General features: G+C 33.4%; 1 protein-coding gene and 1 pseudogene across 3 annotated transcripts in view; both read right to left on the bottom strand.

Annotated features, from left to right (window-relative positions):
* Positions 1 to 18,679: 18,679 nt before the first annotated feature.
* Positions 18,680 to 48,135, bottom strand: LOC148607963 (ficolin-2-like). 2 transcript variants are annotated; one of them, XM_088544881.1, is made up of 6 exons: positions 48,002 to 48,135; positions 47,420 to 47,506; positions 46,741 to 46,868; positions 21,088 to 21,184; positions 19,194 to 19,358; positions 18,680 to 18,953 (listed from the first exon to the last, which is right to left on the bottom strand). In XM_088544881.1, exons 1-6 carry the CDS (start codon positions 48,099 to 48,101, stop codon positions 18,703 to 18,705), a joined length of 828 nt encoding a protein of 275 aa, XP_088401007.1. In that variant the 5' UTR covers positions 48,102 to 48,135; the 3' UTR covers positions 18,680 to 18,702. The 2 variants fall into 2 exon arrangements, with proteins under 2 accessions (XP_088401007.1, XP_088401006.1); XM_088544880.1 differs by lacking the exons at positions 18,680 to 18,953; positions 19,194 to 19,358; positions 21,088 to 21,184 and adding exons at positions 43,202 to 43,475; positions 43,716 to 43,880; positions 45,859 to 45,955.
* Positions 48,136 to 71,373: 23,238 nt separating this feature from the next.
* LOC148607962 (fibrinogen-like protein A) overlaps positions 71,374 to 72,089 on the bottom strand; it is an 8,289-nt pseudogene continuing 7,573 nt past the window's right edge. The window contains exon 7 of the transcript XR_015914870.1: positions 71,374 to 72,089. This exon is cut by the window's right edge and continues 174 nt beyond it. The product of XR_015914870.1 is annotated as a fibrinogen-like protein A (transcript).

The raw sequence follows: 72,089 nt of genomic DNA, 5'->3' as shown, positions 1-72,089 counted from the left end.
AGAACTGAACTGATCCAAAAGAAGGAGCATTGTTTAGCTAAACTTTAAATATCAGTTCCCGCTATGTAGATGACGTATTAGAATTTTAATTGATGTAACGGCGGCAGGTCCAGTCAAAAAATGATAGTGGTCCCAAATAAACGTCATAGCAAAAGCAATAGTTTTGAAAATATATGTGAGGCCAACATAATTATCTTTCTTGAATTCTTTAAAATACAACTGCGATGTTTTCTTGGGTTCCATACTTAGGAACTTAGGCACAGGAAGTACAAATTTATTTATGAATCGGTATGGAAAGGTTCTGCAGAAGCAAACATTTGTATAGCCTATTATTAAATAGGCTCAGCAGAGGTATATTTTCCGTGCATAAATTGAATTACGCTTTATTTGCAACTCTGCCAACATCATATTTTTTCGAAGATTGTGACGATACTATCACGGATCCTGCAACACACTGGGGTTTGGTTATTTGTTTTATTTTATTAGGTTTTACTCTACAGTTTTCGTTGGTGAGTTGTACCAGGCAAAACACATCGATCCCTATACTGTTATTTTGATACTTAGGGGTTTTGCACTTCAATCAATCTTTACGAGAAAAAGTGAATTTCGTTTTTATTAATTAAGCTGTATATTGAAAAAAAAGCCATCTAAAAAAAAGAAAATCGGCAAGGGGTTTTGCTCTCCACCGGGAGACCAACCCTTGTCCACAACTCCCGGATTTTAGCCTTTTGCGCAAAATTTATATAAATCCATGTTCCCATGTTACCGTAAGTGTTAGAGGATATTGTTATTGATGTTCCTTTCCGTTTTTCTCACACAAACGGTTAAAATAACCTAATCTTATGACCAGATATATGTGAAGATATATGTGAATTCACACACGGGTGCAAATTTGTCCGTTTTATTCGCGTATGTGTATATTTGCACTCATTAAACATGTGCAATTAAATGCATTTTGGTTAGCCCTAAATTAATTTACATGTGAACGGATAGCAAAATTTTTATATCACCCCTTTTTGACAAATAAATCGAGAAGTATACACGGACTTACACAAAAGATGATACCATTTGACCTTTTTTTATATTCTAAACTTGTATTATATACTCTAGCATACAGTATCAGGTATTCAAAGTACGACGTACTATTGGTAAGGAAATCTGAAATTGATGTTTTTAACTCAGTTGTAGGACAAATTTTCTACATCATTTTTCATACAACGTTTTTGTATGTTACAATATTATCACTTTCTTTCTTTTCATCCCGAACCTTTTTTCAAATATATTTAGATTGTCTTTGTAGTGCCTGATAGTCTTTGAACTATGAAAGGTTATTGAGATACCGAAGTGTATTGTCGAGCCTCATATAAGACCGCTGCGGAAATTGCACGGCTGGTGTTAATGTTTTTACGGTTTTCACGGTTGATACATGCACAAAGACTTTAAAACTATCTTTGTAAAGTATATCCACCAGATATGAACTATACCCATTCATCGTTTTACCATGTGCTGATTGATCCATAATGAAATGTGACTATCAAACTACTGATTTTCCGTTGATATGTAATTACTTGCATGTATTGTGTATCGTTCATGTAACCCAGTTCGTCAATGCTTTGTATATGTTATTGTCTGCCTCTTGTGCAGCATGTGCTCCTTGAATGAAAATAGCAATCTTGAAATCTTAAAATCTTGCAAAGACTGCTCAACTGAAGACCGTCAATTCCTATGACAGGTTTTATTAGATGATATTTTTGTTGGTATCAATAGGAATATTTGTAATTGGTAAATCAAATGCACAATTTAGTTACCTTATGTAATTTTGGTCATGTTCCTTCTCTATACCGGCAGAGAATGCGTACAGTTACAATGTTGGGGTTTTTTGTCGTTCATCGAATACCCATGAATGACCTTGCGTCGACGTTTTTCATCCCGGTGGGGTTGTTGTTCCATTGACGTATTTGCCATTTCCATTCTCGTTATACCTGTATGTATGTGTTGCGGTTGATACATGCACATTCTAACGGATGATTTGAACTAATTTGAAATTAGCGCACATAAATAAAGGCTTCTTCTTGTAAAGACTCAGGTAAAGACCCAGAAAATGTGAGGTTCCGATCTAGAAATTTTGAGGAGGGTCTTCACTTAGTCTATTATTTGCTCATATTTCGTAATTGCCGACACCTCCCGGGAAAATATCCGAACAAATTTTACATGTATGAAATGAAAATTATAGAAAATAAGATGTATTTTTGCACGGCTTTTCCATACGCATATTGTCCACGTATGTAAACATTTGTCATGCTAGATATGAAACAAACATTGTATTTTTTATAATACTTTATCTTAATTAATGCGACTGTCAAAATCTTTTATTTTTAAACACATCGGGATAGATCTGGTGAATATGTCAAACCCCACCCGGATTAAAATAACCATGCTTCTTCAATGTACGGCGGGGGCACTCTCACATCACAGGACAGGCTATAGCTGACCCTAAAACTATAAAGCCAATTTGTAATATTTAGCACCTGCGTATGGAGTTATCATATCACAAATCATACGCTATGCCAGAACTTGCCGTAACCACACATACTTTTTTGTATCGCTCTAGACTTCTTACAATTAGTCTACTGAACAAGGTTATGTTGCTACAAGGTTGAAGTCATCACTACAGAAGTTTTATGGTCGTCACATTCAACTCGTTGATCGTTACAGTGTATCCATCTGTACCATGAAAACTGATTTGTTCAACGTGTCATAGTTTTCCGTTCCTCTTTCGACTACCCCGGACTTGACTATTTATGAGCAACTGGTCGGGTGTTTTTAGAAAAGCAGAGGACGCTGGCCCATGTTCCCAGTTTTAAGTGGAGTCCGAGTTGCTCATTTATATTTTGTTTCTTTGTATGCATTATTTTTGTTACTGCATGTTCTTTGTTGTTTATGTCTGTTTTCTATGTCCGGTCTTTATCCCTAGATTACATTCATTTGATTTTCACTAGATTCTTGGTTCCATTGATCTCTTCGAACATGTATGACTTATCATGGTTGAAACTCTGATTTTTGAAATGTGATCATTTAGACATTCAAATTGATATATCACATGACCGACTTCAACGAAGTTGACGAAATGATGCAATATCAAATCTATAAATAGGTAATGATGAAATATATAAAACCATTGGAAAATATGAAAATTTTAAGTTGTTGTAGTATCGTTGGTTTTTTATATTTTTATATGTGGTATTTTGTCAAACAGTTTAACTTACGCAGATCTTTAATTCTTTGTACTGATCATTTGTGTGTCTATTGTAAATATTAAAATATATACCCTCGCTTTGAAAAATTAAAATTGCAATAGGTTATCTACAAATTCCGGTTCTCGAAATATGAATTTGAAAACTTAAGTATGATATTTCAAGGGATATAACTCCTGTATTGATTGATAACAAAAATACATGTTTATATTTATTCATTAGGTCTTCTGTGTATGTAAATGAAGCAGTTTTTACATTGTTTTTATCTATTATGGTTTTAGAGAGATTGTTTTTAAGGGGACATAACTTCTAAAGATGATAATTAAATCCTACTCAGGGTCATTTTCTAACAGAACATGGCGTCCACATGTTCACCAAGTATGATAATGATATCATGTAAAATGAGTCCGGGGGACCATGTTGACCATGTTGATAGGACGCTAATAAAAGGGGAATAACTTCTACAATGGATAATGAAATTCTTCATGGAGTTATTCGGTAACAGTCCTACATGAGGTCTATTGATGGTCCAAATTTTGTAATGATGTCTTGAAAGATGACGAAACAGGGCCGTGTCAATATAAAACTAGCCCTCTGTGACCTTGGACATTGGGTGCAAATGAAAACATGGACCAAAAATCATTGATGAAGGTCCCATTTCTCTACAACTTCCGGTTCCGAAATATAAATTTTTAAAACTTTAGTATGGTATTTCAAGGGATATTACCCCCGTATGGTTTTATAACCAAATACAAATGTATGTTTATTAATTAGGTCGTCTGCTTATGTACATTAAATCGCTTCCAGATTGATTCTATCTATTATAATTTTCAAGGAAATTGTTTTAAAGGGATATAACTTTTAAAGATGATAATGAAATCCTTAGCAGGGTAATTTTCTAATAGAACATGATGACATCTACATGATACCCAAATATGGTCAAGATATCCTAAATAATGAGTTCGGGGGATCATGTTGAAAAAAAAAAAAAAAAAACGCCAATAAAATAGATAATGAAATTCTGCACAGGGTCCTTAATGAGTTCTGTCGATGGTTCAAATTTGGTAATGATATCTTGAAAGATGAATAGGTGAGACTATGTAGTAAAACTTTTGCAAATGACGAAAGAATAATATAAAAACATTAGAAAAACAATGCGGTCTTTCCCATGTGACTAACAAAACTAACAAAACCATGCTTCAGTGTCTCTTATGTTCTATATCGTCGGCATTACTAACACAGTATAGTATTTTTATCAACTAAGGAGGTATGTATGACGAATTGTGTCAGATATGGTGTAATTAAAATTTGAATGTGTTTTATTTTGGATTATTTTCATCGCAATCGACGACGATAATGACGTCACAGTACGAAACCAAATTAAAAATGTGGTATGGAACAGTGTTCGGGTTACAGAAAGATTTGGGTTTTTTTTACATGTTTTAACATATACATAAAACAGAACCTTCCATGTTCTTTACTAGGTATACAAATTAAATATAAAATTAACTTTATATTAAATTGCATGGATTGTACATAGATTTTATTTGTTGAAAAAGCGAAGGAAAATCAATTCTTGATAAGTTCACTCATAAGTCTCCCAAAATTTATCTTAGTAATAAAAAGATGAAATTAACGCAAAGTAACTGTATTTTTATCCTTTCAAAATGCATATACAATCCGGTTAACCACATGACAATCAAAGGCATTAGAAAAACAAATTGTCGCATTTAAACATTTCTATAATTTAAAAACGGTCTTGTCATCATGAATGATCTATAACTGTGTATATTTAATTGTTTGTCAAAATATCAGATCAACAGAGTATGCACGCCTTCTTATTCAACAGCGTAGTATGGTGTTCATAAGAAAATAAAATACCACCAATAAAGCGTAGTATGGCGTTTATAAGAAAATAAAATACCACCAATAAAAAAAATATAATGATAAAACAAAGCAAAAACAAAAACAAAAACACCTGGACAATACCATATAAATCTATATATGTTAAAACGCCGGAACATTTGATCTTGAAATTGATAAAATATAGAAATAAATCATGAAAAAATGAAATTGTGTTTACCTGAAGATTGCAAAGAAAAGGACATGCATCTCTGTGTGATTTCAAGACCCTCATATGATGGTTTTATGATATTAATAACGTTTAGGAAAATATTATTTGCCCTGATACAGTTATATCAAAGGAGCTACAACACTGCAGAAAGTTAGTTTCATGTTTGGTAGGTTATCAATCCAGTAAGCTGTGAGAAAGAAGCTTCATATCGGTAAAATCAAATTTTGATGACAATCGTAATACTTCTGTACTGATGAAATTAACAATGGCTCAATCACCTCTCTGTAAGAAGTGTTTTTGACAATATTTGTGCTCTACAAGAAAAGTCAGGTCACAGGTCACAGGCTCTATTGTAACGGGTTAACTATGAAATGTTTACTCCATGTCCTGGAGATGTTGGCAAATGCCCACTGAAAAGGGGAAGTATAAATCATTACCTTTGTCATAAAATTTATATTTTAAACGCCCCATATTATTTGTATATTAGCTAAGGTATTGGCATGAGGCAGATGAAGTGGTATCAGTTGTTACTTTGATTTTAAGTTAGTTTTGAGTAGATTACTCGTAGGCTATCTTTGAATCTAGGACATGGTCACTCATTTCTCTTTTTTTGTAGAGTAGCCCTTGTATTAACATTGCTCCTAATAAATGTAGAAACAGATCGGGTAAGATTGATTCAAAACTCTTTCGCATAGGTATTACGGTGGTTTGTTTGAAAACATGTCCCCGAAATTGTAACATTTTAACAATATCAGATTCGGAGTTCTTTTTATAAGAATCAGTGAGGATTTTCACAAACACGTCATTTCACTACCAAACACAAATGTACTAGATTAGTATATTTTTCAGTCCCCTAGTTTAATTGTATAAAAACATCAGTGAAATGACTAAAGCTGGTCGTTTGTATATACTTGAATGCATTTCAAACTCATCGACAGACAATTAATTGATGTGTTTTTATATTTGTTTTACGTTATTAGATATTTAGTCGTGTTTTTTTCATAGAGGACGAATCCCTCATTATGGTAGGCAAGTAATCCGAATTTAACATTTGACCTTAGAAGCACAGAGAGACTGATTTCAGTCTTACAGGAAGTTAACTTGTAATACCAAGTGTAATATAAAACAAGGATATTTTTAGTTTCATATCTACAACAACATTACATGTTTATAGCTCGCGTCATAAAAGTTTTGTCAAATTATGAAGAACAAATCATAGTTGATGTAAAACTGTAAAATAAATTCGGCGTCCGATAATTAAAAAAGAAACATCAATATAATCATATTTTTGGTCGTTCCCTCCGCGGGACCCGAACTCGTACCGCTGTGACATCTTTGGCAACACCGCCTCCACTAGGTCCAGCGCCCTAGAGCACTCGGCCAGCTAGGCTGTAATATGGCCGAGTGGTCTAGGGCGCTTGACTTAGTGCGGGCGGTGCTGCCATAGATGTCACAGCGGTACGAGTTCGAGTACCGCGGGGGGAATGACCAAAAATTTGCTTCGCAAATTTGACAGTTTTGACAACGTTGGGAATTTTAAGACTCTTCTATAAGGTTACGTTATCGTCCCTGTATCAATTTGATCCGATGGAGCAGTGCAGCGAATAGAGTCGTCACATTCTGAGACGTTGTATTCCCGACTTGCGGACCAACATTATGTCAACATTTATCTCCCTTTGGAGCAGGTGTCTGTTCGGAACACATAAGATTTTCCATCCGATATCGACGATACTTTAGAAAATCTCGAAAGTTAAAAGGGAATTTCTCGTTCTACTGATCCTGCCATAAATTTTCCTTACCCGGGATACAAATGAAAATTGTCCTTATGTAACATACCAACATAATAAAACACCCTGAAAATTTTAGAAACACTGTTGTGTTTTTCTGCCGGGGATTCCATTTACATTCGAGTTACCTTTTTTTCTGCACCCGAATCCGAACATCGATTAGAGAGACTTCGAAATTATACCTGCTCTTACGGGAGGTAACTCTGCAAAAACAGGATGAAATATGGCTGCATCCCGAGCTCCGCAAGTAGGGAATATATATATCGCGGTGAAAGTGAGGCTCAACAAGATGGACGTTTGTTTTTTCTCGGTGAAAATTTATAGTGTAAACATGGATTTAATATAACATCTAGACTGTTATTGTGATAAATGAAAATATCAAAAGAATTGAAAGGTATATTTGCACCGATTATTTATGCCGAGACACAAAAATCAGCCAAATCAAAGGCCTAGGTACAGTACATCAGATTCAGATAGTGATTATTATCGGCCTACACCAAAACGAATGAACACTAAATCTTACTCATATTCCTGTCATAAGCCTATTAATTTAACAATGTCGACAACATCCGATACAACATCTACCCAGTCGGATCAAACTGTTTCCACTGCTGACCTTTATAAACTAATGTTGACAGTAAAACAAAATCAAGATTCCCTGAGAACGTCACTCGAACAGAGAATTTCAAATTTAGAGACAAAATTTACAAACGAAATAAAGATGAGCATGAAAACACTAAAAGATGAAATGACTTTAGAATTTGCTCAAGTTGACAACAAAATAAAGGAACTGGAAACTAAAATGTCAAATTATGAAAGTAAACAACAAGAAATAAACAATGATCTACCGTCTGTTAGTATGAAAAATGTTCAGCCAAAATTTGTATTTAAAAACATTAAATATGAAGGATTAAATACTGATAGCCTGGAGACGTATGTTAACAGAATACTAAGATCAATTGGATTAGAGTTTAGTGTAGTTAGCGCTCAGCAGATCGGTAATCCGAATAACGGAATAGCAAACAATACACAACGTCCGAAACCAGTTCTTGTTACTTTCGCAGATGAAAATCAACGTGTTGATGTCCTTAAGAACAAACGAAAACTAAAAGACATAAATGATTACAAAAATATCTACATAGAAACAGATCGTACACGACAAGAACGCATCAACGACGCTAATATGAGAAAGATAATCAAATCAATTCCAGAACTTCAATTTCGAGGCGGGCGTGTAACCGTGAAGCAAAATTAACAGTTAAGCCAGTCAAATAGTAACGATGCCGAATTAAGACTGGCTTGTTGGAATTGTAATGGTTGGTATGTGACACGACAAAACGATGATAGTAGGGAATTACGAGAAAGTATTTTAACTGCATTAAACTACGATATAGTTGGACTTTGCGAAAGTCACTTGAGAAATGATCAGACTATTAATTTGGAAGATTATCATTGTATTGGAAATAATAGAAAACAAATTTCGAACAACGCATGGCGTGGTAGTAGAGGTATTGGTTTTTTAATTAAAAACTCGCTATATGAAAATTTTGAATTAACATTCTAGACGATAGTAGAGATGACGTTTTATGGATTTATTTAAAAAACAAAGATGACCCAGAGCCAACTTTATATGTATGCGTATGTTATCTACAACCCGATCGATCGAGTAGAGGTAAAATTGCTCAAGAATTCTATGACTGTCTTTTATCTCAGATGTATCTTTATAGTACAGGTTGTCCGATTTTCATTTGCGGTAATTTCAATGGACGAGTTGAAAATCTCCAAGATTTTAATGATTCATTAGACTATTTGCCAAAACGTATTCCTATTGACGAAACAAGAAACGTATTTGGTGACTATTTGCTGGACTATTTGAAGGACTTTAACTGCTGTATGCTAAACGGACGTGGGGATTACTCGAAAGACAATTTTACGTTTGTTTCACCCATCGGGCAATCAGTAGTTGACTATATGATTGTCCCATATACAGTACTTCCGAATGTTTGTAACTTTGAAGTAAAACTGATTTCGTCTCTGATAATTGAAAATGGTGTTCAACTTTCGACGAATGCACGATTACCGGATCACTCTGTACTTACCTGTTCATTTAGAATCTCAGAATATGATCAACTCAACAAGAACATATTAGATACAACCGAAAACGTCACTGATACTACGAATATAAAATATCAATCAACACGTAAATATAATGTTTCAAACATACTGCAAGACTTATTTACCAGTGAACGATGCATGGGATATCTCGAAAATGTTATCGACTCTTTACTCGATATCCGCAATATTGACGATAGAATTAACATTATATACGAATCATTCATTGAAGCTATTCATCATGGAATGGACAACAAGGTTGACTACAAAGACTCTACACCAAGTTCGAACAAACGTAAACGACGAAATGCTAAACCATACGGTAACAATGATTTACGAGACTTATTGATAGAAACAAACAAAGCTGAGAAAAAATACCTACAATTTAAAGGAGACAGACGGATTAAAAATGAACTGAAAAAACACGTTTAAAGTAAAGAAAAGACAATTTGATAAACGTCTACGACAAGAAGAACGTAAATATGTGGCTCAAAGACTTGATAATATTAAAACGTTTAACCAGAAGAACCGGAAAGAATTTTGGCGGGAAGTAAACAAACTTGGACCCGGGAAAGATACAAAAACAATTGATAGCGTGATAATGGGTGACGGTAGTGTTTCTCATAACCCAAACGATATTCTGTCTAGATGGAAACAGGAATACGCGAAACTTTTTTCTGGTGATATTCAGAATGTGGACAATGATCTAATTGAACAATTAGAACAATTAAACACACAGTTAGAACAAGAATTTGAAAGTTTGAACCATACAAATGAAACGATTGATACTGAACAACAAAGTATAAACGATCCTATATTGACTGAAGAGGTTAAACGTGCGGTACATGGTCTAAAGAATGGTAAAGCAGTCGGAGTCGACAATGTTCCAAAAGAAATTTTGAAAAGTGACAAACTAACCAATATTCTTCATGAACTATATAATGTTTGTTTTTCACATGGAATAGTACCTGATATGTGGTGCCAAAGTATCATCTGTCCGATTTTAAAGAATGGAAAGGACTACCGTGATCCATCAGGATACAGAGGAATTAGTCTTATGTCAACTGTCGCTAAAGTATTTAGTCAAATAATGAATGAAAGACTTGTTAGATATCTTGAGAACAATAATCTATTGAGTGAAGAGCAAAACGGGATACTCACCGATTGGTTCTCAGTTGATACAGGAATACGCCAAAGCGATAATCTTGCTCCTACGCTCTTTGCGTTATTCATTGACTGTTTAGTACCACAAATTAACAATTTAGCATGCGGCGTTCAAGTTGGAAAGGATACGATAAGCTGCTTACTTTATGCGGATGATATTGTGTTTATCTCTGATAGTCCATACGGTCTGCAACGCCAAATTGACGTCTTACATGAGTGGACAAAATTAAACTGTTTACATGTGAATATTGATAAAACAAAGATTATGCATGTTCGTAAAACAACAACTGACAGATGTGATTTCTCGTTTATGCTTGGTAATACAGCAATTGACTTCGTTGATAGATATCGCTATCTTGGTTTAACAGTCTCTGAAAATATAGACTACAACATATCTGTAAAAGAACTCTCAGTTGCGGCTAGCAGGGCACTTGGATCGTTAACCTCCAAATATCTTCATATGGGTAACATGGACTATGCTAAATTCGCAAAGATGTATTAGAAAGACTTCAGTATTGGGCTATTCGTACTTTCTTATGTGTTGGGGAAACCTCACCGATTCCAGCAATAACGGGTGATATTGGATGGACTCCAGTACATATATACAATCAGTGTAACGCAATTAGATTGTGGTGTAGAGTTATGAACTTACCGCAATCCAGAATTTGTCGAAAAGTGTTTAGTTGGGATGTTGAGATTTCGGCACGATACAAAAATACATGGTTTAATAGTGTTAAAACAATTTTGAACAATAGTGGTCTAGCAAATTAACTTAATCATACAGACAATCAAGACTTGATATCGACAAAGTACATTATTGACTCAGTAAAGACTACACTTATAGACAATTTCGAAATCGAGTGGAATACAAAAGTTCAAAACATGCCAAAACTTAGAACATATAAGCTATTTAAGACCGATTTTAGTACTGAAGCGTATGTGAAAAACTGTTTATCGAGGAAACAGCGATCAGTTATTGCCAGAATACGATGCGGGACACTACCATTAGAAGTGGAACAAGGCCGCTATCGCAATATTCCGTTAGACCATAGATTCTGCAAAGTGTGTAACTCTAACCTCATTGAAGACGAAAACCACTTCCTACTGTTGTGCTCTGGTTACGCAATTAGGCGAAATGAACTTATAAAACAACTATCCTCCATAAAAATTGACTCTCCTTTAGATGCGCTAAAAGAACTGCTGACGAATAATTCCAAAATTGTTGCAAACTATATCATAGACTGTTTAGATATACGACGTGGTGTTATATAAAAACTTGCTTATTCAAACTTATTTCACCTATAACAAATGACGTTAAATTTATAGTACCCTCATTTTCTACTTAACTTAATGTGTACATATGACAGTGCTTCGTAAGCCTATCTGGCTGGCTGAAAATATATCTGTAATCTATGTATTTGAACATGAAAAATTCAGGTTGCACTTTAATAAATTATTTATTCATTCATTCATATATATTAAGTACATTAAACTTGTACGTATATTAAATATTAAATATTCTTAATATTTAACGCGTAACAATTTCCGATTCTAGTTCATAATGATTTTAATTATTAGATAATAATTAACATTTGTACAATTGAGGTATTAAAGTGCGTCAAACGTTAAGCAATATTTGACTTTATTATCTGCTGCATTATTGAAACATTGATATTTTGAATAATTTGTCAATTTTATTTTAAAGAATATGCACAGTTACTTTAAGCCAGAAGTTGGGATGTAAGTATAAAGCAAGTGTTGATAACTAGTCGCCCCGTGCAGGTCCGAGAGTAAAACAAATAAGGCCTCATTACTGCTCATCTCTTTGTAAAAGGGTGCTCTGCCAACAGAGCAACAAGTTTGTGTGGCTCAGGAGGTGGAATGGGATATCCCTGATGTAAGTATAAAGCAAGTGTTGATAACTAGTCGCCCCGTGCAGGTCCGAGAGTAAAACAAATAAGGCCTCATTACTGCTCATCTCTTTGTAAAAGGGTGCTCTGCCAACAGGGCAACAAGTTTGTGTGGCTCAGGAGGTGGAATGGGATATCCCTGAGTCCTATACATGCTTTTATCGTTAGGATATAATAAAACCTGATCACAAATCATAGTGGTGAACCGTATAGAGAAAAATACCACGTGCCTCGCCCGTTATGAAACCCCGTTGTGATTTTCGACAGGCACAGGAGCCTCGACTTCGCTACAGGAGATTAAATTGCCCGGCCCTATCCACCTCTCCGAATTTCTAATGGTAATCAAAACTCGTTGAACTTTTTATCCTAGTAACCATTCCTTTTTTTCATTTCATCATAATTGCATGTTCATTTTACCACCATTTCGTGTTCATCGCCCGAATATAGCTGATTAATTGCTTTCAATCAATCAACCGATAACTTGTCTTAACAGGTTTTATGATAGTATTTGTTACGCACCGTATTATTTGTACATTATATATACGGTTCAAATAAAGTGTAAATCTAATACACTTATATCAGGAATGTGATTTTTTTGGATACAAAAAAAAAAAAAAAAAACAACAAAAAAACAAAAAAAAACAAGGACATTACCTAATTTTAGTTTTCAAAACGACGCTTATCTTGTAGGAATGAATTGCACATCATATAAAGCGAAGCTTCATTAATCAATGAGTTTTAAAGGTTGATGGTGGTAGCATTAACATCTTATACACGTTAACCTTTCGCAAAGAAAAACTAAATAATATATATATTTACTTTAATAAGCAAGTCTCATTAAAACCTTAACAAAGTTGTTTTTAATACTTTGTGTTTGTAAGAAATGATAACTTTACATTAATAGAAAAAAAAAGAGTAGATATGATGAAACGAAACAAATGTACGTGCTTAAAACCAAAATACAAAATAATATATATTTTCAGAGATTACCAAATGGTCTTTCAACACACGTGTAGATAAGCTCTGAAAGGCCCCGAATATAAAAGACAGCAGCCGAGTTATTGACTAGCCCAAACAGATTAAAAGTTTAAAGATAAGGCGCATGGTCCGGACTGTATGCATACGGTCTAAGTACCTGTGTGACATAGAACATAACAATATTTGAACGCATTTCATGAGGTCACAAAAGATTAAATGCAGCGCAAAATGGATACAAAAATCAGTTTTTGCAGAAATTAGTTACATTTGCAGAGAATTGACGACATCCTTCCAAATCTCTTGTCGTTTGTTTCATTTTCTGACCACTTTATGTATGTTGTAGAATTAACGAGGAATTTTAATGCAGAGGGCATCTCACATTTTGGTAAATCATCCAACAAAATGATGACCAACGCGCCTTGCTCTTTGTTCAGGAACTTTTATTGTGCTACTCTTGTTTCAAAAAGGCACCACTCACTTTTAATCATTCCACGAGAAGTGACAATAAGAACCTTTCTACTATCTGCCATATGTTCAGCAATATTGTCAGCGATAAGCTTCCCTCCTTCAAAGTCTCTGTGATGAATACAGAGTTTAATTCCGTGATCCTTTTCTACATTTTCTGATAGTTTCGAATAAACCCATCTTCTATCACCGTCACGGTAAACAACAAAAGCATCATATCTGTATTCATCTCTTGCTTCCATGATCCTGGTATATCCCTTCTTTTTAAAATGGAGGAGATGAATCCAATAGTGAAAATGCCACCGTGCTTTTTAAACTAGACTAACAACTGTTGTAAATACGATTCCAATTACTGAAAGCGATGCTACTATTGACATAAACAATGTATAGTTCGTCGTGCACTCAATTTGTGTGGGATGGTATTCAGATAGATGTCTGTTTAACCAATCAGGCGGTTCTTTGCAGACATAATTGACTGGATACTTAGTAAAAATGGATCTGTTGTGAACAATCCACTTGGTGAACCACATATTACGACAGGTACAGGAAAACGGATTATTTCTCAGATTAACTTGTGAAAGCCCTAATCTCGTATTTAAAGGGAACTCAGTTTCATTAATAGCTGAAATTGAGTTAAAACTCAAATCTATACGTTTTAGGGCAATAATCTCATTACTAAACACTTTATTGCCATCCCAGTCTACAATTGCATTTTTGGAGAGATCTATCATAGAAAGATAAGGCAGTCTATAAATCAATTCTGTTGGCATGTGTCCGATTGAAGAAGAGTGGAGGTTGAGGTATTCCAGGCTTTGAAGTGGTAAAATCATGCTCGTTAAAATATCCAAGTCAAAGTAATTTCCTCCAACATTCAATTTCGTAAGATTTGGCATTTCTTTGAATATATAATCCTTATCAAAACGGAAATAGATTGGCCTATATGTGAATGGAAACTTATTATTGCTCAAGTCGAGTGTTTTGAGAGATCTCATCCTGAATGCTAGTGAACCTACTAGCATAATATGGTTGCCTAGGTTACTAAGGGTAAGATGTAGTAACGATGGTAAACCGGCAAATGTGTTGTTTTGAATATTGACTACTGCATTTCGGTCTAAACTTAAAGTCGTTAGTTTCTCTAAGCAACTAAACCGGTAATTTATGGCGTTTATGTCATTTGAATCGAGACGTAGATATTCTAAATTAGGAAAAAAGCAATCAGGAGATCTTCCAAATTGATAATACTTAAGATACACAAAAATATAACGAGTTCTTAAGTCTTTTAAATTGTATATGTAGTATGCTTGTATCGTTCTTATCCGACCAAAACTACCGTCCGAAAGTTCTAGATGTGGTAAAGTTGCGTTCAAAGCTGTGAAATTTAGCACTTTGAATCTTTTGCGATTTATATAGAGTTTACTTAAAGAGAATTTCGAAAGTGCTTCATAAATTTGGTTTACATGTGTATCATTTAGTTGAAGAGAATTCAGACGAATACTTGTGAGATTGGATTTAATACCTGACAATGATGCAGTCGAATCACTGATTGGAATGAGTTTGTTGATGCTCAAATCTATTGATCGCAGAAACTCAAAACCTTTAAACGCGTCCTTACTAATTGACCGGATGTCATTCCTCGGAAGAAAAAGTTTTTCTAAGGAAATATTCACGATGTGTTTAAATGTAGATGTGGTTACATTTTCAAGCCTGTTCCCACGAAAAATGAGAAGCTTTGTGTACGCAGGCAAAGGTGGTATTGACGTCATATTGGCGTTCACACACTTAAAGGTTGCTTCCGATATGATGCACAAACATTTATTTGGACATTTTATTGGTATGTGTATTGTTAACACATTACTGATTGCGTAATGCAAGAAAAAAATCAGAACACAGACATGTTGTTTTTTAACATCATTCTACAATTAGAAAAATAAAACAATATACAGCATGATTTGAATGAGTGTACGTAGCTCGCACTCTATAAAATAAACTTAATATAGAGCGAGCTAATCATGGAATAGAAATAGAGAGCTCTTTGACAGTACTACCTGCTGAAGACTCAAAGTTGATCATTTGTTCATTTATGGCCGATTTTTTATCCGAGTAGAGTATGTAATTTGTTGTGTTAAAGTTTTGTTTCTGACATTCATTGTAGGTAATTTAGAGTATTCATCATTTCAGTATTATAGTCGATTGATTAACGTGTATCTGACGAAATATCAAATACTCTCGTCACAAGAAATAATGTTACAACGAAGTGTATATGAATTACTCGACTTTGGTTGTTTTCTGACATTAAATTGTCGATAAAGATCGGTTACTTGATCCGGGAAAACTCATATATAATTCAATTAATAAGCATCAGTCATCATTTTAGAATTGCAAACATTTAATTTAATCCAAAAAACTCCTATATTGGCAAATGCATAACTTTATTACTTGAGACCAAAACCCTCTTTTAATTTCATTAAAACATATGAATATTTTACATGCTCTGACTGTGTATTGAAATAGAGCAAAGAGTGTCTATAACTCATTTAAGTGATTGCTTATTTAATACTAAAACCTTTAGGTAATTGCTGTATTCGTTTACGTTCGTATATGTAATTTTTGAAAGTTTCCAGAAACCATTTTCAAAGAATAACTTGACCAGTATGGCATATAAGTCGTTATCAAACATTATTTTAAATTTAAATGTTAGCAGCGATAGCATAAAACAATTGAGTCAATTTTGTAATACACCACTACAGCACCATCAGGAAATAATAGTACTACTGAGTGCATGTATGTCAGTGGTGAACTATTGTTGTGATAAGGTACAAGTGAAGCAAAATGCTAAATAAGATTAGTGTTCACAATGGCAACATCTTCAGTGGATTGGGAACTTTCCATAATTGTTTTGAACAGGAATTATTAATCAGCGATAGGCATGAGTTGATATGGCTTACCTTCAATTTAAAATTCACCAACTTTACTAAGAACTATCTTATACTTCCTTATGTAATTGAAATTATATTTTGTTTTGTAGTGTTGGCCAGAAAACCAGTCAGCATGGCAACAGAAATTTTCATTTCGTCTCGAAACATCAGAATTAAGATTTGGCATATCATGTTAATTCTTAAAACAGAACATTAATCCAATCGGAGCATTTTGAAATTTTACCGGAATAAATATCGGTCGCCATGACTTCGGGCAAAGTATCGTTTCCTATTTTATATCTTGTTTAACATGCCAAAACGCAATTTTAGGTTCCTGTTTCCAAGATAATGGCAAACCTTCATATTTTACATATTAAACTTATTTTCCTTATTTCGCAGCAATATTGATGTAGTGATATAGTCGTTCACACACTATACGGTTGCTTCCGATTTGATACGCATACAGCGTTGTCGACACTTTGTAGAGTTGTGTATTTAAAAATAATTAACTGAATGCGCACTGCAAGTAAAAATCAAAGAACAGGGACGATGTTTGTTTTCAACATCATTCTACAATTTGAAAAAAAAAACGAAAAAGCATTGTTTGGAATCAGCGAAGTACGCGCAATAGAATGTTTCTAAAACAGAACGAGACAAAGCTAGCATAGGTAAAAGACATGCGTGTGCTTCTTGACAGTACTTCCTTCCCGAATACTCAACGTTAATCATTTGTGCATCTATATTCGATATTTTGTTCTGGCAAAATCATGTGAGTGTATACTTTATGGTGTAAAAGCATTGTTGCTGAGGCTCATCGAATGTATTTCTGTCATTCATCAATTCAGTATTTTGGTCTGACGAAGTACCCAATAATCTGTAGGTCACAAAAGGTAATGTTACAACGAAGTTTATTTGAAACACTTGAAATTTGGTTGCTTCGACATTATATTGTCGATATAGATCGATTGTATGATCAGGGAAAACTCATTTATATATTTCAATTTATAAGCATCCAGCGTCATTTTAGAATTAAAATCAATTCATTTGATCCAAAAAAGCTTCCAATCTTGGCAAATACATAAATAAGTTTTACTTGAAACAAAAAACCTTTATAAATTTCATTAAAATATATGGATATATTACATGATTTGAGTGTATATTGATACAACGTGAAGTGTTTCTATTCATTATGTGATAACTCATTTAATACTCAGAATCTTTAGGTATTTTCAAAATTTGCTGACCTCAGTATATGTTATTTTGAAAAGTTCCCAGAAAGCATGTCCAAAGAAAACTTGGACAAGTATCTCATATAAATCGTTATCAAACATTATGTCAAATTTGAATTTCGGAAGCGATCGCACAAAACAATTTTTGAAGTGTGTTTTATTATGTAATGTTTTTTCCACAGTGACCGGATTTTAAAATGAGAGGGTTGTGATCACGCCAAAGTACTTAAACCACGCCGCACTTTTGCACCTGTCCCAAGTCAGGAATGTATTGCCTTTGTTTGCCTTGTTTCGGTTTCACCTTCCGTTTTTTTATATTACTTGTACACTCTACCTGTATTTAATTATATTTTTGGGACATCTACAGCTTATCCTGTGGTATAGGACGTAATAGTTACTAGTCATAGGACGTTCATTAAAGACTAATGGTTGGCCTTGGGTCGACATTTTCATCCCGGTGGGGTTGTGGTCTCTTTGACATATACACCATGCATATTCTTGTTATAATAAACAAATTAAACAAAAGCTATTTCCGTACCATATCCCTAAATACCGTATCTTACTATGTAAGATAAAATGTAAACTGATTTTTAGGTGTGTTTTATTTTGTAATATTTTTACAGTGGCCTGATCTAAAAGGGAGAAGGGTTAAGAACATGGTTATATTCATTTAATCGTGCCGCATTTTTTTGCACCTGTCTCAAGTTAGGAATTCCTTGCCTCTGAATGTATTGTTTTGTTTTCACTTTCAGTTTGCTTTTATATTGCTGGAGTATATAAAAAACAGGATAATGACTTAACTATTATATTATGATTATAGTTGTCGCATCATCATTGTTGAAGCCTTTAAGGAATATTGATGTCCCTTCCAACTATTCCAATGAAGACCATTGTATGATCCCCTTGGATGTTTAGTATAGAAGTATTCGCCATTTAAATCTGACAGCATGCATTGCGTAAACCACCATGCTCCAGGATGTCTCTTTGCACAATTAAAATTCGCAAGATCATTATCTCTATCTTGTGTCGTAAACGCCATTCCATTTTGATACGTTAAGCTGTCACCTAAAATATATATTTATGGAATTAAAATTAAAATTATATTGATATCAATGTTATTCGGCCATTTTACAGAACATAATTCGAAACTGTGCGTAAGCATACGCGTCTGCGACAATGTTATAAACATGATTCCGTCTGTGTACATTTGATCCATATTTTTGAGATTATTATAAATGTACAAAAGCATATTAAGAGTTTGTCTTTTTTCTATATATATTTTTTTCAAATTAAAAATTGACAAACCTGCATTGCCACTATACTGGCTGACGCTTAATTTGTATTTTGTCGCTGCAGAGCCCACCATAAAATGTCGATATCTAGCGAATGCCGTGTTACCATCGAAGTCCGTCAGTTCAATAACCAATTGATAACTTCCCTGATAAGTTACTGCATGAATATTTTCGTTTCCTATGAATATTCATTTTTTTTTAATTCTGATTAGTAGCCATTGCTTTTACATCAACCAAGTACAATCATTTTTCACAATGTAAATTCAGGGAAAGACATGATTCATTCATATTTTTAAAGATTTGAGCATCACTTCATCTAAATGACACTTTTATAGGTACAGCATACCCAAACGAAATTCTAGAATTGCAATACTAATGTCATGGTAATTTATATATTTAGAAAGAGTAATCAAGGGAACCAAGGTTATATCGGTAATCAAAAGAATGTATTCCAGGGACAAAGACCAAACATGGAAAACAGACATACACAACAAAGAACATAAAGTAACTATAATCATACATACAACGTAACAAAAGTAAATGAGCAACTTTTGGGTCGAAGCCATTGGGTCGAAGCCACAACTGATGGGCCAAAAGTCCCGGAGTTTTCATTAGCCCATTAGTCGAACTACTTACCCAAATTATATAAAACACATATTGACCGACATTTGCAGTATTAAAACATTCATAACCTTTAAAAAACTTAAGCTAGGTTTGTTGTATTGCATATAGTAAAACTTGTAAGTGCTGAATTTGGCTTCTTATTTTGATATTTTGGGTTGAGTTCGACATGTAAATAATAAGTGTTTTGGATTTAGATCTCCATATGTATTTGTTTCAAATATTTAATAGTGAAATTTGAGACCGGAATCTATAACAATTGACAAAAAAAAAGAATATTACTCTTGCATTAAAATGACATAAAGAATTGCCTGACAATTACCAAATTTTAGATATTCTTTCGATTTTGTACTTTTTGGTCACTTTCCGCTTATATATTTGGCAAAGCAATTATGTCTACACCCAAGAAAGAACTTCCTATTCAATAAACACATTCATTTTTACGTAGTTAATAAAAGTAAAATTATAAGGTTGTTTCTTGAGTAATGACAGTTTTCTAGGTGTAAATTTACAACTTTCAGCAGTTTTGTGAATTGACGTATTATTGTGGCATCATTATGACGTCATTCCAATAAGCTAATGCCACAAGACATTATGTTTCCTATACCATTTTACTATTTTATGAACAATTTGATTATATTAGAACAAAGTTGATATTATTTGACAATATTCGTAGCCTAATATCCTTACAACTTATATATAAAATCTACAACGATAACGAGTTTCTTACATCGAGTGAAATAAATTTTATGGTTTTGATCGCGAGGCTTGCCGAGCTACATTTTATTCAAACTATAAAATTCATTTCACGAGATATCAGAAATTCTTAATCAACAAGCCTTGAGTGTAGATTGTGTTTCTCTAATGCCCTAAAAACGTCAAAAATACACAAAAATGAAAAATGCCCAAAATATTATGATTCCGATTCGTAGGAAACATTTTGACGTCACACAAACGCAAATATTCCAAACAAAAGAAACCGATTTCAAAGGTTCTTTCACTTCAAATCCTCCCGAGTCCCTTCATAATTCTTATTCAAGGTAAGAAAACACAAAAAATCTGATTTAACCGAAATATAACAACAATGGAAATAGAGGCGATTCAAAATGGTGTCCAAGACAATCGATGTCTAAGCTAATCGAACTCTGAGAACAAACATGCACTAGCGATTAAAACATTTCATTAAGGTCAAGCTTAATGAAAACTGAAGCAAAATCAGAGAAAAAAATAATTGATCGTAAATATGTACTATATCTAGATAATAGAAATAATAAAATAGAACATACCAAGCCAGAATTCATGACTAGGATCACCAAATCCTATTTTGTAATCTCTCCAATCTAGAATGAAGTTTATTGCTCCATTTTCCCTGCGCTGAAAAATCTAAGAGAAACGTTTTTTTTTAATATCAATGTATGGACAGTCAGGTCAAATAAAAAAATGACATATCTTTTCTAGAAATACAACCCATTGCTTTCATCAAGTGGAATGCATTTCTCTTCTTCGGGAGTCTACATCTTCACTAGTTTTGCCTCCCCCCGAACAAAAAGATAAAATAAGAAGGTTCTTTCAACAATTTCGCATCCCAACCAACAGAGAAACTTAACTCAGGAAGAGTGGACTTCGTGGATTGAAATACCTCAATATTTGGCTAAACGAACACGAAATACTAGTACAAACCCACGAATAAAAGTACTTTCACAGTTGATGACAATGTACGCTCATTTCACAATGATCATTTACCGTTGTTTGAATTACATACATCTTGAAAATTTACCACGTGTAAAAGGATGTTCTTATACACAATGACTAACAGTTGTACACGTTTTGATGCAGAACAAAATGTTTTAAGTAGCGACGTTGCAAAAATGTCAATACTGTTCTCTATGATTAACAGTTTTCCTTTTGCCAAGTCTGCAGATCTACAATTCTCTCAAACCTATTTCAAGGGGTTTACATAACGAGGGACATTTCAAGCTTTTTCTTAATTCGTGGAGGAATCTCAGCAGTCTCCTAGAATAAAAGTAAACTTCCATGGCATTCAATGGGTTCTCTTGTCAGTTATTTTGTTGTGTTTTTAAAGTCGAGCAAAGCTATACATGAACTATTCAGAAAAAATAGAAAACAGTTTCAACACAATGTAAAACATTATAGAGATACATGTAACTACCGTCCATCCGTCTCCGTATTTATTCACCTCACAAAAGACTTTGAATCCCTTCGACCATTTTGGGTACACACCACTTGGACAACTTCTTGGTATATCCCCACAGTCCTTTGGTTTGCTACCTAGTTGTTATAGTAATGATATCATAAGAGTAGTCATATCTAGACAAAAATCTTGCATTGTTTTCAGTTTGCATTAATGTTGTTTATTTTAATTGATATCGAATCGGAGTGTCTTAAAGCTCTGAAATTTTCTATCAATGTACTTTTTTAAAGTCCTTTGCTTTTACTGGAGCGTCTGATTAGTTGTGAATTTCATTTAAGCTTCAAACAATAAAACAAAATGGAGTATGTAGTATAATTATATTGAACTGCGCATGTATTCGATAATTCGCTTAAAGTGAACAATTTGAATATTACCACATAATACTGATTTATATTTAGAATTCTTAATTAATCCTTTTTAAAATATTCAAAGCTTGATTACATAAAAAACAAGGATTGACTTAAGTCAAAATTTCTTATCTTAATACAATATATTTACAAACTGAATCAATCTATAAAACACATTTTGGAAACTTGATTTTTACTGACGTTGTTATATGAACTTTCCGGCTTTAGATGACGAGTACACTTCATACTTAACACTAAAAACATCAACGTAGTACTAAAAGTTACAACAAATAGTACTATCATCAACATATTCTTCTAATTATTTCGCGCTGCTTTCAGAGAAACAAATCTTGTCGTATTTTGCATTATTTTTAAACCGAAATATCTAATGACTGCATTGCGTGTTTAAAAAAAAAATATGTATTGATTGATTTCACGAGATAAATTTTCATATAAACATATATGAAATGAAAAAGAACATACTTATAAGGTTAAATAAATTTGACAAACTTATCATTCTTGCTGTCAATAACGAAAGAGGATTTGTCTTAAGCTTGCTCGTGTTATAGATTTATTTTGCTTTTAAGTTTGCTTGTAAATAATTTAACATGCGTCGATATTTCGAGGTTAATGTAAATACACGGCTATTTAAGGTTGATCATTCGAACAAATGAAAATTATTGTTTTGTTTATATTTTCGTGTTGTTATAATGCATGGCAAATAGTCACATGTCCTGAACTTTTATGATTTTCGGGGACCAAACGGTGCATTCTCGACGGAAGTTCTCAATAAAATTGTTAACAACCCTAGCGTACTTTTAATTTATGTGTACACATTAGTATGTTTTGCAGATTTGATTTATATATATATATATATAAGGGTTTAAAAAATGCCCAACAATATTCGAACTGTCAAATTTGCGATGGGAATTTTTGGTCGTTCCCTCGGAGGGGCTGTGATATCTATGGCAACACCGCCTGCACAAAGCCCAGCGCACTAGACCACTCGGCCAGCTAGGTTGTATAAAAATATAGCTTTCGCTGGGCGGGTCATTTCTGCTGGTAGGATTAATCTAGCGTTGTAACTGAGTACACGATGTATGGTAGTACGGGACAGTTCATCTATGTGTTATTATGTAGAATGGAGGATCAAATTAATGATACATGTCACAACAAATCAATATTACACAGCGTCCAAGAATGTGACGATTCTATTTGCTACACTGCTCCATCGGATCAAACAGATACAGGGAGGATAATGTAAACACATAGAAGTGTATGAAAAATTTCTAACGAATTCTTAGACGTTGTGTAATATTGAGCCAAAATTGAGCACAAAAGTAAACAAAAAGTTCTTTAATAGAAATATGTCGTGGATATAGTCGGTATAATCGGAAAACCAAACAGGTTTTGTAATCTTTGAAATAATATGTTAGTTTTTGTTTTGATAACCTGTAAGCTAAGGTTTTATTTTCCTTCACAATATGTTTAATTGAAAAAAGTATTCTATCAGCTCAACAGATGACAACAAACTATATCCTTTAGGTAATGGCGGATGAAGTATGATTAGGCAATAAGTTGATTGATTGATTGATTGATTGATTGTCACATAATGATACACTATTTATTTATTGACCATATAGACTACTGATAACTTCTACAATAACAAAAGAGGAATTTAAGAACAGGGGAATGAAATGGTAAGAAATATCAGATGTAGATAACTACCACAAAACTGAACTTAATTTACAAAAGCACACATGGCAACATATTATGCCGGAACTTGATATATATATATATATATATATATATATATATATATATATATATATATATATATATATATATATATATATATATATAGAACATATATATAACAAGAGTTTTAAAGATCTTTAATAGACTACAAAAATTATGGGTAGAGTATAATGTATGGAAATCACGGTTTTCCTTTCAGGCAATTTTCCAAAATTTACCTTTTATGCCATAACTTTTTTTCAGAGGCGGAGGTTTCACCAGACTTTCGTACACATTCAAGTTTTTTCAATGAAAGATTTTTAGTATTTTTTTCTGAAAAAAAATCCTGGATTAAAGCTTGTGTTTTCCAACATTCATTGTAAAGGAACATTTTTAAAAGTGAAATAGGGATATGTTGTGACTGAAACAAAGGTGAGTTAAAGATAAAGGTGCTGATTTCCAAAGCCTTGTTGAAATTATTTCACCTGGTAAACTTTGTCATATTCACATATTGTATCTTAAAATCTGAATTAGGTAATAACTCTCAAATTGTTAAGGTTTCTACATATACAATTAGTCGTCGGTAGATCTACTTGTACTAAACGTTTTCATCCTATGCTAGAATTTGACTAAACCTAATCATTTTTAGGTATTTGCCGACATCTGCTATTTGACCGCTATGTACTGTTTAAAGTAACGGTGGCCATGTTTGTTTTTTGTTTGTTTGTTTGTTCGTTGTTTTTGGCCAGCAGATGTTATGACAACAACCCGTAGTTGATATCTCACTGCTTTGTCATGTTAACCATGTCATTATTATTATATTAAGATGTATAAATTTAGCTTATCATTCATTCTAGGATGTTAAAACCAAAACATACCAGTTTTATATATTGTAAACTTCGATATGCTGTAAACGTATTTCAAGAAGTAAACTCTCATCAGCAGCATTACAATCAAATATGTAAGAAGATCATAATCAAAATATCAGTTGTATACAAGAAGTACTCAACCGAAACTATTGAAAGACGATTATGTTAAGGTAACAAAAACTTGATGTCAAACAAATATTTTTGAAGAAGATGTTTTAAAAATCCTTGAATTGTTTTTCTAAAACATATTTATCCAGGGTAGAGGACACCTTTTTCAGTAAATGATCGGCACTCCAATGAGAACAAATTGTGTTCCCCTACTTACTGATCTATTTCTTCACTCTTATTAAGCTGACTGTAGAACTGAACTGATCCAAAAGAAGGAGCATTGTTTAGCTAAACTTTAAATATCAGTTCCCGCTATGTAGATGACGTATTAGAATTTTAACTGATGTAACGGCGGCGGGTCCAGTCAAAAAATGATAGTGGTCCCAAATAAACGTCATAGCAAAAGCAATAGTTTTGAAAATATATGTGAGGCTAACATAATTATTTTTCTTGTATTCTTTAAAATACAACTGCGATGTTTTCTTGGGTCCCATACTTAGGAACTTAGGCACAGGAAGTACAAATTTATTTATGAATCGGTATGGAAAGGTTCTGCAGAAGCAAACATTTTTATAGCCTATTATTAAATAGGCTCAGCAGAGGTATATTTTCCGTGCATAAATTGAATTACGCTTTATTTGCAACTATGCCAACATCATATTTTTTCGAAGATTGTGACGATACTATCACGGATCCTGCAACACACTGGGGTTTGGTTATTTGTTTTATTTTATTAGGTTTTACTCTACAGTTTTCGTTGGTGAGTTGTACCAGGCAAAACACATCGATCCCTATACTGTTATTTTGATACTTAGGGGTTTTGCACTTCAATCAATCTTTACGAGAAAAAGTGAATTTCGTTTTTATTAATTAAGCTGTATATTGAAAAAAAAGCCATCTAAAAAAAAGAAAATCGGCAAGGGGTTTTGCTCTCCACCGGGAGACCAACCCTTGGTCCACAACTCCCGGATTTTAGCCTTTTGCGCAAAATTTATATAAATCCATGTTCCCATGTTACCGTAAGTGTTAGAGGATATTATTATTGATGTTCCTTTCCGTTTTTCTCACACAAACGGTTAAAATAACCTAATCTTATGACCAGATATATGTGAAGATATATGTGAATTCACACACGGGTGCAAATTTGTCCGTTTTATTCGCGTGTGTGTATATTTGCACTCATTAAACATGTGCAATTAAATGCATTTTGGTTAGCCCTAAATTAATTTACATGTGAACGGATAGCAAAATTTTTATATCACCCCTTTTTGACAAATAAATCGAGAAGTATACACGGACTTACACAAAAGATGATACCATTTGACCTTTTTTTATATTCTAAACTTGTATTATATACTCTAGCATACAGTATCAGGTATTCAAAGTACGACGTACTATTGGTAAGGAAATCTGAAATTGATGTTTTTAACTCAGTTGTAGGACAAATTTTCTACATCATTTTTCATACAACGTTTTTGTATGTTACAATATTATCACTTTCTTTCTTTTCATCCCGAACCTTTTTTCAAATATATTTAGATTGTCTTTGTAGTGCCTGATAGTCTTTGAACTATGAAAGGTTATTGAGATACCGAAGTGTATTGTCGAGCCTCATATAAGACCGCTGCGGAAATTGCACGGCTGGTGTTCATGTTTTTACGGTTTTCACGGTTGATACATGCACAAAGATTTTAAAACTATCTTTGTAAAGTATATCCACCAGATATGAACTATACCCATTCATCGTTTTACCATGTGCTAATTGATCCATAATGAAATGTGACTATAAAACTACTGATTTTCCGTTGATATGTAATTACTTGCATGTATTGTGTATCGTTCATGTAACCCAGTTCGTCAATGCTTTGTATATGTTATTGTCTGCCTCTTGTGCAGCATGTGCTCCTTGAGTGAAAATAGCAATCTTGAAATCTTAAAATCTTGGAAAGACTGCTCAACTGAAGACCGTCAATTCCTATGACAGGTTTTATTAGATGATATTTTTGTTGGTATCAATAGGAATATTTGTTTCTACAATAATAAAGATACCAAACATTTCGCTTCACTTTTCATTTAAATTATCTATTTAAATACATGTACAATATACATATATGCACAAAGTATTCCAGTGCGGTTTTTATGCATATATATTCTATGTAATTGGTAAATCAAATGCACAATTTAGTTACCTTATGTAATTTTGGTCATGTTCCTTCTCTATACCGGCAGAGAATGCGTACAGTTACAATGTTGGGGTTTTTTGTCGTTCATCGAATACCCATGAATGACCTTGCGTCGACGTTTTTCATCCCGGTGGGGTTGTTGTTCCATTGACGTATTTGCCATTTCCATTCTCGTTATACCTGTATGTATGTGTTGCGGTTGATACATGCACATTCTAACGGATGATTTGAACTAATTTGAAATTAGCGCACATAAATAAAGGCTTCTTCTTGTAAAGACTCAGGTAAAGACCCAGAAAATGTGAGGTTCCGATCTAGAAATTTTGAGGAGGGTCTTCACTTAGTCTATTATTTGCTCATATTTCGTAATTGCCGACACCTCCCGGGAAAATATCCGAACAAATTTTACATGTATGAAATGAAAATTATAGAAAATAAGATGTATTTTTGCGCGGCTTTTCCATACGCATATTGTCCACGTATGTAAACATTTGTCATGCTAGATATGAAACAAACATTGTATTTTTTATAATACTTTATCTTAATTAATGCGACTGTCAAAATCTTTTATTTTTAAACACATCGGGATAGATCTGGTGAATATGTCAAACCCCACCCGGATTAAAATAACCATGCTTCTTCAATGTACGGCGGGGGCACTCTCACATCACAGGACAGGCTATAGCTGACCCTAAAACTATAAAGCCAATTTGTAATATTTAGCACCTGCGTATGGAGTTATCATATCACAAATCATACGCTATGCCAGAACTTGCCGTAACCACACATACTTTTTTGTATCGCTCTAGACTTCTTACAATTAGTCTACTGAACAAGGTTATGTTGCTACAAGGTTGAAGTCATCACTACAGAAGTTTTATGGTCGTCACATTCAACTCGTTGATCGTTACAGTGTATCCATCTGTACCATGAAAACTGATTTGTTCAACGTGTCATAGTTTTCCGTTCCTCTTTCGACTACCCCGGACTTGACTATTTATGAGCAACTGGTCGGGTGTTTTTAGAAAAGCAGAGGACGCTGGCCCATGTTCCCAGTTTTAAGTGGAGTCCGAGTTGCTCATTTATATTTTGTTTCTTTGTATGCATTATTTTTGTTACTGCATGTTCTTTGTTGTTTATGTCTGTTTTCTATGTCCGGTCTTTATCCCTAGATTACATTCATTTGATTTTCACTAGATTCTTGGTTCCATTGATCTCTTCGAACATGTATGACTTATCATGGTTGAAACTCTGATTTTTGAAATGTGATCATTTACACATTCAAATTGATATATCACATGACCGACTTCAACGAAGTTGACGAAATGATGCAATATCAAATCTATAAATAGGTAATGATGAAATATATAAAACCATTAAAAAATATGAAAATTTTAAGTTGTTGTAGTATCGTTGGTTTTTTTTTTATTTTTATATGTGGTATTTTGTCAAACAGTTTAACTTACGCAGATCTTTAATTCTTTGTACTGATCATTTGTGTGTCTATTGTAAATATTAAAATATATACCCTCGCTTTGAAAAATTAAAATTGCAATAGGTTATCTACAAATTCCGGTTCTCGAAATATGAATTTGAAAACTTAAGTATGATATTTCAAGGGATATAACTCCTGTATTGATTGATAACAAAATACATGTTTATATTTATTCATTAGGTCTTCTGTGTATGTAAATGAAACAGTTTTTACATTGTTTTTATCTATTATGGTTTTAGAGAGAGATTAACAGAAATTGTTTTTAAGGGGACATAACTTCTAAAGATGATAATTAAATCCTACTCAGGGTCATTTTCTAACAGAACATGGCGTCCACATGTTCACCAAGTATGATAATGATATCATGTAAAATGAGTCCGGGGGACCATGTTGACCATGTTGATAGGACGCTAATAAAAGGGGAATAACTTCTACAATGGATAATGAAATTCTTCATGGAGTTATTCGGTAACAGTCCTACATGAGGTCTATTGATGGTCCAAATTTTGTAATGATGTCTTGAAAGATGACGAAACAGGGCCGTGTCAATATAAAACTAGCCCTCTGTGACCTTGGACATTGGGTGCAAATGAAAACATGGACCAAAAATCATTGATGAAGGTCCCATTTCTCTACAACTTCCGGTTCCGAAATATAAATTTTTAAAACTTTAGTATGGTATTTCAAGGGATATTACCCCCGTATGGTTTTATAACCAAATACAAATGTATGTTTATTAATTAGGTCGTCTGCTTATGTACATTAAATCGCTTCCAGATTGATTCTATCTATTATAATTTTCAAGGAAATTGTTTTAAAGGGATATAACTTTTAAAGATGATAATGAAATCCTTAGCAGGGTAATTTTCTAATAGAACATGATGACATCTACATGATACCCAAATATGGTCAAGATATCCTAAATAATGAGTTCGGGGGATCATGTTGAAAAAAAAAAAAAAAAACGCCAATAAAATAGATAATGAAATTCTTCACAGGGTCCTTAATGAGTTCTGTCGATGGTTCAAATTTGGTAATGATATCTTGAAAGATGAATAGGTGAGACTATGTAGTAAAACTTTTGCAAATGACGAAAGAATAATATAAAAACATTAGAAAAACAATGCGGTCTTTCCCATGTGACTAACAAAACTAACAAAACCATGCTTCAGTGTCTCTTATGTTCTATATCGTCGGCATTACTAACACAGTATAGTATTTTTATCAACTAAGGAGGTATGTATGACGAATTGTGTCAGATATGGTGTAATTAAAATTTGAATGTGTTTTATTTTGGATTATTTTCATCGCAATCGACGACGATAATGACGTCACAGTACGAAACCAAATTAAAAATGTGGTATGGAACAGTGTTCGGGTTACAGAAAGATTTGGGTTTTTTTTACATGTTTTAACATATACATAAAACAGAACCTTCCATGTTCTTTACTAGGTATACAAATTAAATATAAAATTAACTTTATATTAAATTGCATGGATTGTATATAGATTTTATTTGTTGAAAAAGCGAAGGAAAATCAATTCTCGATAAGTTCACTCATAAGTCTTCCAAAATTTATCTTAGTAATAAAAAGATGAAATTAACGCAAAGTAACTGTATTTTTATCCTTTCAAAATGCATACACAATCCGGTTTGATCTTGAAATTGATAAAATATAGAAATAAATCATGAAAAAATGAAATTGTGTTTACCTGAAGATTGCAAAGAAAAGGACATGCATCTCTGTGTGATTTCAAGACCCTCATATGATGGTTTTATGATATTAATAACGTTTAGGAAAATATTATTTGCCCTGATACAGTTATATCAAAGGAGCTACAACACTGCAGAAAGTTAGTTTCATGTTTGGTAGGTTATCAATCCAGTAAGCTGTGAGAAAGAAGCTTCATATCGGTAAAATCAAATTTTGATGACAATCGTAATACTTCTGTACTGATGAAATTAACAATGGCTGAATCACCTCTCTGTAAGAAGTGTTTTTGACAATATTTGTGCTCTACAAGAAAAGTCAGGTCACAGGTCACAGGCTCTATTGTAACGGGTTAACTATGAAATGTTTACTCCATGGCCTGGAGATGTTGGCAAATGCCCACTGAAAAGGGGAAGTATAAATCATTACCTTTGTCATAAAGTGTATATTTTAAACGCCCCATATTATTTGTATATTAGCTAAGGTATTGGCATGAGGCAGATGAAGTGGTATCAGTTGTTACTTTGATTTTAAGTTAGTTTTGAGTAGATTACTCGTAGGCTATCTTTGAATCTAGAACATGGTCACTCATTTCTCTTTTTTTGTAGAGTAGCCCTTGTATTAACATTGCTCCTAATAAATGTAGAAACAGATCGGGTAAGATTGATTCAAAACTCTTTCGCATAGGTATTACGGTGGTTTGTTTGAAAACATGTCCCCGAAATTGTAACATTTTAACAATATCAGATTCGGAGTTCTTTTTATAAGAATCAGTGAGGATTTTCACAAACACGTCATTTCACTACCAAACACAAATGTACTAGATTAGTATATTTTTCAGTCCCCTAGTTTAATTGTATAAAAACATCAGTGAAATGACTAAAGCTGGTCGTTTGTATATACTTGAATGCATTTCAAACTCATCGACAGACAATTAATTGATGTGTTTTTATATTTGTTTTACGTTATTAGATATTTAGTCGTGTTTTTTTCATAGAGGACGAATCCCTCATTATGGTAGGCAAGTAATCCGAATTTAACATTTGACCTTAGAAGCACAGAGAGACTGATTTCAGTCTTACAGGAAGTTAACTTGTAATACCAAGTGTAATATAAAACAAGGATATTTTTAGTTTCATATCTACAACAACATTACATGTTTATAGCTCGCGTCATAAAAGTTTTGTCAAATTATGAAGAACAAATCATAGTTGATGTAAAACTGTAAAATAAATTCGGCGTCCGATAATTAAAAAAGAAACATCAATATAATCATATTTTTGGTCGTTCCCTCCGCGGGACCCGAACTCGTACCGCTGTGACATCTTTGGCAACACCGCCTCCACTAGGTCCAGCGCCCTAGAGCACTCGGCCAGCTAGGCTGTAATATGGCCAAGTGTTCTAGGGCGCTGGACTAGTGCGGGCGGTGCTGCCATAGATGTCACAGCGGTACGAGTTCGAGTACCGCGGGGGGAATGACCAAAAATTTGCTTCGCAAATTTGACAGTTTTGACAACGTTGGGAATTTTTAGACCCTTCTATAAGGTTACGTTATCGTCCCTGTATCAATTTGATCCGATGGAGCAGTGCAGCGAATAGAGTCGTCACATTCTGAGACGTTGTATTCCCAAATTTGCGGACCAACATTATGTCAACATTTATCTCCCTTTGGAGCGGGTGTCTGTTCGGAACACATAAGATTTTCCATCCGATATCGACGATACTTTAGAAATTCTCGAAAGTTAAAAGGGAATTTCTCGTTCTACTGATCCTGCCATAAATTTTCCTTACCCGGGATACAAATGAAAATTGTCCTTATGTAACATACCAACAAAATGAAACACCCTGAAAATTTTAGAAACACTGTTGTGTTTTTCTGCCGGGGATTCCATTTACATTCGAGTTACCTTTCTTCTGCACCCGAATCCGAACATCGATTAGAGAGACTTCGAAATTATACCTGCCCTTACGGGAGGTAACTCTGCAAAAACAGGATGAAATATGGCTGCATCCCGAGCTCCGCTAGTAGGGAATATATATATCGCGGTGAAAGTGAGGCTCAACAAGATGGACGTTTGTTTTTTCTCGGTGAAAATTTATAGTGTAAACATGGATTTAATATAACATCTAGACTTTTATTGTGATAAATGAAAATATCAAAAGAATTGAAAGGTATATTTGCACCGATTATTTATGCCGAGACACAAAAATCAGCCCAGTCAAAGGCCTAGGTACAGTACATCAGATTCAGATAGTGATTATTATCGGCCTACACCAAAACGAATGAACACTAAATCTTACTCATATTCCTGTCATAAGCCTATTAATTTAACAATGTCGACAACATCCGATACAACATCTACCCAGTCGGATCAAACTGTTTCCACTGCTGACCTTTATAAACTAATGTTGACAGTAAAACAAAATCAAGATTCCCTGAGAACGTCACTCGAACAGAGAATTTCAAATTTAGAGACAAAATTTACAAACGAAATAAAGATGAGCATGAAAACACTAAAAGATGAAATGACTTTAGAATTAGCTCAAGTTGACAACAAAATAAAGGAACTGGAAACTAAAATGTCAAATTATGAAAGTAAACAACAAGAAATAAACAATGATCTACCGTCTGTTATTATGAAAAATGTTCAGCCAAAATTTGTATTTAAAAACATTAAATATGAAGGATTAAATACTGATAGCCTGGAGACGTATGTTAACAGAATACTAAGATCAATTGGATTAGAGTTTAGTGTAGTTAGCGCTCAGCAGATCGGTAATCCGAATAACGGAATAGCAAACAATACACAACGTCCGAAACCAGTTCTTGTTACTTTCGCAGATGAAAATCAACGTGTTGATGTCCTTAAGAACAAACGAAAACTAAAAGACATAAATGATTACAAAAATATCTACATAGAAACAGATCGTACACGACAAGAACGCATCAACGACGCTAATATGAGAAAGATAATCAAATCAATTCCAGAACTTCAATTTCGAGGCGGGCGTGTAACCGTGAAGCAAAATTAACAGTTAAGCCAGTCAAATAGTAACGATGCCGAATTAAGACTGGCTTGTTGGAATTGTAATGGTTGGTATGTGACACGACAAAACGATGATAGTAGGGAATTACGAGAAAGTATTTTAACTGCATTAAACTACGATATAGTTGGACTTTGCGAAAGTCACTTGAGAAATGATCAGACTATTAATTTGGAAGATTATCATTGTATTGGAAACAATAGAAAACAAATTTCGAACAACGCATGGCGTGGTAGTGGAGGTATTGGTTTTTTAATTAAAAACTCGCTATATGAAAATTTTGAATTAACATTCTAGACGATAGTAGAGATGACGTTTTATGGATTTATTTTAAAAAACAAAGATGACCCAGAGCCAACTTTATATGTATGCGTATGTTATCTACAACCCGATCGATCGAGTAGAGGTAAAATTGCTCAAGAAGTCTATGACTGTCTTTTATCTCAGATGTATCTTTATAGTACAGGTTGTCCGATTTTCATTTGCGGTAATTTCAATGGACGAGTTGGAAATCTCCAAGATTTTAATGATTCATTAGACTATTTGCCAAAACGTATTCCTATTGACGAAACAAGAAACGTATTTGGTGACTATTTGCTAGACTATTTGAAGGACTTTAACTGCTGTATGCTAAACGGACGTGGGGATTACTCGAAAGACAATTTTACGTTTGTTTCACCCATCGGGCAATCAGTAGTTGACTATATGATTGTCCCATATACAGTACTTCCGAATGTTTGTAACTTTGAAGTAAAACTGATTTCGTCTCTGATAATTGAAAATGGTGTTCAACTTTCGACGAATGCACGATTACCGGATCACTCTGTACTTACCTGTTCATTTAGAATCTCAGAATATGATCAACTCAACAAGAACATATTAGATACAACCGAAAACGTCACTGATACTACGAATATAAAATATCAATCAACACGTAAATATAATGTTTCAAACATACTGCAAGACTTATTTACCAGTGAACGATGCATGGGATGTCTCGAAAATGTTATCGACTCTTTACTCGATATCCGCAATATTGACGATAGAATTAACATTATATACGAATCATTCATTGAAGCTATTCATCATGGAATGGACAACAAGGTTGACTACAAAGACTCTACACCAAGTTCGAACAAACGTAAACGACGAAATGCTAAACCATACGGTAACAATGATTTACGAGACTTATTGATAGAAACAAACAAAGCTGAGAAAAAATACCTACAATTTAAAGGAGACAGACGGATTAAAAATGAACTGAAAAAACACGTTTAAAGTAAAGAAAAGACAATTTGATAAACGTCTACGACAAGAAGAACGTAAATATGTGGCTCAAAGACTTGATAATATTAAAACGTTTAACCAGAAGAACCGGAAAGAATTTTGGCGGGAAGTAAACAAACTTGGACCCGGGAAAGATACAAAAACAATTGATAGCGTGATAATGGGTGACGGTAGTGTTTCTCATAACCCAAACGATATTCTGTCTAGATGGAAACAGGAATACGCGAAACTTTTTTCTGGTGATATTCAGAATGTGGACAATGATCTAATTGAACAATTAGAACAATTAAACACACAGTTAGAACAAGAATTTGAAAGTTTGAACCATACAAATGAAACGATTGATACTGAACAACAAAGTATAAACGATCCTATATTGACTGAAGAGGTTAAACGTGCGGTACATGGTCTAAAGAATGGTAAAGCAGTCGGAGTCGACAATGTTCCAAAAGAAATTTTGAAAAGTGACAAACTAACCAATATTCTTCATGAACTATATAATGTTTGTTTTTCACATGGAATAGTACCTGATATGTGGTGCCAAAGTATCATCTGTCCGATTTTAAAGAATGGAAAGGACTACCGTGATCCATCAGGATACAGAGGAATTAGTCTTATGTCAACTGTCGCTAAAGTATTTAGTCAAATAATGAATGAAAGACTTGTTAGATATCTTGAGAACAATAATCTATTGAGTGAAGAGCAAAACGGGATACTCACCGATTGGTTCTCAGTTGATACAGGAATACGCCAAAGCGATAATCTTGCTCCTACGCTCTTTGCGTTATTCATTGACTGTTTAGTACCACAAATTAACAATTTAGCATGCGGCGTTCAAGTTGGAAAGGATACGATAAGCTGCTTACTTTATGCGGATGATATTGTGTTTATCTCTGATAGTCCATACGGTCTGCAACGCCAAATTGACGTCTTACATGAGTGGACAACATTAAACTGTTTACATGTGAATATTGATAAAACAAAGATTATGCATGTTCGTAAAACAACAACTGACAGATGTGATTTCTCGTTTATGCTTGGTAATACAGCAATTGACTTCGTTGATAGATATCGCTATCTTGGTTTAACAGTCTCTGAAAATATAGACTACAACATATCTGTAAAAGAACTCTCAGTTGCGGCTAGCAGGGCACTTGGATCGTTAACCTCCAAATATCTTCATATGGGTAACATGGACTATGCTAAATTCGCAAAGATGTATTAGAAAGACTTCAGTATTGGGCTATTCGTACTTTCTTATGTGTTGGGGAAACCTCACCGATTCCAGCAATAACGGGTGATATTGGATGGACTCCAGTACATATATACAATCAGTGTAACGCAATTAGATTGTGGTGTAGAGTTATGAACTTACCGCAATCCAGAATTTGTCGAAAAGTGTTTAGTTGGGATGTTGAGATTTCGGCACGATACGAAAATACATGGTTTAATAGTGTTAAAACAATTTTGAACAATAGTGGTCTAGCAAATTAACTTAATCATACAGACAATCAAGACTTGATATCGACAAAGTACATTATTGACTCAGTAAAGACTACACTTATAGACAATTTCGAAATCGAGTGGAATACAAAAGTTCAAGACATGCCAAAACTTAGAACATATAAGCTATTTAAGACCGATTTTAGTACTGAAGCGTATGTGAAAAACTGTTTATCGAGGAAACAGCGATCAGTTATTGCCAGAATACGATGCGGGACACTACCATTAGAAGTGGAACAAGGCCGCTATCGCAATATTCCGTTAGACCATAGATTCTGCAAAGTGTGTAACTCTAACCTCATTGAAGACGAAAACCACTTCCTACTGTTGTGCTCTGGTTACGCAATTAGGCGAAATGAACTTATAAAACAACTATCCTCCATAAAAATTGACTCTCCTTTAGATGCGCTAAAAGAACTGCTGACGAATAATTCCAAAATTGTTGCAAACTATATCATAGACTGTTTAGATATACGACGTGGTGTTATATAAAAACTTGCTTATTCAAACTTATTTCACCTATAACAAATGACGTTAAATTTATAGTACCCTCATTTTCTACTTAACTTAATGTGTACATATGACAGTGCTTCGTAAGCCTATCTTGCTGGCTGAAAATATATCTGTAATCTATGTATTTGAACATGAAAAATTCAGGTTGCACTTTAATAAATTATTTATTCATTCATTCATATATATTAAGTACATTAAACTTGTACGTATATTAAATATTAAATATTCTTAATATTTAACGCGTAACAATTTCCGATTCTAGTTCATAATGATTTTAATTATTAGATAATAATAAACATTTGTACAATTGAGGTATTAAAGTGCGTCAAACGTTAAGCAATATTTGACTTTATTATCTGCTGCATTATTGAAACATTGATATTTTGAATAATTTGTCAATTTTATTTTAAAGAATATGCACAGTTACTATAAGCCAGAAGTTGGGATGTAAGTATAAAGCAAGTGTTGATAACTAGTCGCCCCGTGCAGGTCCGAGAGTAAAACAAATAAGGCCTCATTACTGCTCATCTCTTTGTAAAAGGGTGCTCTGCCAACAGAGCAACAAGTTTGTGTGGCTCAGGAGGTGGAATGGGATATCCCTGATGTAAGTATAAAGCAAGTGTTGATAACTAGTCGCCCCGTGCAGGTCCGAGAGTAAAACAAATAAGGCCTCATTACTGCTCATCTCTTTGTAAAAGGGTGCTCTGCCAACAGGGCAACAAGTTTGTGTGGCTCAGGAGGTGGAATGGGATATCCCTGAGTCCTATACATGCTTTTATCGTTAGGATATAATAAAACCTGACCACAAATCATAGTGGTGAACCGTATTGAGAAAAATACCACGTGCCTCGCCCGTTATGAAACCCCGTTGTGATATTCGACAGGCACAGGAGCATCGACTTCGCTACAGGAGATTAAATTGCCCGGCCCTATCCACCTCTCCGAATTTCTAATGGTAATCAAAACTCGTTGAACTTTTTATCCTAGTAACCATTCCTTTTTTTCATTTCAACATAATTGCATGTTCATTTTACCACCATTTCGTGTTCATCGCCCGAATATAGCTGATTTATTGCTTTCAATCAATCAACCGATAGTCTTAACAGGTTTTATGATAGTATTTGTTACGCACCGTATTATATGTACTTTATATATACGGTTCAAATAAAGTGTAAATCTAATACACTTATATCAGGAATGTGATTCTTTTTGGATACAAAAAAAAAAAAAAAAAAAAAAAACAACAACAAAAAAAAAAAAAAAAAAAAAAAAAAACAAGCAAATTACCTAATTTTAGTTTTCAAAACGACGCTTACCTTGTAGGAATGGTCTGCACATCATATAAAGCGAAGTTTCATTAATCAATGAGTTTTAAAGGTTGATGGTGGTGGCATTAACATCTTACACACGTTAACCTTTCGCAAAGAAAAACTAAATAATATATATATTTACTTTAATAAGTAAGTCTCATTAAAACCTTAACATTGTTGTTTTTAATACTTTGTGTTTGTAAGAAATGATAACTTTACATTAATAGAAAAAAAAGAGTAGATATTATGAAACGAAACAAATGTACGTGCTTCAAACGAAAATACAAAATAATATATATTTTCAGAGATTACCAAAAGGTCTTTCAACACACGTGTAGATAAGCTCTGAAAGGCCCCGAATATAAAAGACAGCAGCCGAGTTATTGACTAGCCCAAACAGATTAAAAGTTTAAAGATAAGGCGCATGGTCCGGACTGTATGCATACGGTCTAAGTACCTGTGTGACATAGAACATAACAATATTTGAACGCATTTCATGAGGTCACAAAAGATTAAATGCAGCGCAAAATGGATACAAAAATCAGTTTTTGCAGAAATTAGTTACATTTGCAGAGAATTGACGACATCCTTCCAAATCTCTTGTCGTTTGTTTCATTTTCTGACCACTTTATGTATGTTGTAGAATTAACGAGGAATTTTAATGCAGAGGGCATCTCACATTTTGGTAAATCATCCAACAAAATGATGACCAACGCGCCTTGCTCTTTGTTCAGGAACTTTTATTGTGCTACTCTTGTTTCAAAAAGGCACCACTCACTTTTAATCATTCCACGAGAAGTGACAATAAGAACCTTTCTACTATCTGCCATATGTTCAGCAATATTGTCAGCGATAAGCTTCCCTCCGTCAAAGTCTCTGTGATGAATACCGAGTTTAATTCCGTGATCCTTTTCTACATTTTCTGATAGTTTCGAATAAACCCATCTTCTATCACCGTCACGGTAAACAACAAAAGCATCATATCTGTATTCATCTCTTGCTTCCATGATCCTGGTATATCCCTTCTTTTTAAAATGGAGGAGATGAATCCAATAGTGAAAATGCCACCGTGCTTTTTAAACTAGACTAACAACTGTTGTAAATACGATTCCAATTACTGAAAGCGATGCTACTATTGACATAAACAATGTATAGTTCGTCGTGCACTCAATTTGTGTGGGATGGTATTCAGATAGATGTCTGTTTAACCAATCAGGCGGTTCTTTGCAGACATAATTGACTGGATACTTAGTAAAAATGGATCTGTTGTGAACAATCCACTTGGTGAACCACATATTACGACAGGTACAGGAAAACGGATTATTTCTCAGATTAACTTGTGAAAGCCCTAATCTCGTATTTAAAGGGAACTCAGTTTCATTAATAGCTGAAATTGAGTTAAAACTCAAATCTATACGTTTTAGGGCAATAATCTCATTACTAAACACTTTATTGCCATCCCAGTCTACAATTGCATTTTTGGAGAGATCTATCATAGAAAGATAAGGCAGTCTATAAATCAATTCTGTTGGCATGTGTCCGATTGAAGAAGAGTGGAGGTTGAGGTATTCCAGGCTTTGAAGTGGTAAAATCATGCTCGTTAAAATATCCAAGTCAAAGTAATTTCCTCCAACATTCAATTTCGTAAGATTTGGCATTTCTTTGAATATATAATCCTTATCAAAACGGAAATAGATTGGCCTATATGTGAATGGAAACTTATTATTGCTCAAGTCGAGTGTTTTGAGAGATCTCATCCTGAATGCTAGTGAACCTATTAGCATAATATGGTTGCCTAGGTTACTAAGGGTAAGATGTAGTAACGATGGTAAACCGGCAAATGTGTTGTTTTGAATATTGACTACTGCATTTCGGTCTAAACTTAAAGTCGTTAGTTTCTCTAAGCAACTAAACCGGTAATTTATGGCGTTTATGTCATTTGAATCGAGACGTAGATATTCTAAATTAGGAAAAAAGCAATCAGGAGATCTTCCAAATTGATAATACTTAAGATACACAAAAATATAACGAGTTCTTAAGTCTTTTAAATTGTATATGTAGTATGCTTGTATCGTTCTTATCCGACCAAAACTACCGTCCGAAAGTTCTAGATGTGGTAAAGTTGCGTTCAAAGCTGTGAAATTTAGCACTCTGAATCTTTTGCGATTTATATAGAGTTTAGTTAAAGAGAATTTCGAAAGTGCTTTATAAATTTGGTTTACATGTGTATCATTTAGTTGAAGAGAATTCAGACGAATACTTGTGAGATTGGATTTAATACCTGACAATGATGCAGTCAAATCACTGATTGGAATGAGTTTGTTGATGCTCAAATCTATTGATCGCAGAAACTCAAAAAATATCAAATACTCTCGTCACAAGAAATAATGTTACAACGAAGTGTATATGAATTACTCGACTTTGGTTGTTTTCTGACATTAAATTGTCGATAAAGATCGGTTACTTGATCCGGGAAAACTCATATATAATTCAATTAATAAGCATCAGTCATCATTTTAGAATTGCAAACATTTAATTTAATCCAAAAAACTCCTATATTGGCAAATGCATAACTTAATTACTTGAAACCAAAACCCTTTTTTAATTTCATTAAAACATATGGATATTTTACATGCTCTGACTGTGTATTGAAATAAAGCAAAGAGTGTCTATAACTCATTTAAGTGATTGCTTATTTAATACTAAAACCTTTAGGTATTTGCTGTATTCGTTTACGTTCGTATATGTAATTTTTGAAAGTTTCCAGAAACCATTTTCAAAGAATAACTTGACCAGTATGGCATATAAGTCGTTATCAAACATTATTTTAAATTTAAATGTTAGCAGCGATAGGATACAACAATTGAGTCAATTTTGTAATACACCACTACAGCACCATCAGGAAAAAAAGTACTACTGATTGCATGTATGTCAGTGGTGAACTATTGTTGTGATAAGGTACAAGTGAACCAAAATGCTAAATAAGATTAGTGTTCACAACGGCAACATCTTCAGTGGATTGGGAACTTTCCATAATTGTTTTGAACAGGATTTATAAATCAGCGATGGGCATGATTTGATAGGCTTACCTTCAATTTAAAATTCACCAACTTTACTAAGAACTATCTTATACTTCCTTATGTAATTGAAATTATATTTTGTTTTGTAGTGTTGGCCAGAAAACCAGTCAGCATGGCAACAGAAATTTTCATTTCGTCTCGAAACATCAGAATTAAGATTTGGCATATCATGTTAATTCTTAAAACAGAACATTAATCCAATCGGAGCATTTTGAAATTTTACCGGAATAAATATCGGTCGCCATGACTTCGGGCAAAGTATCGTTTCCTATTTTATATCTTGTTTAACATGCCAAAACGCAATTTTAGGTTCCTGTTTCCAAGATAATGGCAAACCTTCATATTTTACATATTAAACTTATTTTCCTTATTTCGCAGCAATATTGATGTAGTGATATAGTCGTTCACACACTATACGGTTGCTTCCGATTTGATACGCATACAGCGTTGTCGACACTTTGTAGAGTTGTGTATTTAAAAATAATTAACTGAATGCGCACTGCAAGTAAAAATCAAAGAACAGGGACGATGTTTGTTTTCAACATCATTCTACAATTTGAAAAAAAAAACGAAAAAGCATTGTTTGGAATCAGCGAAGTACGCGCAATAGAATGTTTCTAAAACAGAACGAGACAAAGCTAGCATAGGTAAAAGACATGCGTGTGCTTCTTGACAGTACTTCCTTCCCGAATACTCAACGTTAATCATTTGTGCATCTATATTCGATATTTTGTTCTGGCAAAATCATGTGAGTGTATACTTTATGGTGTAAAAGCATTGTTGCTGAGGCTCATCGAATGTATTTCTGTCATTCATCAATTCAGTATTTTGGTCTGACGAAGTACCCAATAATCTGTAGGTCACAAAAGGTAATGTTACAACGAAGTTTATTTGAAACACTTGAAATTTGGTTGCTTCGACATTATATTGTCGATATAGATCGATTGTATGATCAGGGAAAACTCATTTATATATTTCAATTTATAAGCATCCAGCGTCATTTTAGAATTAAAATCAATTCATTTGATCCAAAAAAGCTTCCAATCTTGGCAAATACATAAATAAGTTTTACTTGAAACAAAAAACCTTTATAAATTTCATTAAAATATATGGATATATTACATGATTTGAGTGTATATTGATACAACGTGAAGTGTTTCTATTCATTATGTGATAACTCATTTAATACTCAGAATCTTTAGGTATTTTCAAAATTTGCTGACCTCAGTATATGTTATTTTGAAAAGTTCCCAGAAAGCATGTCCAAAGAAAACTTGGACAAGTATCTCATATAAATCGTTATCAAACATTATGTCAAATTTGAATTTCGGAAGCGATCGCACAAAACAATTTTTGAAGTGTGTTTTATTATGTAATGTTTTTTCCACAGTGACCGGATTTTAAAATGAGAGGGTTGTGATCACGCCAAAGTACTTAAACCACGCCGCACTTTTGCACCTGTCCCAAGTCAGGAATGTATTGCCTTTGTTTGCCTTGTTTCGGTTTCACCTTCCGTTTTTTTATATTACTTGTACACTCTACCTGTATTTAATTATATTTTTGGGACATCTACAGCTTATCCTGTGGTATAGGACGTAATAGTTACTAGTCATAGGACGTTCATTAAAGACTAATGGTTGGCCTTGGGTCGACATTTTCATCCCGGTGGGGTTGTGGTCTCTTTGACATATACACCATGCATATTCTTGTTATAATAAACAAATTAAACAAAAGCTATTTCCGTACCATATCCCTAAATACCGTATCTTACTATGTAAGATAAAATGTAAACTGATTTTTAGGTGTGTTTTATTTTGTAATATTTTTACAGTGGCCTGATCTAAAAGGGAGAAGGGTTAAGAACATGGTTATATTCATTTAATCGTGCCGCATTTTTTTGCACCTGTCTCAAGTTAGGAATTCCTTGCCTCTGAATGTATTGTTTTGTTTTCACTTTCAGTTTGCTTTTATATTGCTGGAGTATATAAAAAACAGGATAATGACTTAACTATTATATTATGATTATAGTTGTCGCATCATCATTGTTGAAGCCTTTAAGGAATATTGATGTCCCTTCCAACTATTCCAATGAAGACCATTGTATGATCCCCTTGGATGTTTAGTATAGAAGTATTCGCCATTTAAATCTGACAGCATGCATTGCGTAAACCACCATGCTCCAGGATGTCTCTTTGCACAATTAAAATTCGCAAGATCATTATCTCTATCTTGTGTCGTAAACGCCATTCCATTTTGATACGTTAAGCTGTCACCTAAAATATATATTTATGGAATTAAAATTAAAATTATATTGATATCAATGTTATTCGGCCATTTTACAGAACATAATTCGAAACTGTGCGTAAGCATACGCGTCTGCGACAATGTTATAAACATGATTCCGTCTGTGTACATTTGATCCATATTTTTGAGATTATTATAAATGTACAAAAGCATATTAAGAGTTTGTCTTTTTTCTATATATATTTTTTTCAAATTAAAAATTGACAAACCTGCATTGCCACTATACTGGCTGACGCTTAATTTGTATTTTGTCGCTGCAGAGCCCACCATAAAATGTCGATATCTAGCGAATGCCGTGTTACCATCGAAGTCCGTCAGTTCAATAACCAATTGATAACTTCCCTGATAAGTTACTGCATGAATATTTTCGTTTCCTATGAATATTCATTTTTTTTAATTCTGATTAGTAGCCCTTGGTTTTACATCAACCAAGTACAATCATTTTTCACAATGTGTAAATTCAGGGAAAGACATGATTCATTCATATTTTAAAAGATTTGAGCATCACTTCATCTAAATGACACTTTTATAGGTACAGCATACCCAAACGAAATTCTAGAATTGCAATACTAATGTCATGGTAATTTATATATTTAGAAAGAGTAATCAAGGGAACCAAGGTTATATCGGTAATCAAAAGAATGTATTCCAGGGACAAAGACCAAACATGGAAAACAGACATACACAACAAAGAACATAAAGTAACTATAATCATACATACAACGTAACAAAAGTAAATGAGCAACTTTTGGGTCGAAGCCATTGGGTCGAAGCCACAACTGATGGGCCAAAAGTCCCGGAGTTTTCATTAGCCCATTAGTCGAACTACTTACCCAAATTATATAAAACACATATTGACCGACATTTGCAGTATTAAAACATTCATAACCTTTAAAAAACTTAAGCTAGGTTTGTTGTATTGCATATAGTAAAACTTGTAAGTGCTGAATTTGGCTTCTTATTTTGATATTTTGGGTTGAGTTCGACATGTAAATAATAAGTGTTTTGGATTTAGATCTCCATATGTATTTGTTTCAAATATTTAATAGTGAAATTTGAGACCGGAATCTATAACAATTGACAAAAAAAAAGAATATTACTCTTGCATTAAAATGACATAAAGAATTGCCTGACAATTACCAAATTTTAGATATTCTTTCGATTTTGTACTTTTTGGTCACTTTCCGCTTATATATTTGGCAAAGCAATTATGTCTACACCCAAGAAAGAACTTCCTATTCAATAAACACATTCATTTTTACGTAGTTAATAAAAGTAAAATTATAAGGTTGTTTCTTGAGTAATGACAGTTTTCTAGGTGTAAATTTACAACTTTCAGCAGTTTTGTGAATTGACGTATTATTGTGGCATCATTATGACGTCATTCCAATAAGCTAATGCCACAAGACATTCTGTTTCCTATACCATTTTACTGTCTTATGAACATTTTAATTGCATTAGAACAAAGTTGATATTATTTGACAATATTCGTAGCCTAATATCCTTACAACTTTATAACTTTTAATTGATAAAGTTTCTATTTTTATTTTCTTAATACATTAAAGTATATGAATATATAAAATCTACAACGATAACGAGTTTCTTACATCGAGTGAAATAAATTTTATGGTTTTGATCGCGAGGCTTGCCGAGCTATATTTTATTCAAACTATAAAATTCATTTCACGAGATATCAGAAATTCTTAATCAACAAGCCTTGAGTGTAGATTGTGTTTCTCTAATGCCCTAAAAACGTCAAAAATACACAAAAATGAAAAAATGCGTGAAATATTATGATTCCGATTCGTAGGAAACATTTTGACTTCACACAAACGCAAACATTCCAAACAAAAGAAACCGATTTCAAAGGTTCTTTCACTTCAAATCCTCCCAAGTCCCTTCATAATTCTTATTCAAGGTAAGAAAACACAAAAAATCTGATTTAACCGAAATATAACAACAATGGAAATAGAGGCGATTCAAAATGGTGTCCAAGACAATCGATGTCTAAGCTAATAGAACTCTGAGAACAAAAATGGTGTCCAAGACAATCGATGTCTAAGCTAATAGAACTCTGAGAACAAAAATGGTGTCCAAGACAATCGATGTCTAAGCTAATAGAACTCTGAGAACAAAAATGGTGTCCAAGACAATCGATGTCTAAGCTAATAGAACTCTGAGAACAAAAATGGTGTCCAAGACAATCGATGTCTAAGCTAATCGAACTCTGAGAACAAAAATGCACTAGCGATTAAAACATTTCATTACGGTCAAGCTTAATGAAAACTGAAGCAAAATCAGAGAAAAAAATGTACCATATGTAGATAATAGAAATAATAAAATAGAACATACCAAGCCAGAATTCATGACTAGGATCACCAAATCCCATTTTGTAATCTCTCCAACCTCGAATGAAGTTTATTGCACCATTCTCCCTTCGCTGAAAAATCTAAGAGAAACTTTTTTTTATATCAATGTATGGACAGTCAGGCCAAATAAAAAAATGACATACCTTTTCTAGAAATACAAACCATTGCTTTCATCAAGTGGAATGCATTTCTCTCTTTTGGGAGTGTACATCTTCACTGGTTTTGCCCCCCCCCCTCCCCCCCAAAAAAAAAGATAAAATAAGAAGGTTCTTTCAACAATTTCGCATCAGAGAAACTTAACTCAAGAAGAGTGGACTTCGTGGTTTGAAATACTTCAATATTTGGCTAAACGAACACGAAATACTAGTAAAAAAACACGAATAAAAGTACTTTCACAGTTGATGACAATATACGCTCATTTCACAATGATCATTTACCGTTGTTTGAATTACCTACATCTTGAAAATCTACCACGTGTTAAAGGGTGTTCTTATACACAATGACTAACAGTTGTACACGCTTTGATGCAGAACAAAATAGTTTAAATAGCGTCGTTGCAAAAATGTCAATACTGTTCTCTGTGATTAACAGTTTTCCTTTTGCCAAGTCTGCAGATCTACAATTTTCTCAAACCTATTTCAAGGGGTTTACATAACGAGGGACATTTCAAGCTTTGTCTTAATTCGTGGAGGAATCTCAGCAGTCTCCTAGACTAAAAGTAAACTTCCATGGCATTGAATGGGTTCTCTTGTCAGTTGTTTTGTTTTGTTTTTAAAGTCGAGTAAAGCTATACAGGAACTATCCAGAAAAAAAAGGAAAACTATTTCAACACAATGTTAAACATTATAGAGATACATGTAACTACCGTCCATCCACCTCCGTATTTATTCATCTCACAAAAGACTTTGAATCCCTTCGACCATTTTGGGTATATCTTGTACACACCACTTGGACAACTCCTTGGTATATCTCCACAGTCCTTTGGTTTGCTACCTAGTTGTTATAGTAATGATATCATAAGATTAGTCATATGTGAACAAAAATTTTGCATTGTTTTCAGTTTGCATTAATGTTGTTTATTTTAATTGATATCAAATCGGGGTGTCTTAAACCACTGAAACTTTCTATCAATGTACTTTTCTCAATTAGTTCATAAGTCCTTTGCTTTTATTGAAGCGTCTGTTTAGTTGTGAATTTCGTTTAAGCTTCAAACAATAAAACAAAATGGAACAAGTCAATGCAAAGAACACGGTATTTCATTTCCGCATGAAACACTCTTCCAATTCTAAGATTTGAAATTGATGCATAGCAACATGATGTTCAAACAAATTATATTTAACATTTATATCAATAGTATGCATCGAAATGATAATATTCTCAATAGATATATGCAGGTAATTGAATTTGACAATTGCGTTTCAAAAAATTTAAATTGTCGTTGTGCATCGACTTTATTGAATACATATAAAACACATTTAATCAATTCCAAATATGCCTCGGTCCAAAACAATATAAAAACAGTCAACTGAACTATTCCTACATACTTTTGCATTCCCTCTGATGTGGTTGACTGCCCGTTTCGTTTGCGAGAGACACAATTTCTTTTACGGATTTACCACACAAACAAATACCTGAAATTAGACAAGAATTGTTATGAAATGTTTTGTTTTTGTGAAATAAACCTACACTTATTCTATGTGATATTGAAAGTTCAGTATGCGTGAGTATAATATAAGTGAGATGCCCTGATTTGAAGCATACATCGTAACTAAGATCAATCAAAGAACCCTGTTTAATTCACCTGTACTCGTAATATAAAAAGCTGTAACTTTACTTATATTGATAAACATCATAAGTTAAACACAGGACAGAGTATGTAGTGTAATTATATTGAACTGCGCATTTATTCTATAGTTCACTTAAAGTGAACATTTTGAATATTACCACATAATACTGATTTATATTTATAATTCTTTATTAATCCTTCTTAAAATATTCAAAGCTTGATCACATGAAAAACAAAGGATTGACGTAAGTCAAAATTTCTTATCTTAATACAAACTGAATCAATCAATAAAACATATTTTGAAATCTTCATTTTTACTGACGCTGTTATATGAACTTACCGGCTTTAGATGACGAGTACACTTCATACTTAACACTAAAAACATCAACTTTACAGTACGTAGTACTAAACGTTACAACAAATAGTACTATCATCAACATATTCTTCTTATTATTTCGCGTTGCTTTCAGAGAAAACAATGTTGTCCTATTTTGCATTATTTTTAAACTGAAATATCTAATCACTGCATTGCGTGTTTAAAAAAGTATGTATTAATTGATGTCACGAGATAAATTTTCATATAAACATATATGAAATGAAAAAGAACATACTTATAAGGTTAAATAAATTTGACAAACTTATCATTGTTGAAGTCAATAATGAAAGAGGATTTGCCTTAAGCTTGCCCGTGTTTTAGATTTATTTTGCTTTTAAGTTTGCTTGTAAATAATTTAAAATGCGTCGATATTTCGAGGTTAAGGTAAATACACGGCTATTTAAGGTTGATCATTCGAACAAATAACAATTATTGTTTTGTTTATTTTTTCTTGTTGTTATAATGCATGGCAAATGGTCACATGTCCTGAACTTTTATGACTTTAGGGGACCAAACAGTGCATTCTCGACGGAAGTTCTCAATAAAAATGTTAACAACACCGGCGTACTTTTAATTTGTGTGTACACATTAGTATGTTTTGCAGATTTAATTTATGTATATAAGGGTCTAAAAAATTCCCAACAATGTTAGAACTGTCAAATTTGCGATGCAAATTTTTGGTTGTTCGGTCGGAGGGGCTGTGACATCTATGGCAACACCGCCTGCACAAAGTCCAGCGCCCTAAACCACTCGGCCAGCTAGGCTGTATAAAAATATAGCTTTCGCTGGCCGGGTCATTCCTGCTCGTACGATTAATCTAGCTATTAATTGTAACTGAGTACACGATGTATGGTAGTACGGGACAGTTCATCTATGTCTTATTATGTAGGATGGAGGATCAAATTAATGATACATGTCACAACAAATCAATATTACACAGCGTCTATTACACTGTGTGGCGACTCTATTTGCTACACTGCTCCATCGAATCAAACAGATACAGGGAAGATAATGTAAACATATAGAAGTGTCTGAAAAGTTTCCAACGAATTTTTAGACGTTGTGTAATATTGAGTCAAAATTGAGCACAAAAGTAAAAAAAAAGTTCTTTAATAGAAATATATCGTGGATATAGTCGGTATAATCGGAAAACCAAACAGGTTTTGTAATCTTTGAAATAATATGTTAGTTTTTGTTTTGATAACCTGTAAGCTAAGGTTTTATTTTCCTTCACAATCTGTTTAATTGACAAAAGTATTATATCAGCTCAATGGATGACAACAAACTATATCCTTTAGGTCACGGCACATGAAGTATGATTAGGCACTAAGTTGATTGATTGATTGGTTGATTGATTGTCACATAAAGATACACTATTTATTTATTGACCATATAGACTACTGATAACTTCTAAAATAACAAAAGAGGAATTTAAGAACAGGGGAATGAAATGGTAAGAAATATCAGATTTAGATAACTACCACAAAACTGAACTTAATTTACAACAGCACACATGGCAACAGCTTATGTCGGAACTTTATATATATCTGTTCTATATATAACAAGAGTTTTAAAGATCTTTAATAGACTACAAAAATTAAGGGTAGAGTATAATGTATGGAAATCACGGTTTTCCTTTCAGGCAATTTTCCAAAATTTACCTTTTAAGCCATTTTTTTTATTTTCAGAAGCCGAGTTTTCACCAGACTTTCGTACACATCAAAAGTTTTTGAATGAAAGATTTTTAGTTGTTTTTTCTATTTTTTGTTTGAAAAAATCCTGGATTAAGGCTTGTGTTTTTCAACATTCAATGTTAAGGAACATTTTTTAAAAGTGAAAAAGGGAGATTTTTTGAAAGGTGAGTTAAAGATAAAGGTGCTGATTTCCAAAGCTTTTTTGAAAATTTTTCACCTGGTAAACTTTGTCATATTTACATAGTGTATCTTAAAATCTGAATTAGGTAGTAACTCTCAAATTGTTAAGGTACATATAAAAGTAATCGTCGGTAGAACTACTTGTAATAAACGCTTTCATCCTATGCTAGATTTTGACGAAACCTAAACATTCGTAGTTATTTGCCGATATCTGCTATTTGACCGCTATGTACTGTTTAAAGGAACGGTGGCCATTTTTTTGGCAAGGAGATGTTATGACAACAACCCGTAGTTGATATCCCACTGCTTTGTCATGTTAATCATGTCATTATTATTCATAAGATCTATAAATTTAGCTTATCATTCATCCTAGGATATTAAAAACAAAAACTAGTAGTTTTATATATTGTAAATTTCGACATGCTGTAAACGTATTTCAAAGAGTAAACTCTCATCAGCAGGATTTAAATCAAATATGTAGGACGATCATAATCAAAATAGCAGTTGTATATAAGAAGTACTCAACCAAAACTATTGAAGGACGATTTTGTAAAGATAATAAAAACTTGATGTCAAATAAATATTTTTGAAGAAAATGTTTTAAAAATCCTTGAATTGTTTTTCTAAAGCATATTTATCCAGGTTAGAGGACGCCTTTTTAGTAAATGATCGGCACTCCCCTGCTTACTGCCCTATTTCTTCACTCTTACTAAGCTGACTGATCCAAAAGAAGGAGCATCGTTTAGCTTAACTTTAAATTTCAGTTCCCGCTATATAGATGACGTATTAGAATTTTAATTGATCTTATGGCGGCGGGACCAGAAAAAAATGATAGTGGTCCTAAATAAACGTCATGGCAAAAGCAATAGTTTTGAAAATATATGCCAGGCCAAAATAATTATCTTTCTTGAATTCTTTAAAATACAACTACGATGTTTTCTTGGGTCCCATACTTAGAAACTTTGGCACAGAAAGTACAAATTTATTCATGGGTCGTTATGGAAAGGTTCTGTAGAAACAAACATTTTTATAGCCTATTATTAAATCCTCAGTAGAAGTAGATTTTTCGTCCAAACTTGAATAGCGCTTTATTTGCAACTGTGCCAACATCATATTTTTTCGAAGATTGTGACGATACTATCACGGATCCTGCAACACACTGGGGTTTGGTTATTTTTATTATGTTATACTGTTTTCGTCGGTGAGTTGTACCAGGCAATACACATTGATCCTTATACTGCTATACTGTTATTTTGATATCTAGGGGTTTTGCAATTCAATCAATCTTTACGATAAAATGTGAATTTCGTTTTTATTAATTAAGCTGTATATTGAAAACAAGCCATCTGAAAAAACAAAATCGGCAAGGGGTTCCTATTTTCGGAGGGGGACCAGCCCTAGGTCCACAACTCACGGATTTTAGCCTTTTGCGCAAAATTTATATAAGTCCATGTTCCCATGTTAGCTTCAGTGTTAGAGGATATTGTTATTGATGTTCCTTTCCGTTTTTCTCACACAAACGGTTAAAATAGCCTGATCTTATGACCAGATATATGTGAATTTACACACGGGTGCAAATCCGTCCGTTTTATTCGCGTGTGCGTATATTTGCACTCATTAAACATGTGCAATTAAATGCATTTGGGTTTTCCCTAAATTAATTTACATGTGAACGGATAGCAAGATTTTTATATCACCCCTTTTTGACAAATAAATCGAGAATTATACGCGGATTTGCACAAACGATGATACCATTTGACCTTTTTTATATTCTAAACTTGTATTATATACTCTAGCATGCAGTATGAGGTATTCAAAGTACGACGTACTATTGGTAAGGAAATCTGAAATTAATGTTTTTTAGTCAATTATAGGACAAATTTTCTACATCATTTTTCATGCAACTGTTTTGTATGTTACAATGTTATCACTTTCTTTCTTTTCATCTCGAACCTTTTTTTTTCAAATATATTTAGATTGTCTTTGTAGTGCCTGATAGTCTTTGAAGTATGAAAGTTTATTGAGCTACAGAAATATATTGTCGAGCCTCATATAAGACCGCTGCGGAAATTGCGCGGCTGGTGTTCAAGTTTTTTTTTTCGGTTTTCACGGTTATTACATGCACAAAGACTTTAAAACTATCTTTGTTAAGATATGATATGAACTATGCCCATTCATCGTTTTACCATGTGCTGATTGATCCATAATGAACATGTGACTATCAAACTACTCATTTTCCGTTTATATGTAATTACTTGCATGTATTGTGTATCGTTCATGTAACCTAGTTCGTCAAAGAGTTATCAAGGGATCCAAGGTTATAGCAGTAACCAAAAGAATGTAATCCAGGGATCCAAATCAGCTATAAAGTCACCCTCATAGCAGTGAAGAAATAGGTCAGCAAGTAAAGGAGCACAATTTGTTCCCATTGGAATGCCGACCGTTTGTTGAAAAACACGTCCACCACACTGGGTAAATATGTTGTCGATAAAAAATTCCAGCATTTTGTAAACATCTTCCTCTGTATATTTGGAAGATGATTTGGAATCATTTCTGACAAAGCATGAGGAATCTCTACCAAGAACTATATATTTGTATCTAGGTGTACCATCTTTTTTGGAAAAAACAACAATGTATGTTTTTAGGTCGGGATTTTAAATCTTGGAAAGACTGCTGAACTAAAGACCGTCAATTCCTATGGCAGGTTTTATTAGATGAGATGATTTTTTCTTGGTATCAATATGAATATTTTTCTATAATAATAAAGATACCAACATTTCGCTTCACTTTTCATTAAAATTATATATTTAAATACATGCACAATGTACATCAATATACATGTATGCATAAAGTATTCCAGTGTGGTTTTTATTCATGTATATTCTATGTAATTGGTAAATCAAGTGCACAATTATGTTACCTTTTGTCATATAATGGTCATGTTCCTTCTCTATACCGGTAGAGAATGCGTTCAGTTACAATGTTAGGGTTTTTTTGTTGTTCATTGAATACCCATGAATGACCTTGCGCTGACGCTCGGTGGGGTTGTTGTTCCATTGACGTATCTCCCATATCCATTGTCGTTATACCTATATGTATGTGTGGCAGTTCACACATGCACATTCTAACGGATGATTTGAACTAATTTGAAATTGGCGCACATAAATAAAGGCTTCTTCTTGTAAAGACTCAGGTGCAGACCCAGAAGGTGTGAGGTTCCGTTCTAGAAATTTTGAGGAGGGTCTTCACTATGTCTATTATTTGCTCATATTTCGTTATTGCCGGCACCTCCCGGGAAAATATCCGAACAATTTGTACATGTATGAAATGAAAATTATAAAATATAAGATCCATTTTTGCACGGCTTTTCCAATAACAATAATTTTACTTGGGAAAAATGTCCCAAGATCGGTCTTGTAATAACACATCGGGGTAGATATGGTGAATATGTCAAAGAGACAAAAACCCCACCGGGATTAAAACATCCATGCTTCTTCAATGTACGGCGAGGCAACTTTACATCACAGGGCAGGCTGCAGCTGGCCCTAAAATATAAAGCTTATTTGTAATATTTAGCACCTACGTATGGAGTTTTCATATCACAAATCATACGCTATGCCATAACTTGCCGCAACCATACATACTTTTTGTATCGCGTTAGACTTCTTACAATTAGCTACTGGAACAAGGTTATGTTGCTACAAGGTTGAAGTCATCACTTCAGAAGTTATATGGTCGTCACATTCAACTCGTGTATCGTTACCATGTAACATGAAAACTGATTTGTTCAACGTGTCATAGTTTTCCTTTCCTCTTTCGACTACCCCTGACTTGACTTCTATGAACAACTCGGCGGGTATTTCTAGAAAAGCAGATGACCCTTACCCTACCGATGCACCTGGCCCATGCTCCCAGTTTTAAGTGGAGTCCGAGTTGCTCATTTATCTTTTGTTTCTTTGTATGCATTATTTTTGTTACTTTATGCTCATTGTTGTGTTTGTCTGTTTTCTATGTTTGGTCTTTATCCCTAGATTGCTTTCTTTTGATTTCCGCTAGAATCTTGGTTCCCTTGATCTCTTCGAACATGTATGACTTATCATGGTTGAAACTCTTATTTTTGAAATGTGATCATTTAGACCTTCAACATGATATATCACATGACCGCCTTCAACGAAGTTGCAAAAATGATACAATATCAAATCTATAAACAGGTATTAATGAAATAAATAATACCATTGGAAAATATGAAAATTTGAAGTTGTTTTTTATGTTGGTCTGTGGTATTTTTTCAAACAGTTTTACTTACGCAGATCTTTCATTCTTTGTACTGATCATTTGTGTGTCTATTGTGAATATTAAAATATATACCCTCGCTTTGAAAAATTAAAATTTCAATAGGTTCTCTACAACTTCCGGTTCTCGAAATGTGTGAAAGTTAGTTTCATGTTTGGTAGGTTGTCAATCCAGTAAGTTGTGAGAAAGAAGATTCATATCGGTAAATCAAATTATGATGACGATCGTAATACTTCTATACTGATGTAATTGACAATGGCTCAATCACCTATCAGTAAGAAGTGTATTTTTGCTCTAAAGGGAAAGTCATGTCACAGGTCACAGGCTCTATTGTGACGGTTTAACTTTGAAATGTTTACTCCATGGGCTGGAGATGTTGGCTAATGCCCACTGAAAAGAGGAAGTATAAATCATTACCTTTGTTCAAGTTTACCATTTAAACGCCCCATATTATCTGTATATTAGCTAAAGTCTTGGCATGAGGGAGATGAAGTGGTATCAGTTGTTACTTTGATTTTAAGTTAATTTTGAGTAGATTAGTCGTAGGCTATCTTTGAATCTAGGACATGGTCACTCACTTTTTCTTTTTTGTAGTTTTTGTAGTGTAGCCCTTGTGTAAACTTGGCTCTTAATAAATGTAGAAACAGATCGGGCAAGATTGATTCACAACTCTTTTGCATAGGTATTCCGGTGGTTTGTTTGAAAGCATGTCCCGAAATTGTAACATTTTAACAACATCAGATTCGGAGTACTTTTTATAAGAATCAGCGAGGATTTTCACAAACACGTCTTTTCACTACCAAACACAAATGTACTAGATTAGTATTTTTTTCAGTTCCCTAGTTTAATTGTGTAAAAACATCAGTGAAATGACAAAAGCTGGTCGTTTGTATCAACTTAAATGTATTTCAAACTTATCGACAGACAGTTAATTGATGTGTTTTATAGTTGTTTTACGTGATTAGATATTTAGTCTTGGTTTTTTTTTCATGAAGGACGAAGCCCTCATTATGGTAGTCAATTAATCCGATTTTAACATTTGACCTTAGAAGCACAGAGATACTGATTTCAGTCTTATAGGAAGTTAACTTGTAATACCAAGAGCAATATAAAACAAGGATCTTTTTAGTTTCGTATCTACAACAACATTGCATGTTTATAGCTTGCGTCATAAAAGTTTTGTCAAATTATGAAGAAACAAATCATTGTTAAAGTAAAACTGTAAAATACATTCAGCTCCCGATAATTAAATAATAAACATCAATATATTCAAACTTTGTGTTCGTTCCCTCCTCGGGACTCGAACTCGTACCGCTGTGACATCTATGGTAACACCACCTGCACAAAGTCCAGCGCCCTACACCACTCGGCCAGCTAGGCTATATAAAAATAAAGCTTTCGTTGGCAAGGTCATTCCTCATCGTAGGATTAATCTAGGGCTGTACACGATGTATGGTAGTACGGGACAGTTCATTTAGTTATTATTATGTAGGATAGAGGGAATCTGAAAAATTCCCAACGATGATAGAACTGTCAAATTTGCGTTTGTATGATATTGATTTGTTGTGACATGAATCATTAATTTGATCCTCTAACAGATTAATAGATTAAAGATAAGGGGCATGGTCCGGACTGTATGCATACGGTCTAAGTTCACGTGTGACACAGAACATAACAATATTTGAACGCATTTTATCAGGTCAAAAAAGATTAAATGCAACGCGAAATGGATACAAAAATCAGTTTTTGCAGAAATGAGTTACGTTGCAGAAAATTGACGATATCCTCCCAAAATCTCTCGCCGTTTGTTTCATTTTCTGACCACTGTATGTATGTTGTAGAATTAACGAGGAATTTTAATGCAGAGGGCATCTCACATTTTGGTAAATTATCCAAAAAAATGATGACCAACACACCTTGCTCTTTGTTCAGGAACTTTTCTTGCGCTACTCTTGTTTCAAAAAGGCACCACTCACTTTTAATCATTCTACGAGAAGTGACAATAAGAACCTTTCTACTATCTGCCATATGTTCAGCAATATTGTCAGCGATAAGCTTTCCTCCTTCAAAGTCTCTATGATGAATGTAGAGTTTAATCCCGTGATCCCTTTCTACACTTTCTGAAAGATTCGAATAAACCCATCTTCTATCACCGTCACAGTAAACCACAAAAGCATCATATCTGTATTCATCTTTTGCTTCCATGATGCAGGTATATCCCTTCTTTTTAAAATGGAGGAGATAAATCCAACAGCGGATATGCCACCGTGGTTTATAAACTAGACTAGCAACTGTTGGAAATACGATTCCTATTACTAAAATCGATGCTTCTATTGATATAAACAATTTATAGTTCTTCGTGCACTCGCTTTCTGTGGGACGATATTTAGATAGATGTCTGCTTAACCAATAAGTCGGTTCTTTGCAGATATAACTGACTGGATACTTAGTAAAATGGATCTGTTGTGAGCTATCCACATATTTCGACAGGTACAGGGAAACGGATTATTTCTTAGATTAACGTGTGAAAGCCCTAATCTCGTATTCACTGGGAACTCAGTTTCATTAATAGCTGAAATTGAGTTAAAACTCAAATCTATACGTTTTAGGGCAATAATCTCATTACTAAACACTTTATTGCCATCCCAATCTACAATTGCATTTTTGGAGGGGTCTATCATAGAAAGATAAGGCAGTCTATAAATCAATTCTGTTGGGATGTTTCCAAGTGAAGAAGAGTGGAGGTTGAGGCCTTCCAGGCTTTGAAGTGGTAAAATCATGCTCGTTAAAATATCAAAGTCAAAGTCATTTCCTCCAACATTTAATTTTGTACGATTTGGTAATTCTATGAATAAATGATCCTTATCAAAACGGAAATAGAGAGGCCAATGTGTGGATTGAAACTTGTTATTGCTTAACTCGAGTGTTTTGAGAGGTCTCATCCTGAATGCTAGTGAACCTATTAGCATAACGTGGTTGCCTAGGTTACTAAGGGTAAGTTGTTGTAATGACGGTAAACCGGCAAATGTGTCGCTATGAAGTATGAGTACTGCATTTCAGTCTAAAAACAAAGTCATCAATTTCTCTAAGCAACTGAACCGGTAATCCATGGCGTTTATGTCATTAGAATTGAGACGCAAACATTCTAAATTGGGAAAAAAGCAATCAGAAATACACAAAATGGTAACGAAGTCTTTAGCCTTTCAAATTGTACATATAGTATGCTTGTTTCTTTCTTCTCCGACCAAAACTACCATCCAAAAGTTCTAGATGTGGTAAATTTGCGTTCAGAGGTGTGAAATTTAGCACTTTGAATCTTTTGCGATTGATATAGAGTTTAGTTAAAGAGAATTTGAAAGTGCTTTATAAATTTTGCTTACATGTGTATCATTCAATTGAAAAGAATTCAGACGAATACTTGTAAGGTTGGATTTTATACCTGACAATGAAGCAGTCAAATTACTGATTGGAATGAGCTTGTTGATGCTCGAATCTATTGATTGCAGAAACTCAAAAACCTTTAAACCCGTCCTTACTGATTGAACGGATGTCATTCCTCGGACGGAAAAGTCTTTCTAAGGACATATTCACGATGTGTTTAAATGTAAATGTGGTAACATTTTTAAGCCTGCTCCCACGAAAAATGAGCAGCTTTATGTACGCAGGTTATGATTGTATTAACGTCATATTGTCGTTCATACACTTAACGGTTGCTTCCGATTTGATGCAAGCATAGGGAAAATCATGCTTGTGCTTTTTGACAGTACTGCCTCCCGAATACCCAACGTTAATCATTTATCCATCTATGTTTGATATTTTGTGTATACAAGTATGCAAAAGCATTGTTGCTGAGGCCCATTGAATGTATTTTTTCCTTCATCAATTCAGTATTTTGGCCGATGAACATATATCTGACGAAGTATCCAATAATCTGTAGGTCACAAAAGATAATGTTACAACGAAGTTTATTTGAAACATTTGAAATTTGAAATTTGAAATTTGGTTGTTTTGGCATTATATTGTCCATTTAAATCGATTGTATGATCACGGAAAACTCATATATTATTCAATTGATAAGCATTTTAGAATTACAATCAACTCATTTGATCCAGAATGCTCCTAATCTTGGCAAATACATAATTAAATTTTACTTGAAACCAAAAATCTCTATAAATCTCAATAAAATATACGAATATATTACATGCTTTAAGTGTATATTTATATAACGCGAAGAGGTTCTACAACTCATTAAATGATAACTTATTTAATACTCGGAACCTTTAGGTATTTTCAGACTTTGCTTACGTCAGTATATGTTATTTTGAAAAGTTTCCAGAAACCATGTCCAAAGAAAAACCTTAACAGAGATGGCATATAAATCGTTATTAAACATTATTTCAAATTTAAATTTTAGCATCGATAACATAAAACGATCAAGTCACTTTTGTAATACACCACTACACCAAGATCTGGAAAAAAAGACTTACTGAATGTATGCAGGGGTGATAAGATACAAGGTTAAATAGGCTTGATAAGATTATTTTATTCCACACCACCTTTGATCATTTTTGAATAACAGTTTTACTAGTATTTTTTAAACAGCGTTAACCTTTGACTTAAAGAAACTTCATTTACCAACTTTACTTAGAGCTACCTTATACTTCCTTATGGGGTTATTAGTTTGTACATTTGTGTAATTTATATTCTGTTTCTTTATTTCCGTTGAAACACGGGTTCAGACTTTTTCGACTGATTTTGAAGTGTGTTTGATTGTGAAATATTTTTTCTACAGTGGACAGATTTTAAAGTGAGAGGGTTGTGATCACGCCAAAGTACTTAAACCATGCCGCATTTTTGCGCCTGTCCCAAGTCAGGAATTTATTGGCTCTGTATGTCTTGTTTCGTTTTCACCTTCATTTTTTCATATTACTTGAGTATATATTGGCAACCCTTTCACTGCACCTGCATATAATTATATTTTGGGGACAGCTGCAGCATGAGGCCGTTTTGTCGTTTATTAAAGACGAATGGTTGGCCTTGGGTCGACATTTTCATTCCGGTAGGACTGTGGGCTCTTTGACATATACACCATCCATATTCTTGTTATATCAAACAAATTAAACAAAAGCTATTTCCGTACCCAGATCATTAGATACCGTATTACCGTCATTAAAACTAAAAACATCAGTATTAATTCAGTAGAATATTTCACTCGGTCAAAGTTAAATCTGATAATTCATATCATAATAACTTTTTTTTCATGTATCATAGTCTTGAGGTTTTGGTAAAAGTTGATCTTCTCATTTGAGATTTGCGTTTAGTTAATACTTGAATAATTTATTCTTTTTTATTTCTATCTTGTCCTTTACATCACAAGCATGAAATTATGAATGTGAGGAGAAAACAATATTTAAATCATCAAAAGTAAGGAGGAACGGTCTCATTCTTTATTTTTGAACATTTTAATTTGTTGATTATTTTCTTTATAACTTTCATCTATTACTTTGCAGTAAGTACATATGATACAAACTATATTTCTGTATTTACTCGATGAAACGACTACGCTTGCCGAAACTACGCAGACCTTTTTGTATCGCGCTAGAACTCTAACAAATAGGCTTCTGGAACAGGGTTATGCTACAAGATTGAAGTCATTACTACAGAAGTTTTATGGTCATCATCATGAACTCGTGGATCGTTATGGTGTATCCATCTGCATCATGAAAACTGATTTATTCAACGGGTCATGGTTTTCCTTTCCTCGTTTGTCTACCCCGGACTTGACTTTTTATGAGCAACTCGGTGGGTGTTTCTAGAAAAACAGAGGACGCTTACCCTACCGGTGCACCTGGTCCATGCTCCCAGTTTTTAGTGGATTCCGAGTTGCTAATTTACTTTTGTTACTTTGTGTGTATGATTTTAGTTACTTTATGTTCTGTTGTGTATGTCTGTTTCCATGGTCTTTGTCCCTGGGTTACATTCTTTTGATTTCCGCTATAACCTTGGTTCCCTTGATTACTCTTTTAAATTTCAAGCTTTTTCAAAACTTATCGAATGTATCGTTTATTTAACCAAAACCATTGCATTTAAAGATAAATAGTAATAACAAAATTACCGAATTACAGGCATTCTCAATAGAAATGAAAGGTCATATAATATTTTAAAATGTATTAGTGAAATTTGAGACTTGAATATATAATAAGTGTGAAAACATAAATATAACTCTTGCATTAAAATGACATAAAGAATTGTTTGAAAATTACCAAATTTCAGATCTTCTGTCAATTTTGTATATTTTGGTCACTTTCCGCTTATATATTTGGCAAAGGAATAGTGCCCACACTCAAGAAACAACTTTCTAGTTAGTAAAGACTTTCATTTTACAAAGTTTATCAAATGTAAATAAAGGAGGTTGTTTCTTGGGTAAAGACATAGTTTCCTGGTTGTAGATTAACAATTTTTGGCAGTTTTTGTTGATTGACGTATAATAGCATCCAAGAAGCTAATGACATTCTGCTTTCTATACCATTTTACTAAGTTTTTTAACATTCGTTTATTATATTAGAACAAATTTGATATTTTTATGGCAATATTCGAAGCCTAATGCTCCTAAACTTTATAACATTTAATTAAAAAACTTTATATCTTTTGTTTTTTTTAAATAAAGTAAAGCACATGAATATAATAAATAAATCGTCACAATATACCGTATGTATACCGTATGTAGATAATGGAAATAATAAAATGGAACATACCAAGCCAGAATTTATGACTAGGATCACCAAATCTTATTTTGTAATCTCTCCAACCTCGAATGAATTGTACTGCTCCATTCTCTCTGCGCTGAAAAATCTAAGAAAAAAAGAATAAGTTTTTTATGTCTATGTATGGACAGTCAAGCCAGCAAAAATTACATACTTTTTTTTCTAGAAATACAACCCATTGCATTCATAGAGTGTAATATATTTCTCTGTTTTGGGAGTTCACTTCCACAATGGGTTTGCTCCCCCCCCCCAGATAAAAAGGTTCTTTCAATTATTTCGCATCCCAACCAACAGAGAAATTCAACTCACGAAGGGGACCATAAAGTTTAGACACATGACAAGCAAACAGAAATACATTGGAGAAAACATAATTAAATAGAAAAAGAGTATCGGTAGAACATTAATCAATATAAAATTCGATGGTTGTAATCCGAAATGGACATTTAAGTAATATAAAATGAAACGTGCTGGCAAATTATACTTTATTTTGTGAAATATAATGAATGTAAAGAGGAAGAACTCAAAATACTAGTATTCAAATAAACAGGTTTGATGCTTAATTTAATTCGTAAAATGAAGAGCTGTATGACATTTAGTCACGCAGTTAACATGTGTTTCAAAATTATCCTCTGTATATGACATTTATGGTACAGGATATAATTATAAATATGCATGCAATTTAAACATTTTCTTAGATACTTTCATTTAAATTACCGTTAGCAGATATTTCCTTCAATACAGGAAAACCTTTGAGCTATCAAAAAACCGTGGATAACATTTAAAATAATAAATAAAATAAAACTGTAATGCAAATAGGCATTTCATGTTAACAAAATCAAATTTTTATCAGCATGTAACAGTTTGCCGGAAACATACTTTGAGGACGACAAATGCAACAAATAACACTCATGCACATAACACTGTGAAAGTATAATTGTTCGTGGGGTACTAATTTTCGTGGATTTCGTGGTTACGGTAAAACTCCGAAATGTTGTGCCCAACACAAGAGAAATAGGAGTTACCAATTCGTTGTATGATAGCGTTGTCAAATCCCCGAATTACCGAATCTACGAACTGGCCATTTTCCCCTAAATCACGAATATGGGAACCCACGAAAAAAAGTACTTTCACAGTTGATGATAGTATTCGCTCATTCCACAAAGACCATTAACCCGTTGTTTACAATTACAAAAATTTCGAAAATTTACCACGTGTTAACGAGTGTTCTTATACACAGTGACTAACAGTTGTACACGTTTTGCTTTGCTACAGAAATAAATGGTTAAGGTAGCGTCGTTGCAAAAATGTCAGTACTTTTTCACTATAAATAACAGTTCTCCTTTGCTGCAGCTGCAGATCTACAATTTTCTCAAACCTATTTCAAGGGGTTCAGATAACGAGGGACATTTCAACATTGGTTTTACTTCGTGGAGGAATCTCGGCAGTCTGCTAGAGTAAAAGTAAAATGACATGGCATTCAATGGGTTCTCCTGTCAGTTATTATTTATTAACAAAGTCGGGGATAGCTATACAGGAACTATTTATCAGAAAAACAATGAAACAATTTTAATACAATATTAAACACAATGGAACTATTTACCGTCCAGCCGCCTCCATATTTATTCATCTCACAGAAGACTTTGAATCTCTTCGACCATTTTGGGTATATCTTATATACACCACTTGGACAATTCCTTGGTATATCCCCACAGTCCTTTGGTTTGCCACCTAGTTGTTATAGTAATGATACATTTGTAGACAAGCCTTATGTATTGTTTTCAGTTTGCATCGATGTTGTTTGTTATCGATATCGAATCTTATGTCTTAAACCACTAAACATTTTCAATAAAAAAAAACACAATGACTTATTTTATTCAATTAATTTATAAGTCCTTTGCTTTTACGGCAGCGTCTCCTTAGTTGTGAATTTCATACAAGCTTCATTCAATAAAACTAAAAGGAACAAGCCAATGCAAATAGCACGGTAGTTAATTTCCTCACGAAACATACTTAAAATTCTAAGATTTGAAATTGACACATTTACATCAATACTGTGTATCGAAGTGATAATATTTTTCATAAAAACATATGCAGATAAATCAATTTGACAATTGCGTATCTGAAATTTTAAATTGTCGATGTGCATCGACCTTGCTGAATACATAAAAATATACTGAATTATTTCCAACATGCCTCTGTCCAAAACAATATAAAAGCACACACTTGAACTATCCTTACATACTTTACATACATTACCTGTGACGTGATTCACTGCCCGTTTCTTTTGCGAGAGACACAATTTCTTTTACGGATTTACCACACAAACAAATACCTGAATCAGACAAGAATTATTATGAAATGTTTTGATCGTTTTGTGAAAAAACCTACACTTCTTCTATGTGATATTGAAAATTCAGTATACGTATAAGTAAGCTGCGCTGACTTGAAGCATACATCGTACATTACGACTAACCACAGTTCGAATACACATCATTACGAGATTAATCCAAGAGACCTATTGAAATCCCTTGTACTGGTAATGTAATAAGGTGTAACATTATTTATATTGATAAACATAACAAATTTACACAGGACAGAAGAGCATGCAGTATAATTATATTGAAATGCGCATTAATTTGATAGTTTACTTCAAGTGAACATTTTAAATTTTACCACACAAAACTCATTTTTTTTAGAATTCTTAATTAATCTTTATTAAAATATTCAAAGCTTGATCACATAAAAAACAAGGATTGACGTAAGTCAAAATTTCTTATCTTAATACAAACTGAATCAATCAATAAAACATATTTTGAAAACTTGATTTTTACTGACGCTGTAAAATGAACTTACCGGCTTTAGATGACGAGTACACTTCATACTTAACACTAAAAACATCAACTTTACAGTACGTAGTACTAAACGTTACAACAAATAGTACTATCATCAACATATTCTTCTAATTATTTCGCGTTGCTTTCAGAGAAAAAATGTCATATTTTGCATTATTTTTAAACTGATATATCTAATAATTGCATTACATGTTTAAAAAAATATGTATTGATTGATGTCACGAGATAAATTTTCATATAAAAATATATGAAATGAAAAAGAACATACTTATAAGATTAAATAAACTTGACAAACTTATCACTCAACTCAGTACATAATGCAAGAATTTTGCCTTAAGCTTGCAAATGTAATATATCTTTATAAATTTATTTTTATTTGGTTGTAAACAATTTGAAATGCGTTGATATTTCGAGGTTTTGGTAAATACACGCAATTTTAGGATGATCATTAGAAGAAAAAAAAAGTATTTTTATTTTGTTAATGTTTTCTTGTTGTATAATGCGTGCAAGTTGTCACATATCCTGAACTTTTACGTTTTTTTTTGTTTTTTTTTTTTTTGGGGGGGAACCAAATAGTGCATTATAGACAGAAATTCTCTTTTAAAGATCAACAAACGCAGTGTAAGTTTATTTAGTTGTACACCTTAGTATGTTTTGCAAATTTAATTCATATATATAGTTGGAGATTTGTAATTATAAGATATCGATCATATTCGTTAAATCTCAATAGATTCTAGCAATATATAATGCAACTATAGAATCAATATCATTGGACTGCTGACTGATCAATTTTGCATACATATCAGAGAGATGATATGGATAATATGCAATTAAACAAAATTGTGGAAATGTAAGCGTTGAACCATGGCATTTTGGAAAAAAAGACAGGAGAAAAAGAGGGGTTCGAGGATACCATTTTCTAATTTGTTTTGCCAAAATTGAGCACAGAAATACAAAAAAGTCTTCCAATAGAAATCCCCGCCTGGTTCCACCACTGGTAGGAATGCAGCATCCAATGGCACCAGAGACACACATTTGTTGTTATTTATACTAATTAAAAAATATATATAGTAACAATGCAACAAATTGCTATAGTATAAACAACAGTGAAATATGTCGTCTAATAAAAAAACATTAACCTAATTGGCATTACTATCAAACTGTTAACACGTAAACGTGTGTCAAAATCAATATTTAGTTTTTTTGTTTGAAGTTAAAATTGTACAATAAATTACATTTATATTATAACACGTTATGATTTTTTCTTTCTAACAAAAACTAATTAAAGTTAATTCATTGTCAGTATTCAAAAGGGGCAATTATTAGGACTGTTATAATTCCTTACTGTTTACCTTGATCTTTACTTAAGTGATTACTTCATTAATTTTGAGTACCAAAGACACCACTGAACGTCTTCAAGTTTATAGAATGTTCTGTGTACATGTTGTATTTATCACGTTTTTCGTATTGTTCATCAGTAAGGACTCTCATATTCTGACACACGTATTTGGGGTACAAGGGCTGATCTGTTCATATTTTACGTTTTACACAGATTTACTCTTCGTGCATTTTCTCGTAATATCTATTAATACATTTATAACAGTGCTCGACCATTATAATCTGTATAGTTGTTGTTTTTGCTACGAATCAATGGCACACCGACTTCGGCAGATTGTTATTTGCAGAAATATATTAATAATATATTGAGAATCGTTCTGGAAAAATGTAAGAAATGGTCAAAATTAATGAATAATGAAGTATTATTCTTCAACCATTTTTTTTAAAAAGTCTATGCATCGATACGTTTTATTAATGCAGTGTCCCGACTGTCGTATAATCCTGTGTCCAGGTGAATATATTATGTTAAAATTTATCCCACAAATTTATAAATTTGATTTTTTATATACATGTATTATATTTTCCTTTACAAATCAGACGGTACATAGATTGATAGAATATCATATGGACAGCCCTTTGAATGAGAATCCACAAGGCCTTGTTCTGCCTACTGAAATAATTGGTGTAAAAAATTACCATCAATTTGGAAGAAAAATAAGTAATCAAGTAATTCATATTGTAAATTTTCAATTTTATGCATTCGGCCACTTATTTTATAGTGAGATCCTGCGTTAACCAAAAAAAAAAAAAAAGATTGAAACTGAAAGTGTGCATTATAACATCTTTCTAAAGAAAAAAGGAATTTTTGGTTAACGCTGGGATCTCTGTGTGCATTTAACAAATAACCTTGCCCTAGCTACTGTCACATGATTAAACACCTGGCCACCCGTGTGATATACACTGAAACCCTAATTACACTGTAGCAGGTGGATTAGATATATTTATTAAAGAGCTTTTATCTCACATTTGACAAAGAATGAAATAAAGTCAGAAATAATCTTTGATCAGACGTTGATTTTGATATAACCATTGCTATGAACATGCTTGCATGTACGTACGTGAATGCACTTACTTTGAACCTCTTTAATGTCATTTACGTCGGATTTTTTTCAATGGATTTAATATCTATTGAAAAAAGATTGAGCACAGTTCTATATAATAAAGTTTTTTTCACCACTGCTTTCTTTATCCGGGAAACAATCTTCAATACATACACATTTACAATGTGCACATATCAAACATGTACTTACATGTAGTCGATATTGTAAAGTTAATGTATGCAAAATACTGGTCAATTGTTCGCAAGTTTGTGTGTATAAAATCCTATTGCTTCAGTTTCTTGTATATAAAGTAAATTTTCTAACATTTCTTTCGTATTTAGTGTACACCTACATAAACGCCACAAAACATATAGACACTTAAAATACTCGTATTTATATCAAAACTGTTAGCTAGGGAAATACTTTGACGCACCTCTTAGGAGAAGTATAGATGTACTAGTAAATCCCTCACATTCATGTGTAAATATCGGTGCTTGGTAGTTTACATGTAGTTTTAGCCTCCAGATTCTTCTATACAGTATAGTAAAAATAAATAATCTAACCGTACATAATTTGAAAACCAAAACTATCAGACCATCTCAGAATCAAATAGCAAGCCCCTAAAGGAGTGTACTCCCTTATGCAATAAATAGAGCGCGGTATTCAAATCTACAAATAAGAGGAAGCCGTCCACTACAAAGCAATGTATTCTCTTTATGCTGAAAATCGAAAGCCATTAAATATGATCTATAATGCATCTTGTATATCCATGTTGATACAAAACGCATATACATAAAAAAAATAATACATGTACATGGTAAATCTGTATTGCATGTCGTCCCGAGGGGTATATACTGATTGAGTTGGGATACGGCATATGATACGGATTTTGTCGTGTATTGTTCTTTATATCATATATTTTTAAGTCTAGAGAGAAGATATTTACGAAGAATGCACCATAGGTTTTGTCAAATCAAATATTCTTGCTTGTGAGATCGACGAAATGCAAATTGATAGGGGCTATATTACAAAGATGTGCTTGAACGGTTTTTGTTGTATTTCAGCTTCATGACAAGGTCATGTACTATATTTTGTTGACCTTGCTTTATACCACACAAATACTTGTAGGATCATCACAGGTAATGGGATATAAGAAATTTACTGTGTTATTATTGAAGGAATAGAATGCTCACTGTCTCGATGGGAATTACTGATAGTTTCTCAATTATTATTATCTTCACATTAAATATTTGTTTTTTTGTTTTTTTTTTTCTAGTTGTCCTCTAGACTAGGACGTCTTTTCAGGTAAAACAATTTGTTCCCTATTTTCATTATTACGAATCATATACGACAATGATAAAATTGGAAAAAAAAACAAAATACTTGTATTTAGTACTAAATATATGATTATATTATATTCATTATAAACACATAGGGGGCAAACTTCCTACAAATTGCTTATACTGATTTGTAAGTTAGATTCATAAAAGATGTGGATATATATTGAATACATATTTCAAGTTTCTATTGATACCCGGAGGTGATACTTGACTAACGTCATTACAAGCAGTGCATTTCTATGTGTGGTATTTATGTCTCTGATTTAATTTGTGTGTGTTTTCCTTTACGTTGTTTTCATAGTATTTATTTAGTTAGAAGGCTTGGATGCATTATCATTTTTTTTAGAATGAATGCCTTCTATGATACCATATACTCAACCCGTTCACCATACTTTTTGTCATACAAGTCACACTCCCACTGAATGTCGGATTTATTCAATATTTGGTAGAATTAAAATTGCAAGTGATTGTTTACGATTAACGGATTTTGTAGTTTTTAAAATATTTGTTCCAACTGCATGAATAACATTTATTTCAAATTTGACCTGCACTTTTAAAACGATATTCGACAACTTTCCTGTCGCTTATGATAAGCCCATACCTGTGACTTGTTTGATTCTGCTTTCTTTGTTCTTGTTTGTTTTCACTGGATTTCGTTTTCGTAGTGAATAGTTTTCATTATATTTTATTTCTTACTTTACATATTTCGGTTTCGTTTCATTTCGTTGAGTTTCTCATTTTACCAGTACCCGGGTTTATTTCGCAAGTAAACCACGTCTCTTTTCTGTCAATCAAAAAGCGCCGATTCATTGTAGATTTATTATGAAAAAATGCTGATTGAGAAATGCTTGTTGAGAAATGTATGGAAACGATACATTGCTGTTTCGGATCGTATACCGAATGGAAACTAAATTCCAGACAGTTTCACGGTAAAAGGGCAATTTGAAATGTAAAATCAACACTGAAAATACAAATATTAAGTTATCAAGAAATATATTGACATAATACCCGTTTTTTTTTTTGTTATTGTTGTAATATGATACTACATTTTGCAATATTTTTTTCTTTTTGTTAAATTGATTTTGTTACATGAAAGTATGATCAAAATTGTACAAACATTTTGTTTTGATCGCGAATCCCCTCCATAAAGGCCACCCATGGGTCTTCAATGGACGACGATGAAGCCGGTCTACTTTAATGTCCAACCATTCAAAAGAAGTAATAAGTGATAAAAAATGCACGTGTATTGTTTTCGTTTGTATTTATGATCAGTAATCGACCTAAAATATCTTATCAAAACTATCACCATGTATATTTCAGGAACAATATTGCCACAATTATTGTCATACGTTATGCCAGAGCTTGCCTAAACTACGCAGACTTTTTGTACCGCGCTAGAACTCTAACAAATAGGCTTCTGGAACAGGGTTATGTTGCTACAAGATTGAAGTCATCACTACAGAAGTTTTATGGTCGTCATCATGAACTCGTGGATCGTTATGGTTTATCCATCAACACAATGAAATTGATTTTTTCAACGGGTCATAGTTTTCTTTTCCTCATTTGTCTACCCCGGACTTGACTTTTTATGAGCAACTCGGCGGGTATTTCTAGAAAAGCAGAGGACGCTTACCCTACCGGTGCACCTGGTCCATGCTCCAAGTTTTTAGTGGAGTCCGAGTTGCTCATTTACTTTTGTTACTTTTTATGTATGATTTTGGTTACTTTATGTTCTTTGTTGTGTATGTCTGTTTTCCATGTCTGGTCTTTGTCCCTGGATTACATTCTTTCGATTACCGCTATAACCTTGGTTCCCTTGATTACTCTTACGAGTGATTTATTTTTTTCTACAGAAATATAACGTAACTAAAACAGATTAAAAAAGTTCAAATCTGAAATGTTTCATTGTGCATCCCCAGGTTCCCATTTCCAATGATTAACTAGCTTTAGTCCACTTCGGAATTGTAATTTCGTCACTAGTACATCCTTATTTTTATTGTTTTTACAATAAAAGTATAGTTATGGAAATTTGTAACGCGTAAACTATTATTACGTGAAAAATGGAAGACTCTTTTTTCAACGTAAACCATACATTGCCTGAAATTAGGGGTGTCATTCATTAAACTACCAGTTTGACGCTGCTGTTATATTTTAGCAAACAAATGGGACCTTGTTTTATAAAACCCATGCTTTGACATTAAATCAGGTTGGAAAAAAAAAACGGTTTTTAAGGGCTTGCTTGTCTATACTGTCCAGTGGTGATCCGAAGGGATTTTGATGAAACTTAATATGATCGTTCCTTGGAGTGTTCTGCACAATATTTTATTTGTATTTTTGATCTGTTAAGAAACATGAACGCTGTTAATGAACATAGAACATAGGGGGTCAGACAGCATTTTTGTCCATATATCTCTAAAACCGTTAGGTTTTAACTGAATTCTGACTCTGGTAAAAGTGTTCACCATAATGAGATCTACCTGTGATGTCATTTTGGTGACAATCTGTGGACCCATGTTGGATAGTTGCCTTTTTGGGTGTTTTTGTAACTGTTTTTGATGTTATTATTTTGAAAATTAAATCTTCTTCTCAGAAACTACTGAATAGAATTCAATGAAAATTAATATTACTGTTTATTAGTGTATACTGCACAAAACGACCATTTTCAGTTTTGACTGATGAAAAAAAAATGGCCACCGTTTCTTAAAATAGAACAAAGAGTAAAAGTGTGCAGCATGTTGAGATCTATCTGTGGTCAAATTTTGGTGAAAAACCATTGGCTCATGTTAGAGTTGTTTTGCTGTTTTTAATGTTTTTTGCTGTTTTTAATGTTATTACTTTCAAAAATTTTCTCCTCAGAATCTACTGTACACAATCTAATGAAAGTTGGTATTACTGTTTTTAGGGTATGCTGCACAAAATGACTATTTGTATTTTTGATTGATGCAAAACATGGTCGCTGTTACTAAAAATAGAACAAAGGGGTCGGAATACATTTCTTTTGCAAATAACTCAACAACTGTTGAATTTAGCGAAATTCTAATGGCGAGTAAAATGTTCACCAGAAGACGGACCTTTGTCGAAATTTTCAAAATGATTTATTGCCTGTTGTAGGATTTATGGCCTCTGAAACAGACTGTTTTGTCGCTTTAATGTGTACAACACTCTTAAACCAATTTTAACAAAATTTAATAAGTTGGCATAATTTGTTCCGGGTTTCCTCCAAAAACTGATCATTTGAAATTTTCATCAGCCAAAAAACATTGCCGTCGTCACTACAAATAGAACATAGGGGTCAAAATGCTTTTCTCTTCAACTATAGAACTATTCTTTTTAGCAAATGTATACTGAGTTAATGCCCCCTCAGACTTGGTGGAATAACAGGGCATGCGAGTACCAGAGCTTCAAAAACACTTTGAAGGCATTTCCAACATTTAACAGTGCATGAGGTGCCCTTTTAAACTTACAGAATTCATCAATATATGCTATTTTTCAGAAAATCTTTGTCTAGCATGGTAACAAAGCATGATTCCTTTACCTACTTTGTTGATGTTTCAGGTGAGCGATTCGGGCTCTTCGAGAGCCTCTTGTTTCGTCGTTTCCTTCACTATTTCTTTAATCCTACTGTTTTTGTTTAGTTAACAGGCAGAAATATGTTTCAAGTACATCAATAATGTACACTTTATTGGTCTACCAAATCCCTTTAGGGGGATGGTGGTTATGCCGTACGTTTATAAAACCCTTATTATTATGGACTAATGTCAACGGTTTCTCATGCTCAAACCAGTTATAATAAACATCTTAGAGAAAACATATAATTGTTAATAAACTGAGCATTTTTACCCTGTTTCCAGTATTCAATTTAAGGCATCAGGTTTTTCCAAAAGACATGGCAATCATAATATACAAAAATACTCCAATACCAAGGCAACCCATACCCATGCAGATATCAAAAGAATATGATCTAAGAGTAAAGAGCAGATAGGGAAAACAGACACATACACAACAAAGAACATGAAATAACCAATATAATTCTTTGTCTACCCCGGACTTGACTTTTTATGAGCAACTCGGCGGGTGTTTTTAGAAAAGCAGAGGACGCTAACCTACCGGTGCATCTGGTCCATGCTCCCAGTTTTTAGTGGAGTCCGAGTTGCTCATTTGCTTTTGTTACATTGTATGTATGATTTTAGTTACTTTATGTTCTTTGTTGTGTATGTCTGTTTTCCATGTATGGTCTTTGTCCCTGGATAACATTCGTTTGATTACCGCTATAAGCTTGGTTCCCTTGGTACTCTTTAATTCTGCAATATCCAAAAAAAAGCATTTCCAAAGAATTCATTATAGTTTGCTATATAGTTCTGCTAAGAAGTCAGTCGTTGGATTTTTTCTTAAATTATTTATTCAGAAATCTGACTTAAAGCTTTCGCACCATCATTTCTGTGGCCTTGAGGGAGTATTCATGTCCCTTCCAAGTGTACCAAATGACACAAT

The sequence above is a fragment of the Perna viridis genome, chromosome 9 (assembly GCF_037379345.1).
Source record: "Perna viridis isolate PV_CMFRI_1.1 ecotype Kerala chromosome 9, ASM3737934v1, whole genome shotgun sequence".
Taxonomy (NCBI): domain Eukaryota; kingdom Metazoa; phylum Mollusca; class Bivalvia; order Mytilida; family Mytilidae; genus Perna; species Perna viridis.
This window is presented reverse-complemented; position numbering and strand designations above follow the sequence as displayed.

Bases quoted from the DNA above. Each gene is read 5' to 3' on its own strand.
- LOC148607963 (XM_088544881.1), bottom strand. From the start codon at position 48,101: ATGTTGATGATAGTACTATTTGTTGTAACGTTTAGTACTACGTACTGT. The intron at 19,359-21,087 runs GTATGTTCTATT...GAATATTCATAG, and splicing joins TAGTCATGAATTCTGGCTTG to GAAACGAAAATATTCATGCA. The intron at 18,954-19,193 runs GTTTGTCAATTT...TATATATTTTAG, and splicing joins CCAGTATAGTGGCAATGCAG to GTGACAGCTTAACGTATCAA.